The 70,639-nt window shown below is 47.7% G+C and overlaps 2 protein-coding genes and 2 long non-coding RNA genes across 4 annotated transcripts; 2 read left to right on the plus strand and 2 right to left on the minus strand.

Moving 5' to 3' along the window:
- Nucleotides 1–1,160: 1,160 nt before the first annotated feature.
- Nucleotides 1,161–35,519, minus strand: L3MBTL1 (L3MBTL histone methyl-lysine binding protein 1). Its single transcript, XM_058562671.1, has 21 exons — nt 33,710–35,519; nt 33,324–33,550; nt 32,531–32,672; nt 32,116–32,266; nt 31,849–31,984; nt 31,119–31,203; nt 22,636–22,721; nt 21,770–21,874; nt 20,692–20,827; nt 20,273–20,364; nt 19,020–19,171; nt 18,531–18,607; nt 17,857–17,942; nt 17,559–17,669; nt 16,955–17,069; nt 15,990–16,089; nt 15,612–15,809; nt 15,472–15,521; nt 11,033–11,190; nt 10,498–10,560; nt 1,161–3,950 (listed from the first exon to the last, which is right to left on the minus strand). Exons 1-21 carry the CDS (start codon nt 33,843–33,845, stop codon nt 3,852–3,854), a joined length of 2,505 nt encoding a protein of 834 aa, XP_058418654.1. The 5' UTR covers nt 33,846–35,519; the 3' UTR covers nt 1,161–3,851.
- Nucleotides 35,520–53,792: 18,273 nt separating this feature from the next.
- On the minus strand, nt 53,793–57,622 carry SRSF6 (serine and arginine rich splicing factor 6). Its single transcript, XM_058562672.1, has 6 exons — nt 57,387–57,622; nt 57,032–57,180; nt 55,603–55,727; nt 55,246–55,454; nt 54,880–54,963; nt 53,793–54,773 (listed from the first exon to the last, which is right to left on the minus strand). Exons 1-6 carry the CDS (start codon nt 57,491–57,493, stop codon nt 54,413–54,415), a joined length of 1,035 nt encoding a protein of 344 aa, XP_058418655.1. The 5' UTR covers nt 57,494–57,622; the 3' UTR covers nt 53,793–54,412.
- An 85-nt stretch (nt 57,623–57,707) lies between these two features.
- On the plus strand, nt 57,708–59,532 carry LOC131418430 (uncharacterized). Its single transcript, XR_009222895.1, has 3 exons — nt 57,708–58,389; nt 58,510–58,679; nt 59,236–59,532. It is a non-coding gene; the product is annotated as an uncharacterized LOC131418430 (long non-coding RNA).
- A 34-nt stretch (nt 59,533–59,566) lies between these two features.
- Nucleotides 59,567–68,545, plus strand: LOC131418431 (uncharacterized). The gene is made up of 3 exons (XR_009222896.1): nt 59,567–60,486; nt 64,462–64,745; nt 64,859–68,545. It is a non-coding gene; the product is annotated as an uncharacterized LOC131418431 (long non-coding RNA).
- Nucleotides 68,546–70,639: the final 2,094 nt, after the last annotated feature.

The raw sequence follows: 70,639 nt of genomic DNA on the forward strand, positions 1-70,639 counted from the left end.
GCTACCGGGCCGGCCCTTGTTTTTATTTTATATAGTTTTTTTCTGTTTTCTCTTATTGGCATTCTTATTAGTTGTACATTGGACCTCCAGCAAGGCCTCTAATTTCCTCATTCATTCCCATTTTTCACCTCTTTGTCTTTTAGTTTACTTTCTTGGCAATATCCTCATCTTTATCTTTCAACACTTGAGTTGCATTATTTTGTCTCTGCAACCACATTTTAAATTTCCAAAGTCCTTTCTTGTCTCTTAATCTTTCTTTTCTAACAGCACGGCTGGTAGAGGACTGGCTTCCGACAAGTGGAAAGATCAACTCTTCCACTGTGATAGGCAGGAAGGAGGAAGGATGGATGTGGGTGGGAGGAGACTGGCAGATAAGGTGGCAGGAAGGTGGGGGGCATCCCTTCTGATGACTTCCATTTTCTCTGTGACGTAGATGGTGAGGACATCTGTTGAGACAATAGGAGGGTAACGGGGTAGGAGGTTTGAGGAGCATGATAAGAGAAGTCACAGCTAACCCCCCAAAAAGCTCGGCTGCCTCCTGGGCAGCTCTGAGGGTTCACAGTGAAGCCAGAGGCCATCAGTCAACCACAGCACCCATCTGCTCGGTCAGGTAAGCTCCTGGTCAAGACGCGGAGATGACGGGCTCTTGGGCAGCTCTATGGTTGGTACTCTTCTAGCCAAGCAGTCTGGAAGAGCAGCGGGGCAAGGGAATTAAGGATATTGACAAGAAAGGGGTTGACGTGACTGGATGTGGCATTTTAGCCACTTCCCCGTCTGCTCACATAGCCTCTGGGAACCACAACAAACTCGAACCGTTCAGCTTGACATTCCCCACCTGAAAGTCTGATGTTATTTTAAAAACTGGAGGCTTCCTTGAATTTCCTCGCCTTGACCACTTAGAAACTGTCATGCATCAGGCCCTTTGTACACTGTTCTCTGGGGGTTCCCGTTGTTTATATCTCTCAATGTAGACAAGCATATCCATTTATCTTTGTTCTTTGTTTCTTACCTTTAAAATAGAATAAAAATCAGATTCTTTAGGACCCCTAACAGCAAAGAGAACACTTTATTCTCTTCAGTAAACAGCACTATTGGTATTTATCTTGTGTTTTCTGGATGTTTTATCATGAAAATAGAAACGAACTCTGCATATTATCCAGTTGTTCAAGTTTATTTATGTTGTTTCAATACATTGACAAACACAGCACATTTTGTTTGTAACTTTTTCTCCTTCAAGAGTCACGAGTCACTTTATCTTAAACCAGAGAATTCTATTAAAGAACGCACGTGTGCACGCACACACACACACACACACACACACACACGAGGCAAGTACAAAAAATGTAACGCCACCAAAGTGCATGTGAATGAAAGTGCAAACAGGCTTCATTTTCAAACTCTGGGATCACTCTCTCTGCTTCAAGAATTAAATAGAAATGTCCCCACTGCCCTAGGCCAGGGCTGGGCAAGGGCTGGGCGAGGCTGCTGGGGGCCAAAATGTAAGTGGTGTCTGCTGCTGGAGAGCAGGGCAGAGGGCACAGGGCACTGGGCACCGGTGCCAACTCCTTCCCCTCATTGCGCTCCCAGGTCAAGGGTCAATGATCCCATTTGGGGACAGGATGGGGGTGAAGGGGCAGTGGGGTAGACAAAAGGCAGAGTTTTTTCTTTTTTTATGATTTGGTCTCTTTCCAGAAAGTTTTACATTGGTGCAGAAAGTGCTGAGGCCTCAAAGTTCGGAGGCTGGGGGCCCTTTTCTCCAAGACCCTTAGTCCACCCTGCCTTTCCCGTAGGCAAGCATTAGGAGCGTGGCTGGCAGATCCACATCTCGAAGCTCTCCGAGCCCTGCTCCTTAGAAGTGGTGAGATGCCACAGCACAGCTGTGCATACTTGCTGCCTTCTCCTCACACCAGAAAGCCAGCGAGCATCTCGCCTCAGTTTCAGAGAAGAGCAGACAAGGCCAAGGAGCTGGTGCGTTTTGCCACCACCCATGCAAACAAGCTAGAGAGGCTCAGGCTTGCTCCTCCTTCCTCTTGGCCAAGGGGGCACCAATGCAACCTCTGTAACCCCAACCCTCAGCCAGGGGCAGGGCCCGCTTAGCTTCCTCTCAGGAAGGCTGTGCTCAGAGCTGCCAACTACAGGCTGAAAGGGAAGGGACATCTGAAGCCCTGCGGGAGCTCAGCTGGGGGGACGAATGGCTGTCCTGGCAAAGCTGTCTGGGCCCACGTGAGAGAGGGTCCCCGACTGGGCTGGGGCAGGAATCAACAGAGCTTTGGGTTTCCCGCCTCTACAGGAAAGATAAAGCTTCATATTTTAATAATAGCCCTTGACATTTTCCCAGCACCAAGCCTCACATCTGCACCCTGTCAAACACTTCTGAGAGCGCCCTACACACACACACACACACACACACACACACACACGACTGAGAGAAGGGGTCTTGGGAAGGCCCCCCTGGCTCCACACCCTGCAGGCCCATCTCAGCACCCGGGGCCACCAGAGCTTGGCAGTTGCCCCTCACCTCCAGTGGGGCCTCTGTCCCCACCCCTCAAGGCTGGGAGGCAGGTTTGGCAGTGGCTCAGTGGAGGCTGGGTGCCCACTTAGACAGAAAAGTCGAAGTCCCAGAGCCCCAGCAGGCTCCCGGTTGGCAGTGCAAGACAGATGGAGAGTGGTAAGAAAGGCTTAAAGGACACAGAAGAATTCACTTTCCCAACTCAAGTGGTCTTTGTAAGACTCCTCAAGAGCAAGACATTTAAGGGACAGGCAGAATGTGATGTCATGGGGTGTGTGTGCTAGACAGAGTGCTACATGCCCACGGCAGGAGGCTTGGCAGGCATGGAGCCCTCACCCCATGGGCAATATCTTGGCTGAGATCCATGCCTGCAGAAAAGGATGCTATGCCCAGCTTTGGGAGCCACCATGCCTGCTGGAGCTGCTGCTCTGGCCAAAGACCCCAGATCGTCTGACATACCTTTGGGCTGGCCTCGGCTACCTAGCTGGCAGGCGGCTTCCTCCCGACGTCGACACAGGAAGGGAGTTGGGGAACAGCTGTGGAACCTTAACCTCGGCCGCAGAGGTAAAGCAGGCTCTAAACACCCACTGTGCTGGAAACAGGACTTGGCGTGGGACACAAATGCCAAGTGGTCCAGAACTGGGCATGTTTAAGAAGGCATCTCAGCTCAGAATCTCCCAATTCTGAGCAAAAGGGAGCAAGGCAGCCAGAGACTCCCAATGGATCCTATGAAAACATGTTTCCGAGGCTCACCCATCTAAGGGGGAAGAGCCAGTGGGGTCTGGCTGGGCCAAGGCTGGGGACACTGCCCAGGAAACCAGGCAGCAGAATGAGGGCAGCAAAATCAGAAAAGGAGGGAGGTATCTTTTTGAGTAAACATGTTTGGGGCAGGGTTACTTCTTGGTAGGAGGAAAGGAGATAAGGAAAGAAAAGCAGAGAGAGATGCTGAAGAGAAAAGGGCCTCAGATCGGAGGACTCCCGTTCTACCAGACTGTTCTCAACTGCTAAGAAAAAGACCCGAAGGGTGATAGAACAAGTCAACTGGAGATGTGGGGCTGCCAGAGGCAGGGCGTCTCCAAGCTACTCCATCAGTAATGCTCCCCCAGCCCAGTCACACCTCACCGCTGTGCCTGGTGGCAGGTGAGCTCCAGGACTGGGCAGCAAGGACTCCATCTCCCCCAGGGCTCCTCTGCTCCCATGTACCTTGTAGGAAGCAGCCCCGGAGAGAAGGACCAGCCCTGGTAAGATAGAGACGGTGGTGGGGGTGCAGGTGGGACGTGAGGAACTCGAGTCGGGAAGGAAGCATCAGCTGCAGAGGGAGGCCCAGCTGGGCTGGAGCCAGTCACTTTAAGGTGTCATCGGCGTTTTTGAACATGAGAATGGCATTATAGATCTTCAAGGCTGGACCCAGCTTGACGCTCATGATCTTCACAATGTCTGCCTGTGTCAGCAAAAGGAAGGCCTCGCCGTCAATCATCTGAGGGGTCGGGGGAGGCGGAAAGAGGAGAAGGTGGAGAGGGTCATGGGGAGGGGGTGAAGGGTGGGGGGATGTGCATGGGAGTGGGGAGGGGAGAAAGAAAATTGGAGAAAAGGATATGGGGGGAGGGAAGGAGGAGGGAGAAGGAGAAGGAAGGCAAAGGAGAAAGGAGTAGGGAGGGAGAAAGGAAAAAAGGAAGACAGCAATGCGGACAGAGAAGGAAAGAAAGACATCCACTGGCTCCCCCATGTCCACACACACATTCTTTCTCTTTCCCTTTCTCTCTTTCTGCTGACCGATCTGGATTTCAGTGTGTATTTGTATAACATCTTCTGAGTCCTCACTGACACTGGCTTCAAAAAACCTGCTGTTGCTGTCCCCACAGGAACCCACTGGTCAAGCTTAGTGCTGCTAACAGTAAACAAGGAGACACTGTGGGTATTCCAACGTGATGCCGTATGAGGTACGTGGTGTTACCTGTGAGCTACCCTTGAGAGAGTGAGCGAGAAAGGGGGTGGGGAGGGGGAGAGAGAGAGAGGAAAGAGGAGGAGCGAGGAAGAGAGAGATTTGATCTGAATCTAACCAAGCTCCTGGATCTAACTTCCAGTTTAGAGGAAATACAGGGGATAGTGGAACAAGTTAAGTGACACCACAAGGAAGCAATGAGATGAATCCAGAAGGGCACATTCTGCAAGACTTTTTTCAATGTCATGAAAAAGAAGAAAGAAAAAAAAAGAGAAGAGACTATTCTAGAATAAGAGTTATTTAAGAGGCATAACAACCCAAACCAATCATGTGGACCTTGTTTGGATCCTGGCTCAAGAACACCAACTGCAAATGATATTCTGGGCACAACCAGGGAAATCTGAATACAGCCAGGGTATCAGGTGATATGAAGGCATTACTGTCAATTTGCTAGGTGGGATAACAATGTGGTGGTTATGCAGAGAAAGACTTTAGTTTTTTGAGATGCATGCTAAAGTACTCAGGGGTGAAATGCCATGATATCCATTATTTACTTAAAATTACTTCATCTAAAAACAGGTGTCGGGTGGCCCAGTGACGTAGTGGTTAAGTGCATGCACTCTGCTGCTGGCAGCCCGGGTTTGGATCTGGGCACGCATCAAGGCACCGCTTGTCAGGCCATGCTGTGGCAGCGTCCCATATAAAGTGGAGGAAGATGGGCACAGATGTTAGCCCAGGGCCAGTCTTCCTCAGCAAAAAAAAGAGGAGGATTGGCATGGATGTTAGCTCAGGGCTGATCTTCCTCACACACAAAAAATAAATAAATAAATAAAATAAATAAAAACAGGTGACACAAATATGGAAACTGTCGATAATTTCTAACTCCAGGGGATGGGTACCTGGGTAGGGACAGGGAGGGAAGAAGCCAGTTGTGGAGGAGGGAATGAGATGAAGAGAGCTCGGGAGAGGGCTATGTGAGGCTAGGGACGGGAGTGGGGGGTGTTGAGCAAACAGGGCATTGTCTCTCAGAGGGTGGGCTCTGGCTGGGCTGGGGAGCCCCTGGGCAGGAGAACCATGTGGACCGGACCTTGTCCCACCATTTAGCCTGAAGAAGCCCTTCCTCTGGGACTCCTTTTTTGAGGAGGCACCATCCCTCCTATGCCCAATCCTTAAGAATCATGGCAAATAAAACACTTCTATGGTGTTTCTTACATACCCGGCTCTGTTCTTAAACACTTTTTGTATATTAATTCATTTAGTCCTCACAACACCCCTATGAAGCAGTACCAGTGTTACCCCCATTTTATAGATGGGGAAACTGAGGCAGAAGGGCTAAGGAATTTGCCCAAGATACACCTGGTTTGTAGGTGCTGGAGCTGTGACTCCAGAGCGTGTGCTCTTAACCACTGTGAGCCATGGAGAGGGGCTCCCATGCATATGATTCATGCAGCTCCGGGGGTGATGCCCCCCAAGCCTGGCCCTGCCCATGAGCCTCCTCACATCCAGCTCCACAGACTGAACTACGGATCCTTCCCAAATCACTGGGTGTTTTCTGCCTCGGACCTCTGCTCCCTGTATCACCCCTGCCTGGTAGCCCTTCTCTCTGTCGGCCGGCTGAACCCCAGTGCTTCTCCCAATGTTCAGAGATGCCCGCTCCTGCCACTCTGCCTGGAGCTCACACAGTTCAACAAACTCCACTGAACTGTATGGGTCTGCTCACTTGTCTGCCAGGAGCGCCAGATGGCTGCTTATCTGATATTTAGTGGGTGCTCAGTGAACAATGAAAGGGTGAATAAAAGGGTCTCTGAGATGTGGCAATGGGCAGGATGCATCTCAGAGAGGCTGGCGACCTTAGAGGTTAAACTGGGTCGGGGCAATGAACCCCATACAGCTGTCCTCCCACCAGCTATGAGAAAAGTTTCCTGGTCCTTCACTATTCACTAACCAAAGAAGCTCTGAAAACTGGCACTTCTGATGGCTAAACATCTTCTAAAAATAAAGAAAGAAAAGAAAAGCCTAATAGCTAAAAGTTCCTGATGAGATTATCTGTGTTATGCTTCCTTTCAAACACCCTAAGGTGACCTGTCAAGTGCAAATGGGCCTCCCAGGTCTAATGTCTGGGGTCAGGTGAGTAAGTGCACGTCCCCCATCCTATCCATGCAGATGGCACCTAAGACAAGGAGATCAAAGGCGGAGCAGTTCCCAGAGTCTGCCATTCCACTGTCTCTCCAGTGCCTGCTCGATGGGAGAAGTGCCCCAGATACTAAGAGTTGTGTGGGGGACCCATCAGCCACATGGCCATCCCAGGAGGCAACACCCTTAGACCTATGGAGCCCTCTCTGCTGATCTCAGCAGATGTGTCTGTGCAGAAACACCCAATTCCAGACACCCTGTGCTGGTTAGGCTCTGGGGTTCCCTCTCAGTGGTTCCACTGAATCACAGAGCCTGGACCAGGAAGAGCTGGGGCCACTACCGCTAAGTGGCCTTGACATCTTACAATTCAGAATATGAAGAAAAGGAATCCTAGACATAGTTAAATATGCAGCATGGATTTTTATGAGAGCTCATTTATTATTATTCAGAAAACCCATTGGTATGGTTCCTGTGCATCACCTGGACCTTTCTCACCAGGTAATCGCCAAGGACCAGATTCTAGGTTCTTCAAAGCAAAGACTGGAGTTTGTGGTCTAGCAATTTGGGACTAAGTAAGGGGACAATGAGATCATTTCAGAACATACAAGATGTATGTATGCTGGTGTGTATGGGGAGTTTCGAGACATAATATTAGGAAAAAGGTCATGTTCTGACCTTGAAGGTAGAGGACATCAACAGAAAAATGCATAAAATGAACCAAATGCAATAATCCACCCTAAGCAATAGCCCACAGTACTGTGGATAGGACCGGAGAATTTGTCAAGTGGAGGTAACCCGAATAGATCCTTAGAGAGCCACGTGTGGAATGTTTAACACAGGCCAGGCTAAAACCTAATCAGTACTGTCAAAACTTGATTGAGGAGACTTCTATGCTATCACAACAGAAAGACATGGCCCACAAGGAACCCAAGAAAAAGGGACATTCAGGGAGCAGGAAGTCGCCACTGTTTATCCAGCTGCACTATTAGCAGAGCTTGCCAGGCCCTCTCTGTCCTTCCATGACACCTGGCACACACCTCTCTCGGAGCCCTTACCACACTCTGCCAGAAGCAGCATTTACAATTCTGTCTCCCCTACCCGGGGAGCCTTGAGAGCAGGGACTTCTGTATCCTCATCACCTTACACTGGGCCAGGCACACAGTCGACATCAATTATTTGCTGAATAAATTAAACAATACACAAGAGCTACAATAAAGGTGACTAAGAGAGGACTGGGCAGACTTTCCTTAGGACCATCAATGCTGACTACCAGACTGGACAGACTACCCATAAGACCATCTACCCACTTTGCTCTAATTTCTGACTCATGAAGCATTGCTCTAATGACTGGTCTGCATCCCAGCTGGAGAGAATCTTGACCGATATGCCTGAATGCCTTCAATGCATCAGTTCAGCCAGAAAGAGCCCACTCCCTGGAGCACGGTCCTCACTGGAGAAACTAATGACGTGGACCAGATGCTGGAGAAGGCAATCCTCAGCCCCCACAAAGGTCCTGCTCGACTCTGAGTCTCTATTTGATGCTGGTGACCCACAAGCACACCTTCCCGCTTCTTGGTCATTCTTTTTTGTATCACAGACAATGCTGAACCGAGATACGCAGCAGACGTTCCTGGGAGAGAGAGCCCTTCTCCCAACAAGTGGAGAATGCCAGAGCATCAAACTCTTGGGTAGCTCTGTAGCTGGCTGAACAACTGCACTCAAACAGTGCTGATTTATGACCTGATGTCACCTAAAGGAAGATCTCTAATGGGTGCCACGTGGTTCTGCTCTGTCTCATTAAACATGTGTGGTGAAGACTTGGTTGAGGACACAGAAAGCTTAGTTATCAAATGTACAAGTTGTATGAGGCTGGAAAGGATTATTAATATCAGAGATGATAGAATCAAGATTTAAAACAATGAGATTATGGAACCAATAAGATAACATTTAATAGGGATAAATGCAAAGTTTTACATTAGGTTGATAAAAAAAAAAACCCAGTGGTACAAGAAACACGCTGGAAAACTTGGTTAGACTATAATGGAAAATTGACATAAAAGGCACTTGGGGACTTTCATGAACCCCAAACTGGTGTGATGTGGCTATAATAAAGCTAGTGCAAACCAAAGCTTTGTTAATAAAAATATAGGGTTCAAATTTAGGGGAAGAGAAAACAACCCAAATGTCCATTAACAGGAAAACTGTGGGATACTCATAAAATGGAGCACTACTCAGCAATAAAAATGAACAAACTACTGGTGTACACAACAAGGATGAACCTCAAAAGCATTATACTGAGTGAAAAGAGATAGACAAAGAAGAGTACGTGCTGTATGATTCCATGTATATGAAGTTCAAGGACGGATAAAATTAATTTTTGGTGCTAGAAATCAGAAAAGTGATTGCCTATGAGGGTGGGCACTGACAAAAAGGGCCAAGAAAGAACTTTCTGGTATGATGGAAATGTTTTATATCTTGATTGAAGTATTGGGGTCAGGGTGTATACATTTCACAAAACTTGTGGAATTGTACTTTTAAGACGTGTGCATTTCACTCCATGTAAATTTTATCTTCATTAAAAAACATCTAGGTGTCCGTTCATCAATTGTAACAAATGCACCACTCTGGCGAGTGATGTTGATAATGGGGGAGGCTGTGCATGTGTTGGGGCACGGGGATATATGGGAAATCTCTGTACCTTCCTCTCAGTTTTGCTGTGAACCTAAAACTACTCCAAAAAAGTAGTCTTTTTAAAAGCAAAACCAAAAAACATCTAGGGGAGCAGCCCAGTGTGTTCTGTGTTGGTCAGAGGGCATCTGAACCACAGGGTGCAGCTCTGAACACACACATTATAGTAATCTTTGACCAACCCAGAAGGCAAGCACCCAGAACGGGGAGGAGTTTGACAGCTCCACCACACAAGGATCCGATGGAGAAACTGACTGTGTTGGGCCTGGATAAAGAGATTCTTCCAGGGAAAGAGGAGCAGACTTCTTTCTTACGGGCATCTGACCTGGGTGAGAGCATCTATAGGGAGCCAAGACTAGCCTTTCCTGGGTGAAGAGAGATGTGCATATTCTTTGGAAGGAAGACCTAAACAAACTCAAAGGTCCCTTTCAGTCTTAAATTCTACAAATCAGGAGAGTCACGATAAAGTTCTTTATTCAAGGACAACTACACATTAAAAGTCAGAACTACCATTGATTGAGCCCTCATTGTATTAGGCCTTCTGGGATAGTGATATGATTTATATATTACTCTATAGTATTGCTACATAATAGTATATATGCTAGTGATATAAGTATGCTAGACATTCTGGAACAGTGATCCATCATCATTTCTACTGCTCACAATGGCCCTGCAACGTAGTCATCATTATACTCACTTTCTCTCCATTTTACAGATAAGAAGATGCAGACTCAGAGAGAGCACAGAGCTCAGTTTGGCAGAACTGGGATTCAAAACCAAACTGTCTGCAAAGTGAGAGTTCTTTTGTCTACAACTCCTGCTTCTTATCTTTGGTAAGCTTTGGGGTCTTGATTTTAAGTGTATGTTAGGATCCTTGCAGTAAATGGCAATACCTGTGCCATTCAAAACATGTTTTAAATTTATTGACTGTTGCTAGTGAAGCTAAGTTTGGAAAATGAAAGTTTGGGCAGAGAGCAGAGGGGTGAATGGAATCCTGTCTGCACAATGCTTTTTCCTTCCTGAGGACGGTCTGAACACAGGGTTCGCAAGTGGGGCCTCGGTCCATACCAGATTTTCCCCAGAGACATGGATCACCATGACTGGCCTCATCCAGGTGGGATGACAGAGGGCCCTCCCTAGCTGGGGGCAGTGCTGGTGAGGGCACCTGCTTCCTGCCATCTCAGTGACGGTGACCCTTCTGTCCCACTCTGCACTTGCACCTTACCTCATCCTTGAAGAGTCGTGCTTGGTCCTCACAACCTGTCAAGGTCTGAACGAAGCCGAAGACCTTGGAAACCAAAAAAAGACATGTTGCCAAGGGGACAGGAGCTTGGAAGTGTAGGAGAGAGGTGGGCCTACAGGGCCACGGTGCCTTCTGGGCTGTGACAGGGTTGCTTTTTCTTATCAGCCTAAGAGGATCCTGTGTCTCTGTGCTGTTGGGTGTGCAGGCGAGGTCCCTTGCTCTCGAGGTCCAGAGCTGAAGCCTGTCTCTCCTGCTGGATTTCCAGCTGGACTAGCAGCATGTCCCTCTCTCTATCCACCAGGATGGGCCTATCAGACAGTCTCTAGTCAGCCCTGCTGGGCAGCCAGGAGGGACTACGGACCAGAGGGACGAGCAGGAGGTAGTATCAGGAGCAGCGTCAATGTCAGGAGAAGCATAGGGCTCTGCCTGGTGAGGGCCTTTCCTGAGCCTTCGTGTCAGGGTGTGATGAGAAGGCAGAGTAGGGGAGGAGGAAGAGGGAGGGGCCCTTGCTCCTCACCTCATCAATGGTCCACTTGGCGACTGCTGAGGCCGAGATGCCCGCCACTCCTGGAAGGAGCTTGCAGTGCTGCTCCCAGCACACTGAGAGTGAACGGTCAGGGTGGGCCGACAGGGCTGACATGAAGAGGGACTGGTGCATGACATCGGTAGTTAGTGCTAGAAAGCAGAGGCAGAGGCTGGCAGGCCGATGCTAAGCACTAACCTAGTCCATGAAGCTTGCTCAAACCCAAGCCACTCAGGAGGACCATAGCCTCCTTCTGATAGCCTTGCAGAGCCAAGAGCGTGATCTAGATCTGACTCTTCATTCGGTGCTCACTCCTGGTAAAGGGGGTTCCTCACTTTACAGACTCTTAGGCCGGCTGTTTGGAATGACTCTACCCCCATCTCTCTGAGGCCGCATCACCCTGGGCCCTACAAAGCTGCTCTCTTGGAGATCCTGCAGGACCCCTGAAAACACCATTCTTCAGATACCTTGCATCAAAATGGCCCCCAATATCCAAGCAAGCTCAGCCCCGATATCAGAAGCCCATTCTGTTTGCCCTCCTTTTCCTACGACCTTTTGGGACCTGACCAACTCTCGCAGAGCCAGGGTGATTCTGTTTGAGAATCAGAATTACCCTGCCCAGTCTGCAGCCCACCCCTCTAGCCGCTGCCACTGCCTCAAGCTCCATTCCTCTCTCTTACTCCTGCAGCCTGGTCTGCTTCGCTACCTGCATACCGGCCCCGTGCCTACTCGGGTACCTAGAACGTGATCCATGGTCCACCTGCCAGCTCCCTCATTGCCTGTCACTCTGCTTCCTGATCTGTTCTCGGAATCCCCGGCTCCTGACCTCCAGCCTCAAAGCTGCTCTACGATCTAATGAGTGACGCTGTTCTGCTTGGCCTCCTCCTTGGCCAGGCCTGGTGCTCATCCACTTGGACTTCACCTACCTCTGGTGGCTCCGACAAACCTTGCCCCCACCCACCTTACCAAGGCCTTGGGCCATGTGGCCACTATGCCACAGGACCCTGCCTCTGCCCATAGTCCAGAACTCTTTCCTGTTCACTGGGTGCTAATTCAAGACACGTGGATGCAGCACCCCGCTGCCCTCTTCCCACAGGCCCTCCCCTGCTCACCCGACTGTCCTCCCCTCTCTCCCCTTAGCTTCAGCCTTTCACCCTGACTCCTCTGCACCTCGCAGTCATCCTCAGAGCCTCTCAGACCCCCTTACCAGCCCCACTGACTGTTGTGTAACTCTGCCTGCCTGCTGCCCTCTCTGCTCATCAGCCCAAACCTGAGCTCCTGCTCACACTGCGAACAGCTCCACCTGCAGCACCACGGAGGAGCCGGCTTCCCTGCGCAGCTCAGCCAGCTCTCTCAGGACCCACCGGGGTGCATCCAGACCTCCCATGACAGTTACCACCACTAGCACCTTATTTATCTGGTCATAGGTTTGGCCTCCTGTCCTCCCAGGTGCCCCTCTTTGAAGCTCTCTGTCTGGTTCTCTATGCACCATGGGGAGGGATTTGGGGGACAACGCCAAGTCTATAGGGAGCTTTGCTCATCTTTCTTCCCAGAACACGGGACAGCAGCTCTCACAGGCAGTCACAGTGTCTTATCTAACTGCAAATCATTTAGCTGGTCAGAAACAGTTTCTCTTGTTGTTGTTGTTTTTTTTTTTTGGCTTATAAAAACAGATATTTATTTATCACGGTCTGGAGGCTGGGAAGCCCAAGATCAAGGCACCAGCAGATTCAGTGTCTGGTGAAGGTCCACTTCCTGGTTCCTAGACGGCTTTTTTCTTGCTGTGTCCTCAGACGGCAGAAGGGGTGAGGGAGTTCTCTGGAGCCTCTTTTATAAATGCACTAATCCCACACATGAGGGCCCCACTCTCATGACCCAATCACCTCTCAAAGTCCCCCACCTCCAACTACTATCACATTGGGGATTAGGTTTCAACATACGAATTTTGAAGGGATACAAATAGTCAGTCTATAGCACTATTATTATTAGAAGTTAGCAAACATTTGCAGGATAGGCATTGTGGAAAAGCTGGGGGAGCCATGGGAAAAAACAATACACAGCGTAGTGGAAGACACACATGGGACTCAGAATCAGAGACAGGGTTAGTTCCTTCCTATCTTGCTCTTTAATCCTGGGCAAGTCACTTAATACGGGTCTCAGTTTCCTCATCTGTAAATGAACTGGTTGGGTAAGGAAATCTCTGTGGTTTCCTCTTGTTCTTTCAAAGAGCTGACACTCATGGGCTTGAACAGCCCTGTGAGCAGGACAGGCACAATGGAGTCCTGTCCTCTCCAGGCAGCCTTCCTCACGGAGCTGTTCACCAGCAAACCCCAGAGCCCAACTGAGGAGGTCACCCATAGATGTGTCAGAAGTCTCTTCTGGAACAAAATCCAGAGTGACCAGTGTCCCCTCTGTGCGAGAGCCAGCTGGTAGAGCAAGGGAACCCTGCACAGAGGTCGGAGACCTGGGCTCTGTCCCCTGCTCTGTCCCTGAAGTGACTTGTGTCCTTGGGTGAGTCCTCTCTGGGTCACAGCCTCAGTCTCTGGAAAGACTTAACTTCCGAGTTCTCAGGGTAATTCTGGAATGAACACGGTAGGCAAGCACCCTCTGGAGGTCAGAACGGTGGCCCTGCAATGGAAGCTGACCAGGTGTACCATGGGTGGACAGAAGAGGTGCCCGCTGCATTCCCACCCCCGGAAGTCCTCACTCTGAGGGCCTGGAGGCTGGCAAAACCCTCTTCACTCAGGCCTGAGGCTGCAGGAACAGCCTGCTGTTTCCACCAAGAGGAAATAGTACAGAACAGCAGCAAGAGAGAGTCAGGCAAGAGATCAGGATTAATAACAATCCCCACAGGTTACTAAGCACTTTATATGGATCATCTCATTTAAGCCTCCCACTCCCTTTTAAGATTGGCACTATTATCATCAGTATTTTACAGATGAGGGAGCTGAGGCTCAGAGAGGTGGCGTCACCTGCCCAAGGTCTCACAGCCTGTAAAAGGTAGTGTGACTTCAGGGCTATCCTTTTAATCACCAGCTGTACACTGCCCAGGCTACAGAGGCTGTTCCTGAAGAACTGGAATAGCTTGGGTCCTGCCCAGAAACCGTGCAACGAACCAGGTGATTTCTCAAGGTCTCTTCTTGCCTTAAAATGATGTGCATTCAACTCAACCGAGGCAAGGTCCTCAGCATCCCTGCTGTGTATCAGGCCCTGGGCCAGCAGCTAAAGATGCAAGATGAAGTTTTCACCCAATGGAGGGCTCAGTCACCTTGTCCCTCCCGTTGGAGCATGCTATGGGCTGAACTGTGTCCCCCCAAATTCATATGTTGAAGTCCTAACCCCCAGAACCTCACGATGTGACTGTATTACCTTTAAAGGGTGATTTTAAAGAGGTGATTTCAAAGAGATGATTAAGGTAAAATCATGCCATTAGGGTCGGCCCTAATCCACTCTGACTGGTGTCTTTACAAGAAGAGGAAATTTAGACACACAGAGAGACACCAGGCGCGCATGCACACAGAGGAAAGATCACGTGAGGACACAGCGAGAAGGTGGCCATCCACAAGTCAAGGAGAGAGAGGAAACCAAACCCCCTGATACTTGGATCTTGAACTTTTACCTCCAAAAGCATGAGAAAATAAATTTCTGTTGTTTAAGCCCCTCAATCTGTGGTGCTCTGTTATGGCAGCTGAGCTGACTCAGACAAACAGGGTGGAGAAGTGAACTGACATTTGGGTTAGTGCTTTATGTCTATGAAACCAGCAACATGTGGCAAAAGTCAGACCCAAGTTTAAATCCCAGCACTGCCCTTACAAGGTGAATGACCGTGGGCAAACGACTTCACTCTCTGAGCCTCCCATGCCTCTTCTCTAGAAGGAGAGAATGATATCCACATTACAGGGTGCTTGTCAGAGTCATCCACAGTAGATGTAGAGCACCTGAAACAGTGCTTTGCCCACAGCAGGTACTCAGTAAATGGCAGTAGTAGCTACTATTATTTCAGGTAGTTGACACCTAAAAGGCAGGTATTATTCATGTTTTCAAATGAGGAGACTGAGGCTCAGAGATGTTAAGTGACTTGCTCGAGATCACACAGCTAGAAAGTGACAGCCATGGCCTCCCTCCCAGGAAGCCTAGAATTGGGAAGAGCAGAGCCCAGAGCATCACCCTGGGCCATAGTAGAGAACCAGAGGCCCAGAGAGGCTCGTGCCTTTTCCACAGACGCACAGCAAGGCTGTGGGTGAAATGGGGCTGGAACCTAAGGTCACTTAAGGCCCCATCCTGTGCTCCTGTCACTGCTCTATGCTCCCCAAGTATCTCAGCCTTTCTTCCAGCTTCTCCTGCTCTGGGCCCTCGGGGCACTCATCCTACCACCAATTACTAAGCACTCATGTGAACACTTTGTGGAGGGGAGTAGGTGACCCGGGACTCACTCGAGAAATCTTCCTGCAGGATCTTCCGATACTTTGGAGGGCGTCCAATCCTGGAGAGAGAGGGACCAGGTCCGTGGCAGGGAATCAGTGCCTGGCCTGGCCCAAGAGGACACGAGGCCCTGCACCCTTGCCCTCCGCACCGGCCATGATGGCGAGGCTTCTTCCTTAGGGAGAAGCCCGAGAGGTTCCTCTTACGGGCCGAGGCCTCTGTGTCGGACAGCTCCGCCTTCAGCCGGCTCTGGTTCCTCTCAGCCAGTGGGCAGCCCGAGAGGCAATGGTGAGCTGTGAACTTGCCTGTGACGTGGCCAGAGCCGTCACAACCAGGAGTGGGGCACTTCCTGGGGAAGAAGAAGGCTTAAATGAGGCTGAATCCACTGGTTCCCACTCAGCCCTTCCCAACCCCAGCCCCATTTGGAGACTGTCTTGGTGAACCCTGCTCGGCCACACACAGTAGGTGTACAACAGACCCTCTCTGAACAATGCCCCCGGAGGTCTCTCAGCAGGAGCCCTTCACTCACCGATGGTGAAAGCTGTATTTGGAGGTCCTGGTGTGCGGTAGGCTCCGATAGCTGAGAGGGGGATAGCCACCAGGGGAGGCAGAGCTGGGCTCTCTGGGTCCTGGAGGAGCAGGAAGAAGAGTCAGCATCCGGTCCTGGTGTGGGGATGGAGGGCAGGGAAGGAAGTTTCCTGGGGAAAGTCAGCACTAGGAACTAGTTCCCAGGTACAGGGGCACTGAGCTAGGCTGACACCATTTCCTGCTACTGGCTATCCGCCCCTCTTTGGGGAATGAGGCCTTGGCTCTCATACACTTTGTTGAAACCAGCAGGCCATGTCCTCTGTCTCAGAGAAGGAGAACCCTCGGGGAAAAGCTCCAGTCGGAGCCAGTGGGGCACAGCTGTACCTTAGAAACCACATCAGGCAGATTCACGCTATTCTCTGTGTTTGTTTCCCTGTTTCCATCCCCAAGACTCTGGTAACTTTTTTAGGCTCTGCTCATGCTCGGAGAACAATTGAGAAGGATCAACACGCCATGTGAGACATGTGGTGGCAGCAGGGAAATAAGAGAGGGAATCCTGGGGGTGAGACTTGGGGCTGAGCAGTCCAATGACCTGACCTCTAACCCCTGCCTGCATGGGGACAGGGTTTTATTGAAGGGAGCCAGCATTTCCTTACACCCCAATGTATGCTCTGTGTGGCTCTGCTAGATGCTGAGAGAACTCCCAGGTGTCTAACCACCTTCTAAGCATATGCTCCCAAGTGAGCTTGCCCCTTCACACCTCATACCCCAAACCTGACAACTGGGGAAGCCATAAGCACTGCTTAGTGTAGCAGAGAGGGAGGATGGGGGATCCCAGAGCTCACTGTGGGCACGGGAGCCTGATTGTCAGAGCCCCCAGGGCAAGCTATAGGAGGGAAGTTGTTAGAGCTCGGGGGGCGGGGGCAGACATCAGTAGGAAAGGGTCAGTGCCCTAGGGGTACACACGGAGAGGAGGCTGCAGGGGATGCCCTGTCTTGGAGCACCAGCCCGCGGGGTGGATGTCTGGGTGGTCGGCGTCGATCCAGAAGTCATAGGCATGACTCCAGCCATCAAAGTGGAGCTGGGGAGGAAAGGCCCGTGGAGGTCAGGCATTCCTCGTGGAGGGAGACCAGCTCAGCCGGGAGGTCCTCCAGGCTCCAGCTCTCCCCATCCCTGGGGCCTGTCAGAAGCAAGATCCTGGAGTGGAAGAACCAAGGGGCCAACCCCACAATAATCCATCTTGGCTGCCGCATTTTCCAAGGGCTTCACTCATTAAGTTACTAGCATCTCCCATCAATCTGTGGGTAGGACAAGGATTATCAGGCTCATTTTACAGGTGAGACAGTTAAGGCTTAGACAGGGGCAATGACTTGCCAAGCCCACAAATGTAAGTCCCATATGGGGCTAAAATGAGATCCAAGATCTTCAGCCTCAAATTTAGAGCTCTCTTCCCCACAACGTGCAGCCTTCCTTATGTCTGGCTCATGCCATGCCCTTGACCTCTACCCACTGTAGAGAATTCCTGCCCAATCGGCCTGTCCACTCCCCCAGCCCGAGGGTCCTGAGCCACCTTTATCCGATGGTCCTCCACATCCTCCACGCTGGCCACACGAATCAGGGCTGGATTCCTGCGGTCCACGGCCTCCAGCTTCATGTTGACCAGGAAAGTGTGCGGGGGGCGCTGCAGGGGGACAGTGGCCTTCAGGCCAAGGGCCAGCTCAGCAGACCTGAGGCCCCAAGAAGGGAGCCCAAGTGCTGTGCCTGGGGAACTGTGGCCTGCCAAAGGTGGAGGCCAGGGCCCCATTCTGGCTGGCTGAGGCTCCACGCCTTCCTGAGCTCAGCTCTGGGAGCAGGGAGAGCCGACTCACCACCTTGAAGGCCCAGGTGGGCACAGCAGAGGCCCCAGTTTCTTCCAGATATTTCTCCCAACAGAAGCTATCAGGATCTGGGTAGTCTGGAGGAGAGGAGGAGAGCAACGTCTAGGCACCCAGGCATACAGGGGGAGCTCTCTGCCCCCAAGCAGGACCAGGAGCATGGAAGAGAGAGGCCCTTGGAGTACCATCTCCTCCCACATCACCACAGCCAGCTCCCTGGAGGCAGTCCTGAGGCAGTGAGGTGCTAATCAGAAGCAAGCACATCTCCACCTCACAGTTCACAGGGCTATCTGGCAACCCTGGCTCCCATCTCCCTCCTTGGCCGTTGCTCCAGCTCCAGCCCAGCCACATCTGAACCTCTGTCATACGTAGGCCAGCCCAATGCTCCCAAAGGGAAGGACATACTGTCTTCACTCTGGACTCCAGCTCCCTTGCTGAGGGAGTCACCTAACCTCCTTCCCTTAAACCTCAATGGAGTCAGGGGTTGACAGGCCTTCCCTAGAATCAAAGGATTCTCAACTCCCAGCAAAGAAGATGAGGCTCCAGGACACATCTGTCCCCTCACCCTGACCCTGAAGCCCCAGCTAATGAGGTACTGGTAAGGGATCAGGGGAGAGGGGCACGGGGCGAGGCCCGGGAAAGGGCGTTTGCTCAGGCTGCAGGGTCACCTTGTGGAGGGGTGAGGGTCTTTCCTTGCTTCTGGCACCAGCCCACTGGGTGGATGTAGGGGCTGCTGGGATCACACCTGCAACCCAAGAATACTTCACTGTCCCAAGTGAATCTTCGAGGCCCTGAGCCTGCCGTCCTATGACAGCATGGCTCAGGGCCACCATCACCCTACTTCCTAGTGAGAGCTACACAGATGGCTGATGAGAAAGTCAGAAAATCACAGCATTAACTAAAAACTCTAATGCCACCATAATATCTAAGGGAAAATCAGGAGCACAGGGGTTTGCTCATCTTAACTTGGGTATTTTTGGATGAAACATTTAATAGTGCATTGAGTTTCTTAGGATATAGACCAAATCCACAGAACAATTACACCCTAGAGCAAATATGAAGTCAGGACTGGGCCGGGTGCCCGAGGTCTGAAAGCATTGCCTCCCGCCTCCTGCCACCCCCTCACCCCTGAGGCCAAGTCTGGGCCCTCCCACTACCAGTAGTCGTAAGTATCGTCCCAGTCGTCAAAGTGCACCAGGAAGCGGCTGTCCACCACATCGGTCACACTGGCCACACAGACGAGGGATGGGTTCATGCGGTCGACAGCCTCCAGCTTCATGCCCACCTGGAAGCCCAGGGGTGGGGGACTCTGGGGGCAAGAAGAGGGGCTGCCACGGCCAGGCCCAGCCCGGCTATGCTAGCCCAGAAACCACTGGCAAAGGAAGAAGTAGGTTCCCTAGGAATCATGCCCAGGGGATAGGCAGGGGGAAGGCAGAAGAAATAGGCTGGAAAAGAGGGTCCCTCCAGGGCAGAATCATAGTCCCCAGCCCCAGGCCACTCAGGAACTTCTGGCCTTCAAGATGCACTCAGAGGAAGCCTCACTGTGGTGGAAGGTGAGTGACTGGCAGGGGGCCACGCATTCACCCAAAGAGTGTGCCAGGTGGAACACAAGCCTCCCCCACCCTATGAGGCAGGGGTCACCATCCTCATTTTTTAAGTAACTTGTCCAGGACCACAATGCTAGCCAATGGTGGAGCTTGGGTTTAACCAGTTTGATTTAAAAATCTGCATTCTCTGTCACCACAGTGGGTAGAACCCCACCAGTCACCTGAGAACCTGACAGTATGGTCTTGGGGCCCGACTGGAGTGGGGAGTAGCTGCCCCTTCCCAAACAGCACGGCCCACCGGAGTCCTGAACTTCCGATATGGTAATATTTCTCATGGGGGTTCCCTACACCTCTCAGACCTTTTGCTCGGGATTAGGAGATACTTTAGCTGCTGGATAAAGCTGCCAGTTGCCTTGAACAGAGAAAAAGACAAGGGGTGAGTTGTTGGGACTGAATGGGAGAGCCTCAGTGTTGGGCAAAAGGAAGGAACAAGCAGCTCCCAGAATAGAGGCATGGACCTTACACCAAGAACTGCCGAGCAGACCAAAGCAAGAAACAAGAACCAGGACCTCTCGCTGCCCAGGCTGAGAAAGTAGGCTGGGGGCTCCGAGGGGATGTGCAGAGGGGAAGATTTCTGCAGTAGGGAGGAGGCAGGGAATGGGGTGGGGGGGGGTGGATCTATAACCGGCTTCCCCTTCTGGCCCTTGGCCTGCCCAGCACAACCCTCCCATTTGGTGTGAGAAACCAGAACAAAGCTGAGAGCACTGGTAGATGAGCTCTCCTCTGATGAGCAGATACCCTGGGCCAGCTGCAGTGACTCTGTCCCAGGGGGCGGGTGTCCACTCTGGCTCAGGGGCACTCACGTGGCTCTGGCTCACAAACAGGTGCTTGGGGGCAGCCTGGGCTCTTGTGCTGCGCAGGTACTGGCTCCAGCTGAACTCCTCCTCCTTGTAACCTAGGCCCCTCGGGGGGGACGGACAGAGAGCCGTGCAGACAGAGGCTGGGCTGTGGCGAGGGCAACCCACGCAGAAGCAGCAGAATCAGGCAGGCCTGAGGAGCCCACAACCCTCAAGAACCTGCCCAGGGGCACCCTGCCACAGCAGGACACAACCTGAGTGGACATTCACAGGGCAAGGGCAAAGCAGAAGCCCTTGGGCCAAGTCATGCAGGATGTGATGAAGAGGCTGGCTGTGCAACCAGGAACAGGGAAGGAGGGGTCACGGGGAAGAAGAGGAGGGTCTGAGGGCTCACTGTCTCACAGACCGACCCCACGAGGCCTTACCTTTGGGGGGCTGCAGCTTGTGTCCAGTTTTCTCGAACCAGCCAGTGGGGTGAATGTCAGGGGAGTTGGCATTGATCCAGAAGTCGTGGCACTCGGGATACCCATCAAAGTGCAGTCGTAGGCGGTAGCCACACACCTAGCCCCATGAGGGGAAATCAGAGGGACTCTGATGCCAGCAGACACCCACTCCCTTTCTCTCACCTCTCCTGGCTCAGCGTGGGGGTCTCAGGGGCTCTGATGTTACTGATGTGAGCAGGTTCCCCACCCCAGCTCTCTTTGTTCCAGGTTCCCTTCCATCCTGAACTTTGCCCCATGCTCTCCCATCCTGCAATGAAAACAGTTCACGTACTCATTAGCCCTGAGTTCTGGCTGCAAGACAGGGAGATTCGCTGACATCCTCCTGCCCTTTCGAGCCCTGCTCAGAACACCGAGGGCACCTATCAAGGCTCAGGCTTGCTTAGGGCCCCGATGACCTTTCCTTCTGCCACCTTCTCTCACTGCTCCCACTCATACACTCTGCTCCGGCCTCACTGAGCTAACGGCAGTTCCTCAAACATGCGGCCTGGTCTATACCCAGAGCCTTTGCCCACTTTGGTTCTTCTGCCTGGAACACCCTACTCATTCATAACTCATCTCTCAAGACTCAGCAAAGGAGGCCCTTCCTCCATGAGGCTTCTCCTGCCCCGTGGGTGCCTCTCTGCTCACGTCTGTCGCCACCCCTATGGTATGTCGCTGATATGTTTATCTGGCTGATTCCCACACAACTGTGAGCTCCAAGAGGATGAGGACCTTATAGGACTCCTGCCAACATCCCTGCCCTCGGGATCTCTCCTCCTCAAGTCCCCCCAGACTGAAGTATACACCTACTCAGTACCATCAGCCGCCCTCACACTTTGTCTGGTTTTTGTTTGTCTTTCAGCTTTCTATGTGTTCCACCTTAATCCCCTACTAGATTGTGCGCTTTCTGAGGGCAGGGCAGTGTCTCTCTCATCTGAGTCCAGGCCCTCCCTGCCCCCAGCAGGCCCATCAATCTATCCTGAGAGACATCATCAGAATGGCGGTGCGGGCCTCAGCTCACCTCGGCCACAGTGAGGATGAAGTACATGGACGGGTGCTGAGGGTCGATGCCTTCCAACTTCATGCCCGGTCTGAAGCCATTCTTGTTATGAGGGACCGCCTGGTACTGTCAACGCACAGATTGGAGAGGACCCAGCTTCCATCCAGCCTTATCCTTGCCTAGTGGGCTTGGGGTGAAGGAGCTGCCTTTAGGTCCCACCCGCCTGGTACTACCAAAGGGGTTATTTGGGCGTCTTTAGTGCAGGGGTCCAGAGGGGGATGGATTAGCTCCAAGTCCCTTTAAAAATGTGGGCTGGGGCCGGCCCAGTGGCGCAAGCGGTTTAGTGCGTGAGCTCTGCTACGGCGGCCCGGGGTTCGCCGGTTTGGATCCCGAGCGCGCACCGACGCACTGCTTGTTGGGCCATGCTGTGGCGGTGTCCCATATAAGGTAGAGGAAGATGGGCACGGATGTTAGCTCAGGGCCAGTCTTCCTCGGAAATAAAACAGGAGGACTGGCATGAGACGTTAGCTCAGGGTTGATCTTCCTCACACAAATAAATAAAAATGTGGGCTGAGTCAGGGCTGGACTTAAGGGCTCCCCCTCACCTAAGTCATGGAAAGATTAGCATAGAGAATTGAATAGAATTCAAAAGTCTGCAGGCCCAGTGATGGGTGAGCCTGGGTCCCACCTCCCCATTTCTTCCCACCCTGGAAATCCCTTACAGTGAGCCCTTTTCTACTCCAGGCCCCTAACCAGTCTCTTCTCCTTCCATTCCGCCAGGCCGTTAAGGGATGTTAAATGCAGAAAACAGCAGAAGGCCTGCGTTTGGTGGAAAGTCCCTTGACTGGGAATACAAGCTTGTCCTAGGTGGAAATTGTCTCACTCACGTCCTGGAAGAGGCTGACAGGGGCAGTGATGGCCTTCTGCTCCTCGAGGTAGGACTCCCACGACCAGCCTTCCTTCTCCCCTGATGCTGTGGACAGGAGACAGACAGGCTGACTCCCAGGCTGCTCCTGATGTACTATTTACTCAGTTTCTTCTGACTCAACTCTACCTTAACCTTCAAAACAAACCTCTGTCTGTGGTCACATGCTGTCCCCTGGTCTCACTCAGCCACGATGGTGCCAGACGTGGAGGGCTCAGACCTCAGGTGAAACTCAGTCTCAGGTGAGGCTACACCAAATTCCATCTGCGCCTACCCTACCCCCAGGCCACTGCCAGAAGAACCCTGATTATATAGCAACTAACTGAGCTTACAAAGTCTCAGCTACAGAGGGACCCTGTTCTCTGACAAAGCTGAGTGACAAGTCCTGAGCGAGAGGACTTAATCACAGCGCCATCTAATCTCACAGGGAAAGAAGAGGAAAAAGAGAAATGAGAGAGAAAACATGAAAAGAAGAAACAGAGAAGAGAGAACACACGGAAATAAGAAACCCTCTTTTTCCGATTCTTCTTCCTCTGAACACTTACAGGTACACACAGAGACACAAACGTGCGTTATGTGTGTGTGGTGTGCCCACTGAGTAAAGACTGATGCCACAGCCCTCCCAGACATAGACAGGCTGTGCACACAAACACATACATGCACATGCTGTGGTCAGGGCCTACAGCCCTCGGACTGTTGGGGTCCTGGGGAGGGGGAGATGAATTCCCCTGCAGAACCTTCAATTTAGCCTGAGATGGAGACCTGGCCTCCAGCACGGAGGAGAAACACCCTTCAAAGGCCAGAATAGCTGGTGATGTGTAAGGTAGGCCCATAAGACCAGCCTGAGCTGCCTTCAACCGAAGGGCACAGGTAATTATAGAGGCACCAACTCGCAAAAATCAATTCACGTCCCTTGGGTATATACCTCCAGCTTCTTCTAGGAACTTCTGTTTCAATTTCGTTTTCTGTAAAATGCAGATAACTTCACCTACCACAGAAGGTCATCACGAGGAGTAAGATGTAACTTACTGTGGGTGACAGATCCTTATGAAATACAAAGGGCTGGACTCATGTCACGGGTCCTTCCTAGGTCTCCACTAAGTCTGTCTGATCTGGATTCTAGCTCTGCCTTGCTCTGGCTCACTTTCCTATTGCCCTGGACATTTGGGTTTGCAGTGATTTGTCACTCAGGAAAAAGCTTTTTGCTTTAGTTGGAACCTAAGTGGCTATAAGCATCTGTCTAGCAGCTGCCAAAATTCCCCAGTCACTGTACTAATCCTTGAGATCCCAAACATCTGACCCATTTGGACCAAAGCAAATATTTCCTTCATCAACTGATCAACCAACCCATCGAATTCTCAGAGACCAACACCCACATCCCAACCTAGAGTACATCTCTTCCTACTGTTCTTTGTCCTGAGTGAAACCTGGATTGTCGCTTAGAACAAATCACCTACTATATTCCCTCAGGAAACTCTCAGTTCTTCCACTCAGTCTTCATCCAGACTTACTGAGTAAGGGAAGGGGGAGAGAGTAGGCTTCAGGATGCCAGGCTTAGCATCATCCTGCTGTTTCTTGCTCCGGGAATTCCACATCATCCTGCATACTACTGCTTTCCTTTTTTCCAAATCACCACTACTATTACAAGCCCTTCCCAGTACCCATCTCTTTCTCCCTAGATGGCACCCTTCTTTGGCTTCACTCTTTCTGAACCCTAATGTAAGCTACTTGTCAGAGTTCTCATCTCAGGCACCTCTGCCTCTCCTTGGCTTTTAACTCCGAGTTCATCTCCCGTTAGCCATACTCCAACATGGCCAAGCTCTAAGACCCCCATGCCACAGCAGAGACCTCTGACCTCTTCATTTGCCATCCCTTACCTTTCTATCGCCCATCACTGCCACTTCCCTCCCTGGGCCTTTATTTGGATTCTCTCCCTAGTTATACCACATAAGAAACATACAGTCTTTACAGTTTACCATCACACACCACTTCCTTTTACCTTAACCATTCCTTTTACTATTAAGTGGTACCTCCTGTGTGCCATGGCTGCTACCAGAAACTGGGGGTCAAGGATGTCTTAGAGACTTCACATGCATAGTCTCTTTTAATCTTCACAAGGTCTTGAGGTGATAGGTAGGGCTCGTGGTAATCTTTCTCACAGATGAGAAGGGAGATTAAATGTAATCCACTGGAGACAGACCTGACCACTAAACCTTTTAGTAACGACTAGATTCCCTCCCTGACCAAGCCTCCAGCCTCTCCAGTTTCCTGCATCCTTTTTCCCTGGTGAACAATGGGCTGAGCCTTTAGGTACATCCCCAACCCCAAATAAGTCCCAAAGCTCCTGTTTTTGGTTGTGCAATTTGTGCACTGTACATAGATGCCCAGCCAAGAGGGTGGACAGGGGCTGAAACCCAGCATGGGGTCCTTGCAAGCCATGTGGCTGAGTCTACTATGAAGAAAGGTTGCCTTTTTCTAATTGGTCTGCTCAGAATGGGCACCTTTTCACAATTTGTACAAAGGCACCAGAAAGGCTAGCTGTGGCACTGATCCTCTCTTGACTTCCAGAAATGCTCCTTTGCTTATTCCTGCTTCCTTAGACTAGATGCTCTTGGCTAGCACTTTCTCCAGCAAGCTCAGTCTGTCCAAAGCCAAGCTCGTAACTTCTCTGCCAAAGCTTGAGCCCCTTTGGGTATTCTCTCCCCTAATCAATGGCACCGCCATCCATTCAGCCAGTCACACAAGCCGGAAACTTGGAGGGGATCCTTTCCGTCTCCTTTTTTTATTCCCCAGCCTCCTTTAGTTGGAGTCCCGCTGACTCTATCTCCTGGGTGTCTCTTGACTGTATCTCCACCTCTCCCTGGTCACTGTCCTTGCTGCTTTGAACCTAACCCAACAGCCTCTGAATTGATCTCTCTGCCTCAGACCCAGGCAACTTCCAGAACATCTCTGAAATAAAAACTGGTTTGTTATTTCTTTGCTTTAAGGTCCACAATGGCTTTTGATTTCTAACCAAAAACCAAAAATCCAGACACCTTTCCACAGCACACAAAGCCCTCAGTGAACTGGCCACAGCCTATCACTCCAGCCTCATCATGCATCTCCATGTTCCTGTGTGCTTCTCTGCCTTTGCACATGTTGATCCCTCTGCCTCAAAGATCCTGCCCCACTCTGTCCCATCCTATCTTTTTCTCATCCTTCAAGACCCAGCCATAGCTCCAGCACCTAGCACAGGGTTTTATGCAGAATAGATGCTCAACAAATGTTTGTTAAATGAATGACTAGAAGGATGGTTGGATACATGGATGGATGGATGGAATGTCACCCCACCTATCCCATGAAGCCTTCCTTGACTCCATGAGGCAGAGTTCATTCTGTGACAGGCTTTTGTATCTACATACCTCAAACACAATATTTATTACATTATTACATAATAACTACCTGTTTACATGTGTCTCTCTCCAACTAGACTGTGAGCTCTTTAAGGGATGGCATTGTGTTTTGCTTACTCTAAACTCTTAGCATCTAGCCCAGTGCCTGGTACATAGTAGGTACTTAGTGTTTGGTAAATAAAAGAACAATAATGGAAATACTATATATCAAAAACTGTGGGATGCAGCCAAAGCAGTATTGAGAGGGAAATGACAGCCTTAGACGAACATATTAGAAAAGAAGAAAGGTTGAAATTAATTAAATCTGAAAATTAAAACTAATCTGCCTCATAAAATTAGAAAAAGAGGAGTAAAGTAAACTCAAAGAAAATCAAAGAAAAGAAATAAAAAAGACAAATAAAATTAATAAGGCTCTGGCAAGACTGATTAAGAAACAAAAAGGGGAGGTGAGGGAAAGGAGGAGATATTGGTCAAAGAGTACAAACTTCCAGTTATAAAAAGAATACATTCTGGGGATCTAATGGATAGCATAGTGATTTTAGTTAATAATACCATATGACATACGTGAAAGTTGCTAAGAGAGTAAATTGTAAATGTTCTCACCACAAAAAAGAAATGGTAATTATGTGACATAATGCAGGTTATTCTATGGTGTAATCATTTTGTAATATATAAGTACATCAAATCAACATGTATGCCTTAAATTTACACAATGTTATATGAAAATTATATCTCAATAAGGCTGGGGAAAAAAAGAAACAAAGAAAGAAGCCACACATAATAATAAGAGAAACAAAAAAGGGGGATATCACTACATACCCTGCAGACTTTACAAAGGTAAGGGGATACTATGAACAACTTGACATCCTTTTGACAGATTCCCTTCTTAATCACCCAGTCTCATGCCTACCTCTATGCACTATTGAAACTGCTCTCTTGAGTCACTGGGGCCACAATCCAATGACTTTTTCTCATTCCTCAACTCTCTTGATCTCTGTGTGCTACCAACCACCCGTTCCACGTCAGCATTTCCTTCTCGCTTCACTCTCTTACCTCTATCTTCCTCCTCTTCTATTTCCATCACTGTTTCTTCTTTCCCCAACCCCAACCCTCCTCCTCCATGGTGGATCCCTAGAAATTAATACAGTACTTCCCCCTATCTTCTCTCTTTCTGCTCACTTTCTAGGGAAGCTTCTTCAGCATGGCTTCAGTCGTTTCAGTAGAGATAATTCACAAGTTAATGGTTCTAGCCAGACTTTTCACTACAAGGTCTACAGGACAGACAGAAAATGTACAGAGAAGAACAGAGTGTCAAGGTTCAAGAACAACCGATGACAAGCAGTCATCAGGGTGCCACCATGTGCTGGGTCTTTCTGTTTTAAATGTGCTACAGATACATCTCTGTATTTACCTACCTCTTATAGAGCATGGTTAGCCAATTCATAATCAGTTCATTTTAAGATACAGAAAATTTAATCAAGAGCCTGGTACTTGTGTTCAACATGTACCTCATAGGGATCTATGCCTGGGAACACCAAACTGAAGAGGCTGGGCTCCATAATGCTATGGTCCATTCTTCACCCAGTGAGAGCCATTAAGCTGCCTTCAGCTTCTATGAAGCATAAATAGACCTTTTTGAAAATCGAATAGAAGTCATGGACCATCTCCTCAGAAAAATGAACAACTCACAGAATTTCGCATGTGAATTTAGATTAGGGACTTCAGTTAAGAAGACACCTCTACAGGAGGCATACTGATCAATGTTTTGTACTGAATCACACACTCATATTCTCAACTTGTTTCCCAACTCCATATAGTACTTCTTGTATTTCAATATAAAATGTTTCTTATATCCAGTTAGAAAACGGCAAGGATCTGAACAGATATTTTTCCAAAGAAAATATATAAATGGCCAATAAGCACATGAACAGATGTTCAACATCAGTAGCCATCAGGGAAATGCAAATCAAAACAACAATAAGATAGCACTTCACACCCACTAGGATGGCTATAATGAAAAAGACAGATAATAACAAGCGTTGGTGAGGATGTGGATAAACTAGAACCCTCATACACTGCTGGTGGGAATGCAAAATGGTACAGCCGCTTTGGAAAACAATGTAGCAGTTCCTTAAAAGGCTAAACAGAGAGTTACCTTATCATGCAGCAATTCCACTCCTAGGTATATACACAAGAAAAATGAAAACTTATGTCCACACAACAACTTGTACACAGATGTTCGTATCAGCATTATTCACAGCCCCCAAATGGAAGCAACCCACATATTCATCAATAGATAAATAAACAAAATGTGATATATCCACACAATGAAATATTATTCAGCAGTAAAAAAGGGATGAAGCACTGATGCATGCTACAACATGGGTAAAACTTGAAAACACTGTGCTGGGCCGGCCCCGTGGCTTAGTGGTTAAGTGTGCGTGCTCCGCTACTGGCAGCCCGGGTTCGGATCCTGGGTGCGCACCGACCCACTGCTTCTCTGGCCATCATGAGGCCACGTCCCACATACAGCAACTAGAAGGATGTGCAACTATGTCATACAGCTATCTCCTGGGGCTTTGGGGGAAAAAAAAAAAGAGGGAGGATTGGCAATAGATGTTAGCTCAGAGCTGGTCTTCCTCAGCCAAAAGAGGAGGATTAGCACGGATGTTAGCTCAAGGCTGAGCTTCCTCAAAAAAAAAAAAAAAAAAGAAAACACTGTGCTAAGTGAAAGAGGCCAGTCATAAAGGACCACGTATTATATGATCTCATTTATATGAAATGTCTAGAATAGGCAAATCCATATATACAGAAAGTAGATTGGTGGTTGCCTAGGGCTGGAGGGGAATTGGTGGTTTGAGAGGATGACAGCTAATGGGTATAGGGTTTCTTTTTGGAGTGATGAAAACGTTCTAAATTGATCGTGGTGATGGTTACACAACTCCACGGATAGACTAAAAACCATTGAATTGTACACTTCAAATGGGTGAATTGTATGGTGTGTGAATTATATCTCAATAAAGCTGTTACAAAACTGTATCTTATATAAAATATATATTTTTATATATATTTTATATAAGATATATATACTATATATATATACACTAAAAAAATTCATAAATTGGACATCATCAAAATGACAACTTTCTGCTCCTCAAAAGACATCATTTAGGAAAGAAAAAGCAAGCCACGGAGTGGGAGAAAATATTTGTAATATATACATCTGACAAAGGACTTGTATCCAGAATATATAAAGAAGAAAATGGTAAGAAGATAAACAACTCAATCATAAATGGGCAAACATGTACATCTAAGGTAACTGTAAGCAAATATAACAGGACGCTTGTCAGCTTGCTCTGAATGTGAAAAGGCTATAACTCTGAAGAGGGCCACTGCAGACACCTGATCTGGATGTGGGCAGAATGGGAGATGACATGAAATATCAGTAACTGTTAAAATTATCAGAATAGCTATTAACGCCCAAATAAATTGTAAAGACTTTTGCAATGGTGTGTTAGCAAATGATCCTTCACATAAAATAGCTTTTGAAAAGGTGAAGGAGATATATGAGAGAGAAGGCCTGAGTATGTACACAAGTTACATGGTTCTAATGCAAACTATTGGAACACTTCATCAGGACTAGATATGTCAGGTCTGTAGAACAAAAATCCAATAGCTGGCCATCAAACTGCCAAATAGTGTAGATAAAACACAGATTTTCAACACACACAAGACACTCAAGCAACCCTGCCACCCCACCCCCACCTCCAGACGCTTCTGCCAAAAAATCCTGAAAATAAGTGGAAAATTTGTAGCCATAAATGCAAAATTCTGTATACTGATACAGTTTTTTCCCTTGAAAAAAGAGAAAAAGGCAGAAGGGGGAAAATATCCAGAAACTAATGCTACACTAATATTCACAATTGAGATGGTGAGTGGTATCAATCAAAAGACTTTGATTCATAAAATTCAAATCAAAAAACTGTACTGGTCAACAGGACCCAGCTAAAAGCATGCTGATTCATGAATCTATTTCCCTAAGTAAGACAGAGCAGTTGAGCCAACAGTAGTTAGACACCATTTCCTTCCTCTGCATATGTCTTAAGGGGTCATAAGCCATTGAGAGCTAATCCTTTGCTTCTAATGTGACAGCCTTGGGTCACTGCTGTGAAATCTGGCAGTGAAAATCTGGTTTGGCTGTAATGGGCAGAAGTGGGAACAGGCACTATAGAGTTCTGAGCTCTGGACACAGATGGGGCTCCTCTGGCTGGCACTGGATCTATCAAGGCAGAACGACATCCTAAGAACCGACCTCACCCTTTGGCTCTCTCTAGGACAGGAAAGACAGTGACTCATGCAACTGAGCCATGGTCCAAGAGGAACCACCAACATACAACTCATCCATTCAACTACTGAACAAACATATATTGAGAGTTTACTCCACATCAGTCTCTGGGCTAAGCACCAGGGATACAACGATTAATAAAATAGATTCAGTCTTGAGGGAGGAAGACAGACATTAAACAAATTGCTACACAGTATCCAGGTGATTACAAGTGTGATAAATGTTACTTAGCTCCAGTTGCCTGTTGTCACACGGGAATCCAGAGATAACGAAGAAGGCCTGAGGACCAAAGCTGACTATGAATGAACTTTGTTCCATTTTTCTTAGAAAATGGAACAAACCAGAGGGTCAGAATGGGGTCCTAAGGTCAGATCAATGACCAGTACGAACTTGTTCACACCACCAAAGGGAAGCAATGCCATGCGGTGCCATTAAAGGCTGCTCAAGTCTTTGGATACTGAGCCTGGCAGTGAGGCCTACTCACAACTGGATAATTGAGGATAAACAAATACATGCTATAAACCCCAAGAACACACATACACTAATGCACAAACCAGAAACCTTGTCTCTCTCTCATACACACACACTAACTCATGTACATCTATATATGTACAACACACCATCACAACCGTAACTCACACTCCCAGCCTCACACTTCCAAAGGTGTAAACACACATCACACCAATATATATACTCAGGCCACCATACCAGGCTGGCTGATGCTCCACTCCTCACTTTCTGGGGTGCTAGCGGTGGGCTGTCCCTCTGGATCTTTTCCTTCTTCTTGCTTCTCCTGTGGAAGGAAAGTCTGATGCCAGCTTCCTGCCCTCATGGCTCAGGGTGCAGCGCCAGCCTCTATTCCTGTCCCCTGTCTGGCTCTCTGGGTCACATGGTGCTCTGCCCTAAACGGTGGAATTTCTTCTAGGCCACCAGCAGGAACAGAGATCCAGCAGACAACCCCCTACCAACTTGGTCACAGACTCACATGAGTATACGCCCCCTAGTTACACAGCTTGACAGGTGGGGAAGCTGAGGGCACAAATACCTGCCGTGTGCTGATTTGACCCGCTCACTGGAACTGTCATGCTCCATCTCTTCCAGCTTCTCTGCAACTAGAGCCCTGTGCTCCCTGGCCTCTGGTCTAGTGACTGGGCTCCAGTGATGGAGCTTTCCATCTGCCTGCACATCTCCTCTGGTGCCGGTTGATGTGAATGGGACTTAGTCCTGACACTAGACTGAGAGAGGAGCTCCAGAAAAGCAGGAGAGTAATTTATTCATTTCCCCCCAACCAAGTACAGGAGCTGACTCTGGGACTCCAAAATATGAGTTATTAGACGCCTTCTCTGGCCTAGCCTCATGACCTGGATTAACGGAGGGGATAGTGGGAATTGAGGTATAGCCTCCAGCCTTCCCTTCCCTCCCCCTGCCCTCTTCCTACCGTGGCCTCTGGCTCGGACTCCTCCTCTGATGGGCTCTGGTATTCCCTGCGCTTCCTCTTTTTCATGGGTTTGAGGAGCTCAGAGGCGCTGGCACAGGCGGAGTTCTGGCCTGAGGAGTTCTCCACTATGACTGACCTGAGGGAGGAGCAGCCTGAGGGGAAGAACAGCCGCCCTACACCCCCCGGCCCCTGTCCTGAGCCCTGAACAGGAATGGGGCTCTGGGGCCTGAAGGCAGAGCAAGTAGGGCTGCCCTCCCTCCCCCTTACCGCTCCTGGTAGAGCTGGGGGCAGCCATCACTGGAGGAACCAGCATCGGGACCGGCGCCTTGCTGAGGCCCGCAAGCCTGGCACTGACAGGTGCCATCATCCTCTGGAGGGTCTTGAGGGGGATCTTCTGGAGGGTCCTGGGGGAGGTCCGCTGGAGGGCCAAAGGGGCCTCAGGCCTCCCACCCCATCAAAGCCACGCCCAGGCTCCGCCCACCCTGGAGCCCACGCCCCCTCAGGCCCGGCCTCACCTTGGGCCCACCTCCTCAGTCCCTTCTCCACCTGAGGACCGACTCCTGGGCGCACCTGCAGAACCCGGGCCACGCCCCTCTGGCCGCGCCCCCGACCCAGGCTCCTCCGGGAGCTCAGGCCTCGCTCCACCTGCGCAGGGACCCAGCTCGGGGCCCGGGGCTCTTACCAGGCTGCTGGGTGTCCGAATCGCCACCTCCCGCCGGGCCCTCGCCATTTTCGTACTCGGCCACGCCCTCCCGCCGCAGCTCGGGGCTCGGGGGCTGCTCCGCTCCCACCATGTTCAGCTGCGCGTACTCGCTTATCCGGAACTGGAGCGCGGGAGGGTCTGAGGACTGCGACTCCCGCACCGGCCCCTGACCCACCCCCAGTGGACACGCTGCCCGCCTCCCCCCCCCCCCGCCCCCCCCCCCGCCTTACTCCAAGCCAGGCCCCCAGCAGCCTGCAGGACTCCGCCCCTGGGTGCCCACCTCAAGCCACGTCCCCAGACACCCGCGGGCCTCGGCCCTAGGGCGCCTCACTCCAAGCCACGCCCCTAAAGCCCATTCCCCACAAACCACTCCCCTAAAGCCCTGTCCTCAGAGAGCCTCTCTAAGCCACACCCCAGAGCCCATTCCCCACAAACCACGCCCCTAAAGCCTCTGTCCTCAGAGCGGCCCTCTCCAAGCCACGCCCTCAGAGCCAATTCCCCACAAACCACGCCCCTAAAGCCCGGTTCTCAGAGCCCCTATCCAAGCCACACCCCCAAAGCCCATTCCCCACAAACCACGCCCCTAAGGCCCCGTCCTCAGAGAGCCCCTCTCCAGGCCACTCCCCTAGTCTCTCACTCAAAGCCCCACCCCCAGAGTCCTCCACCTCGGCCGGCATCCCCCACCCTCCGCCTCAGACCCCGCCTCCGGGCCCGCAGGCCCCGCCCCGCAGCCGCGGCTCGCTGGGCCCCGCCAATCCCCACAGACACTGACCCGCAGGCCGCTCCCAGGAGGCGGGGCCGCGGCCTCCGTCCACTCCAGGAGCCGCACTGCGCTGGCGCCGGAGCTGGCCGCCGGCCCGGCGCTTAACTGCGGCAGAACGGTGGCCGTGACAGGTACGCTGCCGGCCACTCGCTCCGGAGCGCCCACATGGATCGGCTCCCGCGGAAAGCAGGACACCTCCAGGGCACTGCTGGACAGGCCAAGGGTGGCTGTGCTGGCTGCGAACAGATACATGGACAGACACGAAACAGGTGAGACTGGTGGCCCTGCCCCGATCCTGCCATGTAGGTAAAAAGTATCATGTTCTCCCCAGGATCCACACCTGCTTCGGCAGGTATGGGGGATGCTCCTCCTCCCAGACCCCTGGCTTGACCCACCTGGGATGATGAAGGCAGTAGCAGGCAGATGAGGGCCGGAACCCGGGCTGTCTCTGGGCACGAGGTGCACGCTGACCTCCCCTGTGGAGGGCCCCTTCAGTGTCCTCAGCATCTCCATTTCAGCATGCCCCTCCATCCTGGTAGGCCTACAAGCGGCACACAGCCACCAAGGCAATCAGGGAGGGAGGGAGCTTCTTTAAGGAGGAGCTGCCCACCCTCAGAGAAAAGCCTCAGGCCTGAGGGGAGTAGGGTGTCTTAGCAGACCAGGATCAAGTCTGGCTACTAGCTGTAACCAGGTCACCCAGGTGAAGGCTCTGGCCAGGCCCTGCACCTCCCCCAGTTTCTGTAAGATGAGCATGTGTGAGGGTGCTTTGTAATCTGTGACATACAGAACTGACTCCCAGGAGCATGTCTCAGGCCAAAGTTCTCTCTGGCCAGCTGTCCTCATCACATACCTCAGGCCAAGGCCAAATTCCCCTCTTTCCTGACCCTCACCTCTACTCCCACTGGAATCACTCTCTTCTCCCTCTGGGGATTCAGAGCCCTTGAGTACCAGGTTCTCCCTCACTCATACAGGTTCATCTTCCTGGGAGGAGATCTTTCCTGATCCCACTCCCTCCAACTCCAAGCACAGAGTGGGCACCCAAACATCTGTTGAACAAATGCATGCATTTGCAGAGCAAAGAGGTGGTGCATGAGAACCCAGGCAGTGCATGATTTCCCTTTAATAAAGCAAGGGCGGTGGAAGCATTTAATCAATAGTTGGTTGAACAGGTAAATATATGAAAAAAAAAGACTTAGTGCCACAACAAATATACTTAATAGCTATCATTACTTAACTCCTAAAATGTGTTGGCCACTGTCCTAGATGCCCTACCAGCACTATCCAGTCGAATTTTCTATGATGATGGAAATGTCCTATGCCTACACCATCCAACACAGTAGCCGCTAGCCACATGTAGTTACTGAGCACTTGAAATGTGGCTAGTGTGACTGAGAAACTGAATTTTTAATCTTATTTAACTTAAATGTAAATAGCCACAGTGGCCATAGTTATTGTATTGGACAGCACAACTTTATATATATTATAATTGGCCTGTCGACTCTACCTCCAAAACACATCTCAAAGTCCAACCACTTCTCTCCATCTCCATTGCCACCATGCTGGTCCCAAGCACCATCAGTTTTCCTTGGACTTTGCCATCAGAAATTGACCATCAGAAATTGCCTCCCAAACCATCTCCCTTCTTCCTCTCCTGCCGTCTACAGTCTATTCTCCAATAAGAGAAAGCTTTAAAAATGTAAACCAAATCACATAATTTCTCTATCTAAAATCCTTCAATGGCCCTCCATTGCCCTTAGAATAAAATCAAAGAGCTTCACCCTATAGAATGTGCCCTCTGTCTTCCTCTCTGACCTCATCCTCCATCACTCTTCCCTTGTTCTCCACCCTCCACAGACTCTGGTTTCCTTCTATTGCTTGACAGACATTCCCATCTCAGAGCCTTTGCCCTTGCTGTTCCTTCCTCCTGGAATGCTCTTCCCCAAGCTCTCTGCTTGGCTGCCTCCTTCCCATCTTTCAGGCCTCAGCTTAGTGGTCACCTCCTCAGAAGAGGTCTTTCCTGACCACTCAGTTTAAAGTAGCACACCCCTCACCCCCTCCCACTACTGCTTATCTCATTACTGTGTTTATTTCTTTCACGTCCTTCATTATAATCAATAATGATCTTCATTTATTTATTTGTGTGTGATCAGTCATCCCCATATAAATCTAAGTTCCACGAGGGCAAAGCCTTTCTCTGTCTTGTGCACTGCTCTATCCCCAGCACTTAGAATGGTGCCTGGCACACAGTAGGTGATCAATAAGTATTTGTGTTGGATTTCAGTAATTTCAACTTGTTAATAAAAAGCACTGTATGAGTGATTGACACTTGGTTGTTTAAAGTGTTAGGAGTACTTGGCAATGGCTTCTGGCATGCAGGTAAAAGGAAAGAACGTGGGCCTAGGCTTAAGACAGAGTTAGGACACTTTGAATCTCAGCTCCACCACTTAATACCTGTGACTATGAGTAAGTAGCTTACCCTCTCTGAGCCTCAGTTTCCTCATGTGTAAAATGAATGTGGTAATGGTATCTACCTCAAAGGGCTTTGGTGAAGAGTAAATGAAAAAATATGTAAAGTCTTGATACCAGCAGGCTTTCAACAAATACCAATCCACTCCCTTTTAACAGAAATTCCAGGGAGCTTGGTAGCTTCTGGCCAGTAACATCTCAGCTGCTTGCTTGCAATGGTTGCTATCTCTCCCACCCTCCCTCCTGCTGGTGAAAAAATTCACTTATTTTCCAGTTTTTCTTCCCTAAAATAGGGTCCATCCTCTATATTATAGAGTGTATACTCAGGTAGGCAAAGGCGAGATATAGAACCTGATTAAATAAGGCAACATGCAAACCAAGGTTTGTTTTCCTTTTTTTTTTTTTTAAATTATAAAATAGAATTCCCTGCATTTCAATTCCAATTATTTTGCTTTGCACAGCTGAAGTACTTGCACCATTTTTAGTTCTTTTAAATAGAGTCAATCTTTTTACTTAAAACACTGGGGTCATTAAGAGTGAATGTGGGTACTCCTGAAAGAATTCCATTGTTGTAAAACCTATCACATGTCTCAGGTGTGTCCAGGAAGAGTGGCTGAGAGGACTGCCCTTCTGTTCAGCTGTGCTGCCCTTTGTTCCACACACACTGGAGGGCCGACTTGGGGTCAGAGGCATTCTGTGCTCCGGGAATACAGTCTCAAATAAGACCAAGAGCTCTCATGAAGCTTATGTTCTAGAAATAAGGGATAAGGGTGAGGCTGGAGATATAAATTTGAAAACCATCCCATATAGATGGCATTGAAAACCACAGGACTGAGTACAAACAAAAAGCCGGGAGCCTTGGAGCTCACCAAGATTTATAGTTGGGAAGAGGAAGAAGATCTAGCAAAAGAGACTTAGAAGGAACCTGCAATGAGGTGAGAGAGAATCCAGAAGAGTCTGGGCTTCTGGAGGACACATGAGGAAAGTTTTCAGGAAGGTGGGACTTCTCAATGGTGTTAAATGGCATGGACATATCTAGTCAGATAAAGAGAGCTGACCATTTTAGCAATATGAGGTCATCAGAAACCTTGACAAGAGCGCTTTCAGAAGAGCTGTGGACACAGAAACCTGATCAGTGTGGGTTCCAGAGAGAAATCATTGATTAGTCCAATATTTATTGAGCACTTGTGATGTGCCAGGCATGGTTCTAGATTATACAGATTTGTCAGTGACCAAAACAGACAAAAACTTCTGCCATGGAGTCTACATTCTGGTGGCAAGACTGACAAGAAGGATTGGTCTTCGTAGGAGAATGGGAGAAACAAAAAGTGGAAACAGTGGGATGAACAACTCTTTCAAGGAGCTGTGATGTGAAGGGGAGCATGGAAATGGGGGATGGTATTTGGAGAGTAAGGTGGTCTCAAGGAAGGGTTTTTTAGTTGTTTTTTTTTTAATTTTTTTTCTCATGATGAGAACTTTTTTTTGTTTTTTTTGGTGAGGAAGATTGTCGCTGAGCTACATCTGTGCCAATCTTCCTCTATTTTGTGTGTAGGACACTGCCACAGCATGGCTTGATGAGCAGCGTGTAGGTCCGTGCTCCAGATCTGAACCCACGACCTGGGGCCACCGAACTGGAGCACGAGAACTTAACTGCTATGCCATGGGGCTGGCCACTGGTTTTGTTTTTTTAAATAGGAGGTGTCACAACATGTTTGTAGCTGATGAAAATGAGCCTATAGAGAGGAACAAACTGACAGTGCAGGGGAAAAAAGAGTAATTGTAGAAGACAAGTCCTTGAATATGCAGGAGGGGAGAGGATCCAGTGCACATGTGATGTTGGGACTCATCACATACGGTTGTGGGCTCCTGGCTAGCAGCACCTACCGTTTCTGTGTTCTTTCTCCCCAACTAGACCCTTAGCTTTCCTGAGGCCTGGAACTGCCTTCTCTGTGATTTGAATTCTCCCCTTCTCTACCACTATCACCTGCCATATTTGTGGCTCACACAGCATTTTCATAAGCATTGCCCCACTAGGTCCACACAACAGCATGACCAGTCTGAGATAGCTCCCAGGCCTGAGCCGGGTGAAGGGACCCATCCACTCCTACCCCTGCAGCCTGGTCACACCTTTAGAATGCCACTTCTGTGGGCTCTACACATTCTGTTCCTTCTGTTTGGTACCTTTCCACATCCCATATATCTGGAAAATTTTCAATCATCCTTCAAGATCCAGCTTCAGTGACACCTCTTCTATGAAGCCTTCCTAGAATCAACCCTCAAAAGAAAGTTAATCACTCCCTCTACTGTGCTCCGCTCCACCACAATCTGTGCATTAACTTGTCTGTCTCCCCCAGAGACCAGAACAAAGCACCTGGCATGCAAAGAGCCTGATCCAGAGATTGCACTGACAGTCACTGAATGAATGAATCAGAGAGCTGGGATTGTAAAGAGTGGTCAATAATATATGGAGAAGAAACAAATAGTATTGAAAGTCATAAACGGCTCAGCCATTCTTGCCTCAGGTACTAGAATACTACTGTTTCCTCCTGTGCCGCTCAGAGGCTGGAGGAGGAGGGTAGAAAGTGGGAGGTCCCGGCCGCTGTGAAGGTTGTCATTGGCAGTCCTCAGCTGTCAGCTTCTCTCGGAATTGCCCTCAGCCAGAAGAGCTGCCTCGCCCAAGTGCCCTCTCCTGGAAGCAGCCATCTGTTAACTAGTCGATACGGGGCATAAAGGCCCCGCCCCCTTGCCTCGATTTGGGCCATCTCTGCAGGGCCATCTCAGCTCCAGAGCTTCCCTTGGGACAGGCTGAGGGCTCTGTTGAGACTACACGAGCAGTTCAGCTTCTTCCTCTGCCCTACCTCCCTGCTGTCTTCACTCCCCTACGGGTGATGCTCCCAAGGGCACTCCAATAAACCTACACTCACGTCTCCCTCTCAGTCTGTTTCCAGGGTACCCGACCTAAAACAACCCTTGGATCCTCAGCCCAGAGCAGTGTCTGGCACATAGCAGATGCTCAATAAATATTTATTGACTGAATGCGCCCATGTTTATTTTCTCTCGGCCTGTCGGCCAAGGTTCCCCCCACCCTTTGCCCTTCAAGGCCTCGTATACAACAGACGCTCAATAAATGCCCTCTTTCTAGGTGTTGGGGGTGGCAAGCTAGCGCCCCAGACAGACACACCCGACACCCCGAACACACCCTCAGAGCCCCAGAGAGACTGAGCGCCACAAACTTGGGGCCTCGGCCCCGCCCTCTGCCGCAGGTGCGGCGGAAACCCCGGAGGGCGTGGAAGCCGGTTCCAGGGTCGGGACCCGCCGCCCGCTCCCGAGTCCTCCCGGGACTAGTGTAGACGGCAGCGGGCGGGGCGGTCACGGATCCGTCAGCCTCGCAGAACGGTTACTTTTCAAAACGCCAAAATGGCGGAATTCTTTTTATTCTTTCCCTTTACTGCAAAAGAAAAAAAAAATCCACTTTTCCGTTATAAAAATCGGAAATTAACGGTAGAAAAGAGAAAGTTTGCCAAATGACCCATTTCCTAAGAAAACCGCCCTCTACACCCTCTTTTCCATTAACAAAAAACTCTTAATTGACTGCATTTCTTTAAAATCGAAGCCTCCTCCCTCCCTCCCCCCCCCCACCCCGGATCGCGGCCAGCAGCGGCAGCAGCGCGGGAGACGCGCCCGCCTCGTCCAGGAGCCCCGCACCCCCGGGCCCCTGCGCACTCCGCCCAGACCCCCTTCCACTCGGTTCCCCCGAGCCTCTCCCCAGCCCGCGCCCCCCGCCGGAGGCGCTTGGAAGGAGCGACGCACCGGGGCCGCGGAGCCGAGGGCGCGTCGTGCTGGGCCGGGCCGGCTGGCGCGGCGCCCCCGCACCCCGGGGTGCGAGTCCACCAGCCCGCGGCATCCCTACCTGCGAGGCCAGCGTGCGGCCGCCCGGCGCCGAGCTGCGGTCCGAGCCCCGCGCAGCGCGCGCCTGCGCGACCAGGGGGGCGGGCCCGCCTCCCTGCAGGATACCGGGCGCGGACCGCGCGCGGAGCAGGTTTAGGGGGCGCGGGCCCAGGGGTTCTGCGGCGCCCGCGCCCTCTTGCCTTCCTGGGAGGCGCCGGCCGCGTGGGCCTAATGTCCGCTCCCTCTGGGGCCGGACTGCTGCGCGGGCAAGGCTGTTCCAGATTCTTCCTGCCCCCACCCCCTGCATCACAGCCAGCAGCGCACAGGGGGCCGCGGGGACCACCGAGCCCGAAAAGAGAGCCTGGTGGGCCTCCGAGCTGAGCGGTCAGTGACAAAAAACGACTCCCGCACGCAGCCCAGCAGGGTCGCTGCGCTGTCCAACGCCTTCTCACCGCACCTGCCCAACACTTGGAGAAGGGGAGCCATGAGCGTCAGAAAACGGCCCCAGGAGGGTTGAAGGGCCGAGCGACCAGAGGAAAGGAGGTCCCGCGCGGCGTGGATTCTGATCCTGGCCCTGCCTGGCATAAAGGGAGGCATCAGCCGCGCCTGCGTTTGGATGACCCCATCGCCACACATCACTTTATCCTCCTGGTCCTCTATTTCTTCATTTGTAAAGACTACCACCTACTTCATGGTATCTGTTTGTTTTCAGTAATGGTTCCTGTTGTGGCGTTGCCTTGAGTAAGTCACTGCTTCTCTGTGCCTCAATTTCCCTGGCTGATCTAACTAGTCAAATTGCCCGGTTATTGGTTCTTGTAGCACAAAATACCTTTCTTTCTTACACATACCAGAGCTGTAACTTCACGTATATTTGTGTAATTCGAAAGGTTGAGACAGCAAGCTCCAAAATGGAAAGAAACACATTGGTTTTTGTACCCCTAGCACCTAGGACAGAGCTGGACACTGAGTGGGTGCTCAATACATATCTGTTGACTACTGATGTACTGCATGCGGATGAAAACAGGGCAACACTTGGTAAGGCCCAGAGCCAGGGCCCCTCTCCCACACCAATGATTTAATCTAATTCTTTATTTTACAGAAAAGGACACTGACAACCATTTGGCCTAAGGTCATGGCCACAGGTCAGACCTCCAGACCCCCGACTTCCAGTCCAGATGTGAAAAGGGTTTCTGGATAATCGTAGGCAAATTCCCCAAATTGTTGTGATCCTCAGGTTTAAATTTACGCAGACTTTAACTATTCTGGTTGCCACGCCAACGCATTACATGTGTTCTTCCTCGCTGCAATGTCAATTTTTAATCACATCTCGTATTATTGGGAACAGGATTGCATCAGTTGAGGATGCTGGTTGCCATAACAATGGAAGTCTCTTTATACACACCAGTACACACACAACCATCCGCTCATTTTCTCTCATCTCTACCCAGACTATACTTGTTCTAGACTCCAAAAGATTTTAGGCATTCAGAAGACTAAAAGAAAGTGGTGAAACTACACAAACACACGGGTTCTCAATAACAATTGCATCTTTCAGACAGTGATTCAGACAGACAAGTGGAATCTGAGCTGGCAGGACGCAGGAACGAACAACTAACAGTGATCTGAGTTGCTGAGACATTATTTTTCTGCTCATTGACAGTATTTTGGTGGTCTTGATACCTTTCGTGGGCTTGCTTGCTTGAACACCTTCAGGAATGGAGAGGCCCTCCCAAGTTGATGTGATTTGGGGAAGGTTCTGCCTCTCATATAGCTAGAGTTTGCACTGCTGGTCCATTTTGCCCTCAGGAGCAAGTGAACAGTCCAGTCCTTCCCTCCAGTGACAGCCTCCTCTTCTACAAGTTAATAGCCTCCAGTGTCTTCCCCAAGTTAACTCCCCACCCAAAAGTGGACCCAAACTTTTCTTGAAATATTGAATAGAAGCACTGAGGAAACTGTTGTTTGTAAGCAGCCACACCTTTCTGTTCCTACAGAGTTTAATTCAGTGTTGGGGCAATCCATGTATTTTAGGAAAATCATCAGGATGTGCCCTTTATGTAAGTGTGAAAATACTTTTGGTTCCAGTGACACAGCAGACTTTGCTAATAGGGAGCTCTTTCTAGCACAAACACTCCAAAATCCCAGATAAAATATTACAAGAAAGGAAGGAAGCAAGCAAGCAAAGGAAGGAAAGTAAATTCATGGCTGAACCTGCAAGAAGGGGAAATCAGCAGGAGGCAGAAATAGAGTGAAATAGAGCAACAAGGGGGTGGGCTGATGTCTCTCTCATCCTCGAGGTGGTTATTGGCTAGAGACAGGAACCAGCTGCTACCGACTTGGGTTTCATCACACACCTAATGACAGGAGATGAGATCCTGGGTCCCTGTGATACTTGGAGTTGGAACTGAAACCTGTGCATAAAGACTGGACACTCTGTACCCCCAGACTATATACTTGTGGGCCCCATGGTGGGAAAGGCAGGGGAGGCACAAGGTTTCAAATACGATTAGCTTCAGTTCCTGCTTTCTCCCTGGGCCTGGGTGTATGTTATCCAGAACATCAGAGACTGACAAAATTTGTATTTGGCTTTGGGAATTTACTGTTGCAGCTTATTTTTGTGAAAAAACGGGTCCGTGACCACTAGGAAAATTTGTCTCAGTGAGGGCCAGAGCTTCAGCTATTTCCCTTACCCCCACCCTGGAAAATACCTGAACCTTGCTCTCAACATACTGATAGAATTCATGTCTTATGATGATGCTGAGGAACCCAATGAAAAAGAATCTCTTGATCAAGCTGTATTAGTCTTCTATTGATGCTGAACACAGTACTACAAAGGTATGGCTTAAAACAACACAAATTTATTATCTCGCAGTTCTGGAGGTCAGAAGTCCAAAATGGGTCTCACTGGGTCTCAAGGTGTCAGCAGAGCTGCATTCTCTTCCGGAGGCTCCAGGGGAAAATTCTTTTTTTTTTTTGTCTTTTTCCAGTTTCTAGAGGCCATCTACATTCCTTGGCACGTGGCCCCTTCCTCTATCATCAAAGCCAACAATGGCCAGTCACGTTTTTCTGAAGTCACAGCACTGATTCTCTTTTGCCTTTTTTTTTTTTCTTGTGAGGAGGACTAGCCCCGAGCTAACATCTGATGCCAATCCTCCTCTTTTTTCTTGAGGAAGATGGGCCCTGAGCTAACAACCGTGGCCATCTTCCTATACTTTATATGGGACGCCGCCACAGCATGGCTTAACAAGCCATGCGTCGGTGCGTGACCAGGATCCGAACCTGCGAACCCCGGGCTGCCGCAGCGGAGCGCCCTGCGCACTTAACCACTTGTGCCACCGGGCAGGCCCCCTCTTTTGCCTTCTATTTTCATCTTTTAAGGACCCTTGTGATTACAGTGGGCCGACCCAAATAATCAGGATAATCTCCCTATTTTAAATTCAGCTGATCAGCAAACAATTCTATCTGCAACCTGCTTCTCCCTTGCATATAACATAACATATTCACAGGTTCCAGGAATTAGGATGTGGACATCTTTGGGGGAACCATTATTCTGCCTACCACATAAACGAATGATCAAGTTGGTCAAGTAACTAATGCTCTTATAAAGTGCCCTCGTTCATAGTTACCTTCATACAACTTCAAGGTTACTGTGTGCTGAGCTAGGCTGATGGAAGTGATTCATTTATACACATTAAAATTAACTACTCATTTACAAAAGTTACAGAAATCCAAAGAACACAGAATACAAAAAAATTAAAACAAGTTCTTCCAGAATAAGCAAGTAGTCTGTGCAGGTATTGGGGAGGTTGGTCTATAACCTGATCCTCAAGTTACAGATGGCAACTTGGAGACGTAAATCCATTCAAATGATCCTTTTTGGGAAAGTATGTAGACCAATTACCAAAACAGAAGCAGGGAGTGATTGGAAAGTACCAGGTCAGGATGTTTCTGAAGCATATGCTTTAGAAGCTCATGACAGCTCTCACAGCTCAGCTCATATAAGCAATGAGAACCACTTTGCACTGTAGGGCAAATCTCATGGCAGCCAATGCCACTGCAAGGAATGAAATATTAAATTTGACAAATTCCTGTTTAATGAAAGGACTGTGTAAATCCCCCAAATTTTGTGTAATAGGATTCAATTTATGTGATTTTGACGTACAGTCCTGCATCGCTTAACGATAGGGATACGTTCTGAGAAATGTTGTTAGCCGATTTGGTTGTTGTGTGGAACATCAGAGTGTACTTACACCAACGTAGATGGTATAGCCTACTATATGCCTAGGCTATATGGTACTAATCTCATGAGACTACTGTTGTATATGTGGTCTGTCACTGAAACATCATCATGCCGCACATGCCTGTATGTGGAATTAGGTTTCATTGTGGGAGACTGCAGTACTTTGAATAGCACAATGTGTAAACCAGGAATTTTCAGGCTAGATCTCTAGGGACATAATTTGAGAAAAAGGGGTGAATAATTGGAGAAAGAGATTGTTGGTGGTTGGGAGAGTATTCCAGGGAATTCCTCTACATCAACCAGGGTAGCTCTATTTTAAAAAATCAGTTTAAAACTTAAAAAAAATTTAAACAGGGAATTCTGCTAAGGATCCTGGAAAAGTCAAGTCTTGCCTTGGCACCAGGATCCAGGGACAGGGTCCAGTTCTACAAAGCCTTGTACTTTGCACTTTTCATCCTCACTGACCCCCTGACAAAGGATGCTCCATTTTAGGGACAAGCGTGAGGTTCAGAGAGGTCCCCAGCCTTGGTTAAGGCCTCACAAGCTAGTACACAGCCAAGCTAGGACTTGATCCTCTCACCTATCTTTTCTGCTGCCTCTGCTCTACCTGACATATGTTCCCACCACTGTCACCTGCCTGACCTCCACCATCTCTGCACAGACCTCATGCTTCTAGGAGGCAATGCAGGCAAGTTTCTCAGGATTAGAGCGGATCCGAGGTTCCGCTTGAGGGCTTCCAAAAACATGGAAATCCTGGGTTAGCAGTGGGGAGGATATTCCAGCAAGGTGTAGGTATTAGAAAGGGCAAATACAGTTTGTGTTAGGTGATTCTGGAGCATGTTCAAGAAGTGGGGCTTTGTTCTAGACTGGACAGAGACACTTTTGAGTCATGCTCACCACTGTATCTCTAGTGCTGAGAACAGTGCCAGCACAGAGTAGGTGCAGAAAGAATACATTTTTACTACTGGTATTGTGCTATGGTACACAAACCAAAAAGCTAGATATATACAGTTGTATATCCTTTCCCAAAAGTATGACACAGTGTTTTATTTCCCAGTACCAAGGATTTTTTCCCCAAGGAATTACCTTGTCAAGTGGAGACAAACATCACCTAAGAAAGGTAACCGAGGAACTGGAAGCCTCCGTAGAAGCCTTTATCTTGCTTTGCTCTGGCTCTGTCTGCTCCAGGCAATCTTCTGATTTCATTTATCAGGTACCTTCATGTCTTAGTGCATTTGGGCTGTTATGACAGAATACCGTAGACTCGGTGGCTTATAACAACAGAATTTTCTCAGTTCTGGAGGCTGGGAACTCCACGATCAAGGCGCCAGCCTGTTTCCTGGCTCACAGATGGCCATCTTCTTGCTGTGCCCTCACATGGACAAAGGGGAAAGGGAGGTCTCTGGGGTCTTTTATTAGAGCACTAATCCCATTTCTGAGGGCTCCACGCTCACAACTTAATCACCTCCCAAAGGCCGCACCTATAAACACCATCACTTTGGGGATTAGGTTTCAACATATGAATTCTGGGGCGACATACAAAGCATTCAGTCCATAGCACTTCATATTCTATAATCAGCTCTTTGGAATGAGGTTGCTGGGAAGTTACCTTCTGATCTCCTTTTTTCTGGCATTCAAGGAACACACTGGCTTTCCAGTACAACCCAGGCATTTGGATGGTGTCAGCCAGGTATGGAGATGAGAGAATTGGTGGCATCCCCCCTAGAAAAGCTCGTCTACTCACAGATAAGAATAAACTTCTGTGGTGTGCTTGTTAATTCAGGAACCTCTTCTTAGCTTTTAGTAGTGAATGAAAACACAGTGAACTTTTGTAACTTTGCTTTATCTACATGAAGTATGTATAACGTTTTATACTCCATTGAAATATGAAACATTTACTTATTGCCTAATTTACTTGCTGTTAGGGTCATGACAGGAAACAGATGGCACACTCCAACCGAGTAAATATGAAGAGAATTTAATAAAGGGTCTATCTATAAAGGCGTGGGCAGGGTGTCGGAAAATCACAACAGTTAGTATAAGACCACGGAACTAGGACAAAAGGAGGCAGTAGTTACCAGGACTTGGGACAAAGAGGGCTGTGTAGAGCAGACACTATGCCCTTCAGTTGGGGGCTACCACCAACCTTCTCTCTGCAGAAAGGGAAGCTATGGGAACAAATACTCCAACCTCAATCTCCTCCCTCCCTCCCACGTCCTACAGCTGTTTCCTAATGGCTGAACCCCTATTAGAAACGAGGGCAAAGGAGTATGTGGGTGGAGTCAATAGAGGTTAGCTTCCTGGGGCTCAGAATAGGCAGAGAATGGGGAGTGGGAGGGCCAAATGGAAGGCAAGATTCAAGAAATGACTGGACTTCAGAATACTCTGTTGTGTGTGACCCTGGTGACAGATTAACCCCACCTGTTTTATAATCTACAGAATGCTGAATAACAATTTCTACCGCATATGGTCATTGTAGACATATGCGGAGCTGCCTAGCACCCTCTATCAGTTAGCTATGATTGCTGCTAACCTCCAAACTGAGCAACACACAACCCTAAGTTTTATTTCATGTGCCTGCAGGTTGGCTGAGGTAACAGGCAGCTCAGCCTCACTTGTCTCTCATCTCCTAGGACCAGCAGGATGACTGAGGCATATTATTATCATGGCAATAGCAGAGATGCAAGACCAAGCCCAACTGTGCAAGTGCTTAAGCCTTTAGTCACGCTGTATGTTTCCTGTCGTTGCAGTAACAAATTACAACAAATCTGGTGGCTTAAAACGTAAACTTATTATCTTACAGTTCTGGAGATGGCAGTCCAAAATGGGTTTCACTAGGCTAAGATCAAGGTGTGGGCAGCGCCATGCTCCCTGCAGAGGCTCTAGGGGAGAATTTAGCTTTCTTGCCTTGTGGTCTCGTCCATCTTCAAAGCCACTAGTGTAACATTTTCCAGTATCTCTGATTTTGCTTCCATTTTCACATCAACTTTTTCTGATTTTTGACCTTCCAGCCTCCCTATTTATAAGGACAATTATGATTACACTGGGCTCACCTGGATAATCCAAGATAATCTCCCCATTTCCAGACCTTCATTTAATCACACCTGCAAAGTTCCTTTTACCATGTAAGATAACATATGCACCGGTTACAAGGATTAGAAGGTAGACATCTTTGGGGGAAGGGAGGGCAATATCTAGCCTACCCAACAAGTCATGCCTGCTAAAATTCCACTGACCAAAATCAAGGGATGAGAAGCATTTTGCTCACAGAGGAGGAATGGGGATATGTAGGGAGGAAAATATCTCTATATATCCATATATAAAATTTCTGACAGTAATCTAATCTACCACACATCCAGTAAGGCCTTTAATAAGTGTTTACTGAATGCGGGTTTGGATCATGGTGACTCAGGGTGTCACACTCTTTGAGGGCTTCCTGAAAACACCTATGAGCACTAATCATCTTATTACAATCATAGCCACAGCTATCTGGGCTTGAGTCCCTGCTGGGTCTGCAGGGCCATGTCATCTATAGCAAAGTTGGGTGAAAGCTATAATTTATGATCTTATTTGCTCATTCCAATGATAATGCTGTTGTGTGCTCTAGAATCACACTGAAATTCAGGCTCTGAGTTTCCTCCTTCCTCTACTCCTGTTACGTACAGCAAGATGACACATTAACCGCTTTAAACCCTCTGAAGGTGCAGAAGAGATTCTGCACGGGTATTAAAGAGATAGTTTCCTCATCCCTTTGCCAGAAGTGGCCCAGAATTCAGCTGAGCATACATTACGACAGGGAGGCCAGAGTTCAAATCAGAGTACAGGCAGACAACTGAGATGGTTAGGGGATTCAAAACTGCTGCACTGAGACAGGGTTGATGGGGTGTTTAACCTGGAGGAGAGGAGCTTCACAAGAGCAGAAAGCAACATGATCTGTATGGCCTGAGGGAGACCAAACTAGTAGCAATGAACACTCCAAGGGCCCAGATTATCGTCGCTAAACACCATTTCCAAATAAAAATAACCATGGCTCCTTGGAAAAATGGCTGATTACAGGTCTGGGACTAGACAGATGAGCCTGGAAATCTTACCATACCAGAAAGCATGGAAGCTGGTAAGATTATTAGGGTTGTTTCAAAAGAACTCATGAGGCAACTTGAGTCGACTCCCACTGACCAAAAATAGAATAAGGCATCAATAAGGAGAACTCCAATGGAATGAACAAAATGTTTACAATCATGGGTTCATGGTTTAGTGGATCCAAGCAAAGATCCTCAATGGCTGCCAAGATTATAAAAAAAATAAAAAAAAGACAACTAAGCAGTCTTGCCAAAAAAAAAATTGAATTACAATCTGATAAAGCCTCTAGAATAATGGGTCTCAAATTTTAGCATGCACCAGAATCACCTGGAAGGCTTGTTAAAACACCTATGGCTGGGCTCCACCTACAGTTGCTGACTGAGTGAGCCTGGGGTGGGACTTGAGAAACTGCATTTCTAAGAAGTTCCCAGATGCTGATGCTACTGGTCCAGGAGCCACACTTTGACGACAACTGCTCTGGGTCTATCAACTTACAGGAAATGCAGGGGACAGAAGCACACACTAAATGACACCATGAGAATGCAATCAGCAAAATCAAGAGTAGGAAACTCTACTCAACAGTGACTTTCAAAAAATATACTGTAAGGGGAAAAATAGGGGACCCTACAGATTAAGGAGATTTAAGACGTCTTTCAGAGGTATACACTGAACTATCTTCAGCTGAAATGTCTAGGACTTCCTTCCAAGTTATCTGGAAAGGAAGTGGACAGGAACACAGATATTGTGAAAGCTGGTTTGAGTACATGGGAGGTTCATCGTACTATTCTCTAGCTGGTGTTTGAAATTTTGTATAATAAAAGTTAACAGCAATGTATTTAAATAGTACATTCAAGACTGTTCATGAATGATGAGAAAATAGGAGTAGTGGATATTACTCTAATCATTGAGCACCACATTCAGCAACCCTGCTTTGCCTACCTCTTTCTCAATTGGCTAGAACAGTATTAGGGTTTGACTGTTCTATTTATAGAATGTTTCAGTGAAGGCAGCTACTATAATGAGTGACTGTGACGTGCTTCGATAATAGCATTTACTCCCCACGATATTAGAAGGCACTGTTTATAGATGAGGACACAGCTTATTTCCTATTGCATATTCCTCTCATCTACCTCAAAGTTGCTTCTCACTTCCTCTTTGGCCCCAGGCTAGGGGAATCACTCTCTTGCTTTCAGTGGTCATGGAGCACAATCTGAGTACCATCAAAGCTCTCCCTCAGCCACTCTTTCTCAAACTCCAAAATGATTGGCTCCCTCCCCTCCTAAAAACACAACCCCTTCTTTTGACCTTACCTTTAAAACAGTCTATCCCCTACAGACAGCACTTCCTTACAGTAGAATACCAATGAATAGAACTTAGAAAATCAACAATAGATGTTAACAGTGGGTGATGGTTTGATAAAGAACTGGGTATTTAACAGACTCTAGTTATCCCTCCAAATTACTGACTATAAAGGGGAAAAGTGACTTTATAAGTGATCCAGGTTATTATTACAATGTGCCACTAGATATGATGCATTGAGGACAGAGTCTCATTTTTGTGATATTCCTGCTAAAAACGCAATCATGAGGAGACATCAGACAAACCCAAACTGAGGGAAATTCTACAAAATAGCTATCCTTTGCTATTAGGAAATGACAATGTCAAGAAAGAGGCCGAGGACCTGCTCCAGATTAAAGGAGACTAAAGAGCCATGACAACAAAAAGCAGCAAGTGATCCTGGACCAATGGAAAAATAAATATAAAGGACGTTATAGGACAAGTGACGAAATATAAATATGGACTACGGATTAGACAACAGTATTATATCAATGCTAATTTTCTGGTTTTGATAATTAGATACCCTAGTTATATTAGAAAATGTCCCTGTTCCTAGGAAATACGTTTTAAGGGACAAAGAGCAGGATGTCTTTACTTTCAGACGTTTCAGGAAAACACATGTAAATGAAACAAAATACAGTTGGTGAATGGGAAAAGGCTATCTGGTTTTTTGTACTGTACTTGCAAGTTTTTCCTAAGTTTGAAATTTTATCAAAATAGAAAAGCCTATTCATTCTTTCCAAAACTTCTTTAACCTAAATTCTTGAATGCTTTTCACTAAGAGGAATCGAGTATCTTGTTTTAAAGCTTTAGAGCTGTTAGAAACTGAACCAGGATTTAAAGTTTGCCTCTGCTTATAAATCCTCATGCTAATAACATAATGAATTCCCTAGAAATGATCTTGAAAATGGGTGTAAATATACAGATGTTAACAGTGAATAGCATAAACTTAACAAATAAAATAGGAGATTCCTAGCGTAAGCTATAACACTCAATACCACTTGCCTTTGTAAAATTCAAATCAACTATAAGGAAACTACCTGGGGAACGTGAATTGTTCTAGATTTGCATCTCCAGAAGGATGCATAGGAACCTAGTAATCCTGGTTTCAAGAGATCAAAGGTGGAATTCACTGTATTACCCTTTTATATCTATCTATCTTCTGATTTTTGAACTATGATTCCTTTCTACTAAAAAAATTAATTACTTTATTAAGTACTATACTGGGGGCCCATCTGTGGGGTTGCTATAAGATAGCCAGGCAAATCTAAACAAGCTATTTAGGAGGTAGAAGACCAATTACACAACTGCATCAACTCATCCCATTAGCAAATGGAAGCATATATGGTGTTAGGGATACAAAAAAGATATCTCTTATTCAAGATGTGGTCACTGCCTCAAAGAGCTCAAAATTTCATGTGTGAATTGATAATTACTAGGTAATAAACTGTGTAAGAGTTCTAAAATATATATTTTCATTGTATGGTATTTGAATATTGCGAGTAATTTTTTTATTCATGTTGTCACAAAAGCCAAAAGCCTACTTGAAAAAAAAAGCTAGTACTGAAAAAAATGTATTACACATCCTTTAATAGTATACTAACCCAGGCATTTAAAGTGAAAGATCTCTGTATTAGCGTATTTTAAGTAAAAACAAGTTGCAGAACACTACTCATGGTATGCACAGCTTATTGAAGGGCACAGGCATTATAGAAGCCAAGCAGATACAGATACTGTTAATAGCAGCCACCTTAGTAAGTGGTCTCTAAGAGAGAGAAAATTTATATTCCACTACATATTACTTTGTAATAAAAATTAAATCAGAACTTAAGAAACAAAAAATTCCATTGTCACAGGACTGAAACTGGGTGCAACCATAGAAACTGGATGAAGTCAGGAAACTATGCTTTCTGAAAGGTAAATAAAAATGTGATAGTTCCTAAGCATAAATTGCTCCAAGTCTAAATCAAGGAAATCAGGTTAAGGACTTGGAAAAGATGATTAAGGCTTCCTAGTTTATCTGAGAAATAACTGTCATGAAAAATGTTCAAACCACTACAAGATAAAAACAGGTAAATTTTATGTGAAAATAAAGCAGAGTAATACAAAAAAGATTTAGTATGCTTAATCCTTCATGATAGCAGATAGTATCTATTATCTACTCTAAGTACTTTTCATATATTAACCTTTAATCTTCCCAATTCATGAAGGTTTATCCTTATCATTTCATGGATGACACTGAAGCACAAAGGTTAATGACTTGCCCAAGACAAACCATCTACTATGTTGATCCTAAACTCATGTTTCTGAAGAACCAGAAACAAGACCTTTTTGTCATACTCAAGTCAGGAATGGCTGACCAATGGCAACTCCAATTCAAAAAACCATTTGCCAAATATCTGGCACTAAGTGGGAATACACAATAAATTCAAAACAAGCCTTTCCCTCAGTAAGCATTTTATTGAGGACATAAAGCACAAAACAGGTTAACAAAGTGGGAGAAAGAAGGTATCAAGATGAGAGGTGCTAACAACACAGGAGGAGTGGAACGTAAGTCACAGGAACAGGTGGGACCCAAACTGGCCATAAAGGCACTATGGCATCTCAATAAACACTATCAGGTAAAAGAAAGGAAGTCAAGATATTGCTCACTTCTATTCTGCTCTCTATCAGCTTAATACTCCTTCTAGCCACAGATGAACATGCGGCATGTTGTAGAGACTCTCGGATTCTACCTTAAGTTAGCAAGCAACTAAACATTTTATCAGTCTATTCTGTTCTCAAGTGGGCCAGTGTTATAAAACGGTTTACCATATCCAATGACATAGGTCCACAGGCGTGGATAGGACTAGATTTTTAATAAGCTGGTCTTTGCTATTACTAGAAAATTGGGTCCAGGCATTTATTTACACAATTAGCCACTACCAGGGCAGTGAGCGATGTGGACAAACCTGCCTATTACCATGCAATATACCATTAACACAAGAAAGCCCAGTGAAGGATGTCGCCTACTTTTAGAAGGCCAAATTTCACATCCTAACATTCTCCCCTCCTTCCTTTTAAAAGGCTGTGGTTTTAAAAGCTTTTGTTCTCTCCCTGAAAACAAGAGAACTTTGGTCAAAGCCAATTCTCAAACTAACTTGTCCTTCAACACCACATTTTGAAAGGCAGTGGAAGCTTGCCTCTTCATAGAAGTCATAACTTCTGTTCTAAATAGGCAAAATAACCAACTATAGTTGCAGACACCAGTTTCTTCTCTCAAAGTCTGAAGTTTATATTGGAAAAAAAACCCCATTTCTTATAAACATGTGTAAGTAAAAAAAAAAGTTATCAAAGTAAACAAAATAAGGTCATGAAAGAAGCACCAACCTTTTGGGGCACTCTATTTCCAAGATTATATAACAAGGAGCCCAGAAATTTCTTAAAAACAAGTCTTTTTACTCATTACCAAGTATTCCCAGCTTCTTGGTGATTTTGACAGCTAAATGTTGGACTCCATTTTTCCACACAGCCTCATTTTATTAGGTATGACTCTGGATTATTTCAATTTACCAACTCTAGATCATTATGCTTTCTAGTCACACCTGTGGCACAATGAGCAGCGTACCACCAGGCCCTAGAACAACCCAGCCCATGACACCTGTCAGTCACAGCTCCTAGGAAGATGTTAAAGCCGAGCCAAATAACTTACATCCTGACATTAGACTAAGGTTAATGAGTGCTTTTAAATGAAATTACTTTATTTAAACTATCTGAACAAAGAGATATGAGGTGACTCATTCTCAAACTGCAATCTCAACTAATTAGGATTATGGATGTATGGACTAATTGGTAACTGAGTAACTCCCACAAATTTGCAGTATAATTTGGTTTCCAAAGTATTCATTACACTTCATTCATGTTAAGGTACAAAAAGTTGAGGGTTTAGCCATTTAAATTTTTTTCAAACCAACTGCATATTGTCAAGTTTACAAGGATGCCCTAACCAATTATCACAGAACCCCGTTAACTACAAATGGGATTGACTGTTGGATGGAATTTTACTTTTACTGGTAACTAATTTTACCAAGTGATCTGTTAAGTGCCTGTTAAATATAATGATCTTCCAGCAGAAAATGCAATATTTGCTTTTCCATTTTAACAAGAAAACATTAAATTTCTGACCAAAGAAAGGCTACTTCCATTTTTACATAACAAACATTAAAGACCATGGACTCATACTCTAACAAAACACTCACTACACTGACCACTTCCAGAAAGTGGGATTACCAGGCTAAACTAGATCCCAAGTATTAGGAACCAAGTATTAGGAAGAGTTCAATCAAATTTAAGTTTGAAAAAAGTTTCATTATTTAAAATCTAGTAATTTAGGCAAAATTGGATAACAGATTGACTGGAAAATACCTTTTATTTTTAACTTAGCTTGTTAAAGGGGCAGATATGACTTTGGAAAATTTAACAGCACAAAATGATGTTATCCAAATTGACTGATTTATTGCTGGTCTGAGGCTTGCTTTGTTTTACACATAAGTAGACTTTTACACTGTTTCCACAAAAAACAAATTTTCAATATTTAATGGAATTTAATAGTGACCTATTCAATAAGGCAATCATCTTGGTAGCAAACTTTTATTGAAATCTTACATAACTCAAGCTTTATAAAAAGCCAACATAATTGAAGACCGAGTTCTCCCTCTAAAGCCTTAAGTATTCAAAGCTTGAAACGGTTAATTTAAAAGCAAACAAATAAACAAATAAACAACAAAACCCCTGCAGCAGATCCTGCTGAAATACTTAAAAAAAAAAATCTAAATGAGCTTAATCTTTACAAAAGTTATTGTAGCTCAAAAGCTATAAAATCAAAGTTATCTTAATTCTACAAAGAAGGGAGAGGGTCTTTGACTTCATGCCACCATTTCTTTAGAACCTCATCTTTTTTCATCAAATTTGGCCTCAAATTAAATTTCTGTGTGCCCCTATTTTCAGAAGATTCCTCTTGTAGAAGAGGCCAAATACAAACATGGAACAGTAACTGCCTAAGCAAGTAGGAAAGTGTTCTGTAATAGTGTGCAAAGAACAGAGTTCTGGGTTAATCTCTGGAACTTGATCTGGACCGTGACCTTGACTTTGAACGAGATCTAGAACGGGATCTTGAAGCTCTTTTTGGTGGAGGGGACACAGAACGAGCCTTTGAGGGTGGAGCAGGGAGGGGTGAATTGGAACGAGACTGGCTCCTTGATCTAGATTTTGACTTTATATCACCTTTTCCATTTTCTTTGGGGGAACGAGATCGAGAATGAGACCTGCTTCGAGATTTCTCATACTCATCTTTAGATCTGCTCCGAGAGCGCGAACGGGAGCCCCCAGACTTGGGCTTAGATTTGCTTTTTGATCTAGATTTCCTGCCTTTTGATCGAGAACGTGATCGACCTTTGCTCCGAGACCTGGATCTGGACAAGAAAAGCCAAATTTTTTTCAATACCTTGCTAGAACAGACAAATATTACATAAACAAGTATAGTAACATCCAGAAAAACATCTAAAGCACGTTATTTACCGGGAGCGACTTTTCGAGATACTTCGAGATCTACTGCGGCTGCTTCTGCGACTCCTACTTCGTGACCTTCTTCTAGACCGTGACCTATTGACAAGAAATGATAAAATTTTAATCTCAATACATCTCAATGTGAATGTTTGTAGAACTTATGAAAAACAATAGACAAACCAACAAAAAACGTAATCATTTACTACAAATTAAACCCACTATCAAAACATCTGGAAAAGAACCCAGTCACACACAACCAAAAACATAAGAACTGACCTAATTTCACTTAAGCATTAATTGAAATATTGCCCTTTGACTTTTTCTTTGTTCTTGGCAAATATTCTGTTTCTCCCCACTCCATATCCTTCAACAAGTTACCTCGATCTGCTTCCAGAGTAAGACCGCCTATGGCTTGTTCGTGGTTTATCTTCAATGAGCCTAATATTTCTGCCGTTTATTTCTGTACCATCCAGTTTATCCAGAGCACGCTTCATGTCAGAGTAGGACCGAAACTCAATCACACCTTCATTTGTGCGTTCTTTGTGAGCATCCGCATAGGTTACTTCACCTGCTTGCCTCATGAAATCCTAAAAGAGCAACAAGATGGATGAGACCCAGAAACCTAAAGACAAAAGATCTACATGCAGTACCTGATTCTCAGAAATAAAAAAGCAAATAAGAGCCTACCTTTTATACATTAGTCGTATCATTTTTATCTTGAATTATAGCACATACCTTTAAATCTTGCCAACTGCAACGACTGGAAAGATTTTCTACAATAAGTCTGAATTCTGTACGAACAGGTGGTCCATATTTGTCTCTGCCAGAGGTTCTCCGACTGCTGTATCCCCCTCCACCACCTTTATCACACGAAGAGAACAATTAGATGCTTTGTAATGATAGGGATGCATAATGCTTTTGAAAAGTTAGTACAAACATATTAACTTTTATTTACTGGAGTAGGACTTTGCTATTATATTGCTAAACCTCCGACACAGTTGTGATTTGCCATAAATTAAATTAAGGGCAAGTCAAACAGACTAAATCCAACTAAACTTCTCCTACAATCTGTTAGAGAGTGACTGCTCCTTTATTCAATTTACCTCGCTAAGTTTTATTTTACAGAACATTGTAAAATATAAAACTTAACTGATTACATGCATTTCTACATTTTACAAAAATGTTTACTAGTTACACTAAGTACTTACATCACAGTGTGAGGTTTTTGGTGGTGGTTTGGCCACAAAACACGCAAGGTAACAGTCACCTAGTTCAGATTAACCAGTTTTGTCTAACCCTTGGAATCCTCACCATCACCCTGCGTCTAATGGCAAAAGGCTGCTGTCGTCATGGCTTCCGGTAAGGTCAGCCAAAGGGTCATAGGGCAAGGGTCACACAATGTATGGAAAAGCCAAGGCCAATCAGGAAAGGCAGTCATCTTAGCCTCAGTGGACACAGCCTCAGCCCCATTGGTCACTTTCAAATTGAAACATCAAGGACTTGTTAAAAAGTTTGAATTCAACATGCAACAATTTCAACATCAAACATTTAACATAACCAAAAATCCCCCCACCTCCTCCCAAAAACATGCCCCAACTAGTTCAAATACAGCATAAAGCTTATGAATATTACTTTGTGGTTCAAGACCACAGTACTTCAAAATAGTATTTTCTTTGGCCCCCGTCAATTTTAATAACTCTAAGCCCCATACTTAAAAACTCCTCCCCTTTCCCCGCCCCGCCTCCACCTCCACCCCCACCCCGCCTGCCCCCAAAACTTCTACGCTAACACATTCACATTTCCAGCTAATGCACTGTCAGGTAAGCAAGGGAGATACAACAAATACAGCCACCCCTCACTTCCCCCGTGGGCAGGGGCCACGACAGTGCTGACAGGGGCCCAGCAGAAACCACCCCCTCCCAACTTAGCACAAAGCCCCCCAAACACCCAAACCCTGGCTAGGCAAAACCCACGACCCAATCCCCGCGCTCCGGCGTCCCGTGGCTGCCCCGGGCAGGCGTGAGGGCAGCGGAGCCCGGACCACCCGCGTCAAACGACCCGGCCCCCGCGCCTGCCCGGGCTGGGAGGCCCCACCCCCCCACCCCGCGCCTGCGCCCGCCCCGCAGGGTCCCAAGGACGCGGAGCGCGCGGGGGCAGGACTCACTGCGGCTTCCGTAGCTGTAGCCGTCGCGGTCGCGGCGCGGGCCGCGGGCGTGCTCCACGATTACGCGCTCGCCGCAGAGCTCCTTGCCGTTCAGCTCGTAAACGGCGTCGTCGGCGTCGCGGGAGTCCTCGAACTCCACGAAGCCGTACCTGGGGGAGGCGCGTCGTTAGCCCGGCGGCGCGCACGCGCGCGCTCCCACCGCCCCCCCGCGCGCTCCCGCGGCCCCGCGCCGCCGCCATCTTGGAGGACCTGCCACGCGGCGACGCGGCCTTGGCCGCCTCTTCCCTCCGGCGGGTCCCGCCGCCGCCAGGCCCAGGGCGCTGCAGGCGGACGCGGGCGCCCAAGCCCGACTTACCCATTTTTGAGGTCTATTTCGAGGAGGCGGCCATAGCCACTGAAAAAGCGCTGGATGTCCTTCTCCCGGACGTTGTAGCTAAGGCGTCCTATGTAGACGCGCGGCATGTCCGAGGCGGGCGGGGGGCCCGAGGGCTGGCTGTCAAACAGCTGGCCACAGGGCAGAAGCCGCGGTGCGGGTGCGGGGACGGCGAGAGCCCGAACACGCGCCTCACACCGCAGCGGCGGCCGAGTCCAGCCACACAATGGTGCGCGCGCGCCAGGGCTACGCTATAAGGGCGGGCGGCCGGGGGCGGGGCCGGCGCGTGACGTCAGCGCGCAGCACGCAGTCTCCCCCGCCAGAGCCCTGGGCTCGAGGTTGACTTGCGGGTGCACCGCCCGCGAGGCTTCGCGGAGGTGCGGTTTTACTCGCTCATAGAATTTTCTCCACCCATCTTTGACAACGGAGTATCCCGTCGTCCCTCTGCGGGCTTGTCGTCTAATTTGTACCTTCTAGAAAACTTCCTGTGCTTGATCTCTCCGAGACTGGCGCCTCGGGGGCCGGCTAGGAAAATCCCCGCTTTTCATTGGTTCTTGAGGTTGTCGCAATAGATCTCCGTAGTCTCTGATTGGTCTCCTAAAAGGAAACTGCGAATTTCCTCCACCTATCGGCTCGCGTTCAGCCTGGAGGGGAGCGCGCTCTCGGACACAGTTGATTAGCCCATTTCACGGAGTGCGAGGTTTGCGCTCCGAGGTCGTGGTGACCCGGCGGCGTCGCGCTGCGAGCGCACAGCCCTGCTGGCTTTTCTCCCTCGCGGTCTCGCGGCCGGCATCAGCCTGCACCGCCTCCCAGCACGTGCCGCTCTCGCTCCGTGGGTCTGCTGTGGAGCGCTGGCAGCTGGGATCACCTGTAGACTGGGGCGTGCGTGGCACTCCCACGCTCCCTGTGGGCGCTCACAAAGGAAACACGGCCGCGGCCTCTGGCCCAAGAAAGTTGAGCAAGACCTGGCAGCCCTCCTACAGAGGTGCGCTTTCTCTCTCCCCCATATGGCGAGTCCGTTGTCTCAACTCCATCCCTTCCCCCATTGGTTTGGAAAGCACCTTATCTGTGTGGCAGAAATATACATTTTTTATTTTCTCACTAGAGAGCCATTTAAAGCTGGAGGACTAGATGAAAACCCCAAAGGAGTAAGTTTAAGTGGAGAGGAGAAGACCCTGGAGTACTCTGAAACTTAAGTACAGAAAAGGAGAGGTGGGGAAAAGACGGGGGGAGCACGGTGTCCCAGAACCTGAGAGAGGAAAGGGTGTCACGGAGGTAATACTGGCTGTTGAAGTATTTCCATATATGTATTCCGGCTCTTGAGCTGCGCAGCCTTGATATTCTTCAGCTTCTGGTTGAAGGGGGGCGATTTTGCCCCCCAGAGGACATTTGGCAAAGTCTGGAGGCTTGTTGGTTGTCACGACTGAGGGAGGGAGAGTGTTAATACTGGCATCTAGTGGTAGAAGTTACACTGTCTGTGCTTAAAGCTAGATAAATACAATATATTGGTAGATCTTTTAAAAAAAATCGTGAAATATAGTAACGAGGGAAAGGGGAATTCAACAATGTGGTAACATTATTTTACTCATCAAGTTGTAAATGTTTTAAAATTTGTTAAAATTCATTATTGGCAAGAGGTGAACCAAGAAATGGCACCCATACAGTGTTGGTGGGACTGAACATTACCTTTGGGAGGGTAACGGGGTGGTGCTTATTAAGGAATGCTTATAGGGAGTGGGGTGTTGCCTCCTCTCTCCTTGCAATTCATTTGCCCAAAGAGAAAGATGCAACTGACATGGTCCTTCACTCCCTCTCACCTCTCTTTCCCCAGAGCCCAACAACGGTTACTCTTAATGAAAAAGCCCAATGGCATCGACTACTGAAGAGTAAACGGTCTCAAATATCGTTATTGAAGGGAGCGTTGGGCCATCAGAATTCTGTGGAGTCGTGCTGATGATCTAAATCACCTCTGGTGATATTTTGGAAGAACAACTCCAAGGAGAAATGATGGGTGTACAGCATGAGAGCTCATTTCTTTAGACATCTACAGTTGTGGCAGAGAAAGATCACCCCACTGCTCATTCTAAAATTGTGGAGGTAACTGCAGGAGTCTGTCAGCAAGAGAGGGAGAGTTTGATCCTCTCATCTGAAGCATCAGATGCTTCAGTCTGATCCAGATGAGAGTTAATAACTTCGAATTTGTAATTACTCAAATTGTAAAGGATGCTCCAGAGCACACAGTTGTGGTTTTCAATCCAGTGGATATTCTTACATATGGTAGCTGGAAACCAAAAGAATTTCCCAAGCACCATGTGATTGGAAGGGGGTGTAAACTGGATTCTGATAGGTTTTGCTGTCTTATGTCTGAAAAACTTAGCCTTCCAGAAGCTGTCATCTTGAATGGATTTTGGAAGAATATGGCAACTCAAGTAGGTTTACATGAGGTGGAGTGACTGTATCAGGAGTCGCTCCAGAAATGGAATTCAGAAGTGGAAATTGTCGGTGACAGAGTGACAGAGTTTGAAAGAAGTGTGAATCAGATGATTGGCAGATCCTCTGAGGCCATCACACTAAAAGTACATTCCAACTGGGGTGTTGGCTTCAACGTTGCTGAGCTAATCCAAATGCTTCTTGAAAAACATCTGTTCAGGAGTCATCTAGACAGAGTTTCTTAACCTCAGCATTGTTGACATTTGGGGCCAGATAATGCCTCATTGTGGCGCTGTCCTGTGCATGGTAGGATGTTTAGCAGCATCCGTGGTTGGCATCTACTCACTAGATGCCAGTAGCTCTCCCCCTCCCACAGTTGTGACAACCAAAAACGTCCTCACACGTTGACAAATATCTGCTGAGGCTCAGAATTGCCCTCTGACGTATTGCTTTTGACAGTGAGGGGATGTGTGACGCTCAGAACGGGCTTCACTTGTGTTCTAAGTATTCAAGGATTAACCAGAGTTTTCAACCAGAAGTGGAAGAAAAATGAGATTTTAACATTCAAGAAGAGTGGGGATATACTGAACTATTTAAATATCTGGTATTATCTGAGCAACATGCCGAGGAAACGATTAGAGTATGATTCACTGTGAGTATGCAATTTTTTTTCTTACTGAGTACATGGATTTGGGCCTACAGTATCCAAGCATACGCCTGCTAAAATGCTTGGGTTAAGAACCTATGAACAAATAAAATCTATTAGTGTCAAGTGGAAGAAATGCACAGAGTGGACCAGAGATATAAATTTGTGAGTTTGTCACAAACTGGATGAAAACCCCAAAAGAGTAAATTTAGATGGAGAGCAGAAGAAAGTTCAGAACTACACTCTGGGGGACTGTATTAATTCCTGTATGTAATTCTTATGGCTGCTGTGACAATTTACCGCCAACTTAGTGGCTTAAAGCAACACCAATTTTTTATTTTACAGTTCTGGAGGTCAGAAATCTGAAATGGTTCCCTGGGTTAAAATCAGTGTCAGCAGGGCTGCACTCCTTCTGGAGGCTCTGAGGAGGATCTGTTCCCTTGTGTTTTCCAGCTTCTAGAGACTGTCTGCATTCTTTGGCTGTGGTTCCTTCCTCCGTCTTCAAAGCCGTTAACTTTGGTTGAGACCTTCTTACATCCTATCACTCTGACCCTGACCCCTGCTTCCATTGTCACATCTCCTTCTCTGACGCTGAGTCTCCTGCCTCCCTCTTATAAGGGCCCTTGTGATTACATTGGGCCCACCTAGACAATCCAGGATAATGTCCCCATCTCAAGATCCTGATGTAATCACATCTGCAAAGTCCTTTTTGCCCCTTAACTGATTCTGGGGATTAGGACATGGACATGGACATCTTTGGGAGGAGGCATTATTCTACCTACCACAGGGACTCTGAAATTTAACAGGAAAGGAGACTGGGAAGGAGTGGTGGAAGAGGTAGGGAAAGAAACTAAGAGCATACAGTGTCAAAGAAGCCAAGAGAGGAAAGGGTTTCAAGGAGGCAGTGGTCCATCTACAAACAGAAAATTCACAAGCCTTTGGCCCAGCTACCTGACTCCTAGAAATCTATTTGACAAACAAGAGGACCAACCTATTTGGCAACAACAGGTCTGCAAACTATGGCCCCAGGCCAAATCTGGCCTGTCACGTGTTTTGTAGACAAAGTTCTATTGGAACACCGCATGCACACTCATTTACATATTGTCTCCACCGCACTTAAGCCCCAATAGCAGTGTTGAGTAGTTGCAACAGCGACTGTCCAGCCTGCAAAGCCTGAAATATTTATTAACCGGCCCTTTGCGGAAAAAGTTTGCCTACCCCTAATCCGTGTTATTGACTTGTAAAAATGCCTATGGTATGTTAAGTGAGAAAGGCCAGTTTTAATATATGCATGATGCCATTTTTGTAAACAACAGCCACCCCCAACTCCCAAGCCCCAGTGCTTTATATGAGTATACAGTACAGTCATGCATCGCTTAACGCCGAGGATACACTCTGAGGAATGAGTTGTTAGGCGATTTCGTCATTGTGCGAACATCATAGCCTGTACTTACACAAACCTAGATGGTGTAGCCTACTACACACCTAGGCTATATGGTGCTAATCTTATGGGGCCACCGTCATATACGTGGTCTGTCATTGACCTAAATGTTGTTGTGCAGCACATGACTGTGTATGTGTGTGTTGGGTTGGGTTTGTGGTTGTCTTTGAACATCAGTGGGGGTAGGTGCTACACAATCATGTCCCTGCCAACTCTCTCCTGTATTCCTCACCCCTCCTTCTCCCACTCGCTTCTTACTGTGCCTTGAATGTGCCAAGCACACACCCACCGCAGGGCCTTTGCACTGAACAGCTCCCTGTATCTGGAGCTCTCTTTTCCTGTGGTCTGTTCCCTCACTTCTGGTTTCTGCTCAAAATCACCTTATTGCTCCTTTAACCACTCATTTTATTTTTTCCTAGTTTTATTAAGATATTATTGACATATTACATATGTAAGTTTAAGGTGTACAGTGTGATGATTAGATAACACATATATAAGGCAAAATGATTACCGCAATGTTAGTTAACACTTCCATCCCATCACATAATAACCTTTTTTTGTGTGTGTGTGGTGATAACATTTAAGATCTACTCTCTTAACAACTTTCAAGTTGTTAATACAGTATTGTTAATTATAGTTATCATGCTGTACATTAGATCCCCAGAACTTATTCATCTTATAGCTGGGAGTTTGTACCCTTTGACCAACATCTCGCCATTTCCCCCACTCCCTATACTCTGGCAACCACCATTCTACTCTGTTTCTGTGAGTTCAGCTTTTTTAGATTCTGTATATAAGTGAGAACATATGGTATTTGTCTTTCTCTGTCTGACTTATTTCATTTGCCTAATGCTGTCAGGGTCCAACTGTGTTGTTGCAAAAGGCAGGATTTCTTTCTTTTTAATGGCTGAATAATATTCCATTGTCTACATATACCACATTTTCTTTATCCATTCTTCCCTTGATGGACACAAGTTATTTCCATGTCTTGGCTATTGTGAATAATGCTACAATGAACATAGGAGTACAGATATCTCTTTGGGATAGTGCTTTCATTTCCTTTGGATTTATACCCAGAAGTGGGATTGCTGGGTCATATGGTAGTTCTATTCTTAATTTCTTGAGGAACCTCCGTACTGGTTTCCATAGTGGCTGCACCAATTTACATTCCCACCAGCAATGCCCAAGGGTTTCCTTTTCTCCACAACCTCACCAACACTCATTGTCTTTTGTGTTTGGGATAATTGTGTTTGGGATAATAGCCATCCTAACAGGTGTAAGGTGAGCTCTCATTGTAACCACCCGTTTTGAAGTAGCATCCCTTCCTGCCTCTGTATCTTCTTACCCTGTTTTATTTTTCTTTATAGAACTTGCATCACTTGACATTAAATATTTATATACTGTCTCCCCTCCCCCACCCCCACTAGAGTACAAGCTTCATTAGAGCAGGGATGTGGTCTGTCTTTTATATCCCTAGCACCTAGGAAAGTGCCAGGCGCACAGTAAGCGCTGAGTGAGGGCAGCACCATCTGGTAATTGTTCAGAGCACGAGAGGTGACGATCGCCATCCAGCAGATAGCAGTGTGCTGAAGGGCTCATGAGGATGTGCTGGTGGGATGGAATCTTCCTCCTTCTGGTTCGTGCCCACCCATGGGTGCTGCCCAGACACTCAGACCCTCTGAGGGCTCAGAGGGGTGTGGGGATGCTCACTCCGGTTCCTACACTTCTTCCACCAAAACTTACCTAGACAGAGGATTCTGGTGTGGCTATGGAGCCACCAGAATTCTCCTACATTGTCCATGGGAGTGTAAATTGTCACAGTCACTTTGGAAAACTGTGTCTACTAAAGCTGTCTGCTAAAGATAAAAGCTGCTAGTGTCCACCCCTATGACCCAGCAATTCCACACCCAACAGACATGTACTAGAAATTCATAGCAGCATTATGTGTAGTAGCCCCCAAACTGGAAGCCACTCAGATGCTCGGCACAGGAGAATGGACACATTGGTTGTGGTTCATTCACACCACACAATACTACACAGCAAGGAGAGTGAACTACAACAACACACAGCAAAATCAGTGATCTCACAACAATGTAACCATCCAGGCCAGACACAAAGGAATCCATACTGTGTGACTCCATGTATGTAAAACTGAAAACAAGCAGAAATGGTCTCTGGTGTTAGAAGTCAGGATTGGGGGTGGAGTGACTAGAAAGGGGGCTTCTGGGGACCTGGTCATGTTTTGTTTCTTGAGCTGGGTGCTAGTTACACAGGTGTGCTCTGTTTGTGAGAATTCATTGAGCTGTAAACTTCTGATTTGTGCACTTTGCTGTATGTTTGTTGTACTTCAATGGAAAGTTAAAAAGGGTCATAAATCTCTCTTCAAGAAAATTATAACTTACTTGACCAGGAGCCCACTGGGTCGTGCTGGAGACTAAAGCTCTACTGAGGACTTGATTCATAGTCTTTGCCCACAAATGTCAATTTGTCTGAATCAGTTGTTTATGGAGTTTTTTTTTTTGGTTTTGGTTTCCAATTAGGTTTCTGTAGGCTGAGAACTGCTCCGTGGCTGGGAAGATGCGGCTCTGTCGCCACCTGGTGGCTATTAGCATGCTTACAGCGGTCGCTAAATTCCACCGGCTGCCTCATCCTTGCCTCAATAAAGCTCAGACACAGAAGGTCTATGAAGGTCCCTGAATCCAAATCTTCCGATTGTCAAGACCTTATTCACTTAGAGGTTTTCTGGCCATTACTTGGACACCTCCCCCTGGTGGAGAGTTCACTGCCTAATCAGGCAGCCAAGTCCATTCTTGGACATCTCACTGTGAGTAAATTCTTTATACAAAGTAAAAAATTGCTGCCTCGAATTGTCTACCCACTGGTCCTGGTTGTGCGCCTGAGGCTGTTCAAATAACCGCATCTGTTACCCACACGCAGGTCTTTCAGATGTTTGGGGGCCGCTCGGACCCTCTGTTCCTGTCCTCTCTTCTGACTAAATGTCCACAGTCCCCCAAACCTCCCTCCCGCGGCCTGCTTTCAAGTGCGTTCATCCTCCTGGCTGCTGCCCACTCAAGTGCTCAGACTCCTCTGTGGCCCTCTTCAGGTGTGGCCCTCAGAGCTGCTTCCGCCCCCTGGACCTGTCTGGACACACCCTTTGCCTCTGCGGCCCCACTGTTCTCCGGGCCAGTTAAGAGCTGTGGCTGCTGTTGGCGTAGACGGTGGTGGCTGCTGTCTAATTCCTCGCTCAGCCCTACCTCTCCTGCTGCGTGGAACCAAACTGGGATGGAGAAGCCCCTGGAATAGCCAGCCCACTGTGGCAAACGATGTTTGTCTTGAGAATGGAAGCAGGCTAGGCAGCAGAATGGAAATCCAGTGTTATTGGCAGGTCAGCTCAGGATCATTGCTCCAGTTCCTGGGGCAGCCTGGAGACAGAAGTGCTGATGAGGAAAATCCTGGTTGGCCCCGTGTCAGGTGAAGAGCATGAGGCCACGGGGAAAATCTGAAGACAATTACAGTGGAACCCACAGCATGCTTCAGTGAGTACTGTGGTCTCCAAACCTGTCCAGGTCCCATGAGAGGCCACGCTGGGTCCCCTCCCAGATATTCCCCTGAGCTGGTGCATGTGGCTTTCTGTTCTTCCACCTGGCACCGAGCTGTGGCTTGCAGACATTTTACCCATCATTAGCTCCATATGCTGTTATCTGGACAAATTTAGGCTGAAGCATATTCCTCAACACCTTGTAAGTGCTCGTGTTTGTCACTACAGCTCTTATTCCGGCAGCAAAAGCTGCATCAAATGGTGGCCCTCTAATGTCGCAGGGCAGAGAAGCCAAGCAGAACTGCAGCATGCCAGGGAGCATCCAGGGCTGTGCCCAGGGTGCAGAACCCGCCTCCTAGCAGAGTGAGGGAAATAAGTCTTTTTTTAGGGACCTGGCATGGCCCAGGCACTGTGCTAGGCTCAGGGGCCATAACCAGAAACAGGACAGACCCAGTCAGTCCCTCCAAAAATTGTAGTCCCACAGCAGTGGTCCTCAGACATTGGTGAGAACCATTTAAACATGAAGATATGTGGGCTCCCATCCCTCAGAGTTGGAGTCACTGGGTGTGTGGCAGGGCCTGTGAATCTGCATTTTCAGCATCCTTCTGTGTGACTGTGAAGCAGAGGGTCAGGTGACCATGCTTTGAGAAATACTGGCCTGGGGCCTCACGACTCAAAGCGTGGTCTGGGGACCCCTTCTCCCCATCGGCATCCCCTGAGAGCTGGTCAGACGTGCAGAATTTCAGGCTCCACCCCACGCCTACTGAATCATAATGGGCATTTTAATCAGATTCTCGGGAGGATTTGTCTGCTTATTAAAGTGTGGGAAGCATTGCCAGTGCAAGGTGCAAGGAAGTCTTGCTTTTTACCCAACATCTGTATTGTTTTGATAAGAGAAAGAATGTATTCGTGCATTACTTGGTAATTAAAAATAAATTAGTGAAAAACTTTGCATAAGCCGGAAAAATCTTGTACATGAATGTTCACAGCAGCTCTCTCCATAATAGCCCCAGGCAGGAAACAGCCTAAATGCCTATCACAGGTGAATGGATAAGCACAAGGTGCCGTATTCAAAAAATGGAATACTGCTCAACAATAAAAAGGAACAACGTGCAACAATATGGATGAATCTCAAATACGTTATGCTAAGTGGAAGGAGCCTGACCCGAAAAGCTACATGCAATGTGAGTCCGTTTATATGATGTTCTAGAAAAGACAGAACTAAAGGAACAGAAAACAGATTAGTGGTTGCAGGGGCTGGTAATTGGAGGAGAGGATTGACTACAAAGAAGCGGGAAGGAACCTTTTGGAGTGAGGGAAATGTTCCACATCGTGGTTGTGGTGGTGTTCACACAAATGTATACATTTACCCAAAATCATTGAACTGAGTATTTAAAATAGGTGAATTTTACTGTATGTAAATTATACTAATAAAAATGATTTTAAAAACACCAACAGAAACCAGGACCATCAGGTGGTTTGGGCCATTTGTTTTGTTCCCAGAGAGCCTTGGTTAAGCCTCTCCTCCATTGCCCCCATAGTTGAGCTTCCTAATCCTCTGACCAAAAATGAAAACTGGGCCCTCCAGCCCTGAAGCCGGTGCTGTCACCTGCAGTGTCTCACTCTAATGGTCCACTAGGAGAACTCACTTTCTGCTCCAGGCTGAGTGCAGCAAAGAGGGTGTTAAATTAATTCAACAAGGAGGTCATTAGACTGAAGTGGCTCTAATGCTATGGTGGCCTATGTGAGCAAACCAAAACCAGAGCCTGTAAATGCCTCAAGGTTAAGAAATTAAAACTGTGGAAATTAATAAAAGAAATCTTAGCTAAATTGAAGTTGGGAAGGCCTGTAGGGGGAGCTCTCATGCCCTATCACACATCATCAATTACATCAACCTGGAAGAGACTAACAGTTTGGACGGGAAGTAAAACTTTTACTACTCAAGGAAGATTTCTCTCCCCACCTGGCAACAGCCCAGCCAATGAGAATCACTGCAGCTCAGCCAATGAGAATCACTGCAGCTCAGCCAATGAGAAGCTGTTGCTGCCCTGCACTGCTCCTTTCCACTAGAGGGCTTTGTTTTAGAAGAGCCCCTCCGTACTCCCCCTTTTTCTCTATAAAAGCAGCTCCCTCCTTTGTTTTCTGGATTTGCTATGGCATGTACATCCCAAACGGCAATTCTTTTGGCTATTCCCACCCGAATAAACGCGTTTTGAGGATTTTCAAGTCAGCAAAACCTAAGGATAACCAATCCCTGTCAATTAGGCTTTCCTAAATAAGGCAAACGCTAAGAAGAACCAATCACAAACAGCGAACTAGGCTTTACGTGATAGCCAATCAAATAATTTCCTTTCTTTGATTCTCTATACTAATCTCTCCCCTAACCCTTTTGGTGGAGTGACCCTAACCACTTCTGGTTTGTCACTACCCAACTTGAATCAATTTTTACTCAAATAAACTCTGAAGATTTTTAGTATGCCTCTGTTTATCTTTTAACAAAGATTAAGAGCATATCTCCAGAGCCAGATTGCTTGGGTTCTGTTTCCAGCTCTATCTTCTGCTAGCTGTGTGACCTGGGACAAATTTGGCAACCTATCTGTGCCTCAGTTTTCTTGTCTGTAAAATAGAGAAAATAATAGTACCTGTCGCGAAGAGTTGTGTGAGAATTTTAAAAAGTTATATTATGGTAAAGCACTTAGGACAGCACCTAGAGATAGTATGCATTAAATGTTGGTTATTATTTAATAAATGTGAATTTCATCTATGCCATTTTTTTTCCCCTCAATGTAGCCATGAAGATCATTTTTATGGACTTGTTACAAGCTAAGAACGCTCCATCTTTATGACAGGCCGATTCTAGAAGCAGCCTCTGGTCCCATTCTGGCTGTCTTCACTGATGGAGGATTCCCAAGGAATGGCCGCTTGGGAGGTGGGAGCTGGAGATGGAGCAGAGCGAGCTGTAAGTTTGGGGCTCAGCCTGGGTCTGGGACAGTTTCACTCTGTGGTCAAGAAGACAGGGTCAAATCCCCTACCCCCAGGAAACTGTCCTGAGCACCTGGCCCTTGCTAATCCTTGACAGGTTGGGATTCTGGTTGCTTAAGCTGTGTGAGCTCCTCAGTCTCCACCTCTGAAAAATGGAGATGATCCCGGATCCCAGGGCTGTGGTGGAGATCAGGTGAGATGGCGTGTGGAGCTCTCGGTGCTTGCCTTAGTTTGGATTCCTTAAGCAGGCCCTGAGACGAGATACAAGTGCAAGTAGTTTATTTGGGAGTGATTCCAGGAAACAGCATTAGGAGAGAGAAGGTGAGGGACAGGGAAGGGAAGAAAGCCAGTGAAGGGTGCGTTATTGGGTTGATGACAACGGTGGGCAACTGAAGCTTAATTCCTCTGGGGACTCTGGGAGCCAGTGCAGAGCACACGGCAGACGCAGTGAAGAGAATGGCCTTTTCCCAACCGAGGGGTGAGGAAGCTGGGGTATTTGTACATCAACTGACCAGCGGTGTTGGTTGAGCGCTGCTTTCAGGAGCATTCACTCTCTGGCACTTCCAGCTCCCCTGGGTGGCCGAGTGTCTCCCATAGTCAGAAATCAAGCCCTGGGGCGGAGAGGAGCAGGTGTTGCAGCCAGCTGACTTGGACTGTTGGAGATGAGCATTGAGGCAACGCGAGCAGCTCAGCGTCTGCCACAGGCACGTCAACTCGTCTCCCCCTGCAATTCTGTTTTCATGGCATCCTCCCCTGATCAGAATGTATGGATGTCTGGCTTCTTGTGAACCGACCTGGGCCACTTTTGTCAGGCAGCGCACTCCGGCTGGCACCCTCTGTCATCTGCCCTGCCTTCACCAGCTCCTCCTTGACAGGCCAACCCCTGTGGTTGTCTGTCACTCCGCCCTTCCCACACAGGTCCAGTTAGAAAACTAACAGAAAATAATTACCCTTCCTCAGATTGCAGATTATCATGTGACTGCCCGTCTACCACATGAAAGGCCTTTTGACGCCTGCTGGAGAAAAACACCCCGATGGAGTTGGGGACCAGACTGGCTTCAGCTCTGAGACCAGCCTGTCAGATGTCTGGTGGCCCAGTGGCCCACTCCTGGTGAGGGTTGTGGGCTGTTTCACATGTGAATGTCAATGTTTCAAAACTTTGGCCACCAACATTTTGGATGGGACTTGGTGCTGTGCAGGGGCATCTTGTAGGGGAGGGTGGAGGGCTTTGGCATTATCCAGCTTCACACCTTTACAGCAGTGTGCTGAGTTGTCTCATGCTTCTGAGCCTCATTCCTCAGCTGTAAAATGGATGTAATCATAGGATGAGCCTCACAGAGTTGAGTTGAGAAGTAACAAAGATGGTGCATCTTCAGTGTCTGGCGTGGTGCAGACCAGGGGTTGGCAAACTTCTGCAAAGGGCCAGGCAGTCAATACTTTCACTTTGTGGGCCAGATGGTCTCTGTTGCACCTACTCAAATCTGCCCTTGTAGCCCTGAAGCCCCCACAGACGATATGTAAATATTATAAAAACAGGTACTGACCCCTGGGGTAGAGAATGGGCAGAATGGGGAGGGTTTTATTTCTCCCTCTTAGAGGGAAGAAATGTTTCTTACCCATCCTTGTGTCCTCATTTGGGCTTGGTAGAGGGCTTGGCATGTAGTAGTTATTCAGGAAATGTTTACTGAGGGAAGAAAAACAACGTGAGATAGGGAAGAGAATGGCTTTTGGAGTCAAACAGACCTGGGTCCAAATCACCTTATTCTCCACGTAACCTGTGTTAAAGAAAAAATTATTCATGACACTCATTAAAAAATGGTAAGGCAGGGCTGGCCCCATGGCATAGTGGTTGGGTTCGCGTGCTCTGCTTCAGTGGCCCAGGGTTCGCAGGTTCAGGTCCTGGGCATGGACCTATGCATCGCTCATCAAGCCATGCTGTGGTGGCGTCCCACATACAAAATAGAGGAGGATGGGCACAGATGTTAGCTCAGGTCCAATCTTCCTCAGCAAAAAAAAAAAAAAAAAAGAGGTGAGGCAGACTTTATCCAGGGGACCTATGGAGACAGGTATAGGACGACTGCAATGGGGTTTTGCAGGAGGGGAGAGAGATTGAGCTCAACTCTGAATACAACAAGGAAAAGTGGTAATTTATAGCTAAAGAGCGGGGGCGGGGTGGGTGGGTGGGTGGGTGGTCAGTG

This window comes from Diceros bicornis, chromosome 19, assembly GCF_020826845.1.
Source record: "Diceros bicornis minor isolate mBicDic1 chromosome 19, mDicBic1.mat.cur, whole genome shotgun sequence".
NCBI classification, from domain to species: Eukaryota; Metazoa; Chordata; class Mammalia; order Perissodactyla; family Rhinocerotidae; genus Diceros; species Diceros bicornis.

Coding starts and splice junctions, on each gene's coding strand:
- SRSF6 (XM_058562672.1), bottom strand. CDS start 57,493: ATGCCGCGCGTCTACATAGGACGCCTTAGCTACAACGTCCGGGAGAAG. Junction 55,455..55,602: donor GCAGTTGGCAAGATTTAAAG/GTATGTGCTATA, acceptor TTGCTCTTTTAG/GATTTCATGAGGCAAGCAGG. Junction 54,774..54,879: donor ATCTCGAAAAGTCGCTCCCG/GTAAATAACGTG, acceptor TTTCTTGTCCAG/ATCCAGGTCTCGGAGCAAAG.
- L3MBTL1 (XM_058562671.1), bottom strand. CDS start 33,845: ATGGAGGGGCATGCTGAAATGGAGATGCTGAGGACACTGAAGGGGCCC. Junction 17,670..17,856: donor CCACCTGGGCCTTCAAGGTG/GTGAGTCGGCTC, acceptor GTCCCCCTGCAG/CGCCCCCCGCACACTTTCCT. Junction 3,951..10,497: donor CACGACTCTTCAAGGATGAG/GTAAGGTGCAAG, acceptor TTGCTGACACAG/GCAGACATTGTGAAGATCAT.